At 38.5% G+C, this 60,948-nt stretch overlaps 3 protein-coding genes across 4 annotated transcripts in view; 1 reads left to right on the plus strand and 2 right to left on the minus strand.

The window, feature by feature from the left end:
* Positions 1 to 5,863, minus strand: part of PEX22 (peroxin 22) — a 14,575-nt gene extending 8,712 nt beyond the window's left edge. Inside the window, exons 1-6 of one of the 2 annotated variants that reach the window (XM_077387376.1) lie at positions 5,602 to 5,863; positions 1,214 to 1,450; positions 1,088 to 1,135; positions 808 to 864; positions 626 to 727; positions 1 to 84 (exon numbers count right to left, since the gene is read on the minus strand). The exon at positions 1 to 84 is cut by the window's left edge and continues 12 nt beyond it. In XM_077387376.1, coding sequence (XP_077243491.1) covers positions 1 to 84; positions 626 to 727; positions 808 to 864; positions 1,088 to 1,135; positions 1,214 to 1,450; positions 5,602 to 5,706 — 633 coding nt within the window. In that variant the 5' untranslated portion in view covers positions 5,707 to 5,863. The remainder of the gene's footprint in view (positions 85 to 625; positions 728 to 807; positions 865 to 1,087; positions 1,136 to 1,213; positions 1,451 to 5,601) is intronic. The other variant, XM_077387377.1, reaches the window with a different exon arrangement.
* Positions 5,864 to 9,516: 3,653 nt separating this feature from the next.
* Positions 9,517 to 27,796, minus strand: LOC143884022 (autophagy-related protein 18f-like). Its single transcript, XM_077387378.1, has 8 exons — positions 27,007 to 27,796; positions 24,455 to 24,919; positions 23,247 to 23,678; positions 22,283 to 22,519; positions 21,346 to 22,179; positions 20,916 to 21,082; positions 10,120 to 10,574; positions 9,517 to 9,933 (listed from the first exon to the last, which is right to left on the minus strand). The coding sequence occupies exons 1-7, from the start codon at positions 27,289 to 27,291 to the stop codon at positions 10,121 to 10,123; spliced, it is 2,874 nt and encodes a 957-aa protein (XP_077243493.1). The 5' UTR covers positions 27,292 to 27,796; the 3' UTR covers positions 9,517 to 9,933; position 10,120.
* Positions 27,797 to 42,350: 14,554 nt separating this feature from the next.
* LOC143884023 (amino-terminal region of chorein) lies at positions 42,351 to 60,723 on the plus strand. The gene is made up of 20 exons (XM_077387379.1): positions 42,351 to 42,838; positions 42,954 to 43,042; positions 43,573 to 43,679; positions 43,815 to 43,869; positions 47,647 to 47,735; positions 50,253 to 50,319; positions 50,407 to 50,469; positions 50,580 to 50,750; positions 50,874 to 50,967; positions 51,075 to 51,154; positions 51,280 to 51,355; positions 51,548 to 51,591; positions 52,074 to 52,141; positions 55,907 to 55,992; positions 56,077 to 56,234; positions 56,326 to 57,625; positions 58,520 to 58,806; positions 59,228 to 59,425; positions 59,550 to 59,706; positions 60,150 to 60,723. The coding sequence occupies exons 1-20, from the start codon at positions 42,727 to 42,729 to the stop codon at positions 60,443 to 60,445; spliced, it is 3,597 nt and encodes a 1,198-aa protein (XP_077243494.1). The 5' UTR covers positions 42,351 to 42,726; the 3' UTR covers positions 60,446 to 60,723.
* The last annotated feature ends 225 nt before the right edge of the window (positions 60,724 to 60,948 follow it).

Consider the following 60,948-nt stretch of genomic DNA (forward strand, 5'->3'; position numbering starts at 1 on the left):
CAATCCTCCAGAAGTGAAGATACCCGCATTATCCAATGCCAGAAGAACCTTTTCCTGCAAATATTCTCTCCCGTATATTATATGCTACAATCATTTTAAATATAATAGTAAATATTTACAGAGCCATAAGTTTATAAAATCTTGCATCAGATTACACACTAAAATCTTTTTAAAAATAAAAGGAACAATTTACAGAGCTATTAGCTCATAAAATCTTAGCATCAGAATATCTACATGAGTCATGAAGGCATTGGTAATTAAAATGCCTCACAGGTATGAAGCCCTACAAAGACATTAAGATTTGAAAAATGATTTGTCAAGTGTTCATTATTTAAGATACGAGGATTATCTTTAAAAAAGATATATTTAAGATACGAGGATCTCTCGACCAATAGGTGCTAGAAACAAGCCCAAAATGAGGGTGCAGATCCAAGTGTTGAAAGTTACAACATCAAGGCCACAATTTCATCCAGCTTACTCGCCAAAAGCAAAGAAACACGTCAAACTTACTCTCTTCCTAGCAAATATGCACTTCCATCCGTATTTTGGAAAGTTTATTATGGAACACATCACAAATAACTTTGAAATTAAGTGGACACTAAGTGAAAACAAGCTTTGTGCGCACCCCACTTTCATCATCAAGAATTCTTTCCATGAGGTAAATATCACAGAATTTTGTGATCTCCAACAGTACTTCCAGCACAGAGGACCTCACAGTTGCATGTTTCTGCACAGCGCAAACAACAATTACACTCTTTTTATATTTTTTCTACAATCCATAATGGCAATTACACTCTTCCCAACCACCTGGAGCTCCTCTGGACTACTCTCCTCAATGATTACACCAAGCAACCGGCATGTGATCTACAAACAACAAAATCTACCAAATCATGAACCTTGACATACACCTCTTGAAGCAATGAAAAAGGAAACTGAGAAATCGATAAAATAAAATAAAATAAAATAACGAAGAAGCTTTTTACCATGATAAAACATAAATCTAATGTTTGACAAATAATAGAGAACCAAATTGCATTACATCAACTGAATTCCTTCTAATAAATAAGATCCAAGGGCATAACAATACCTTCCTTCCATCACTCAACTTTTGTCTTACAAGTTGCCCTACAGTTGGCTGCAAAATGCAAACAATGTCAAAGCTTCATTTCAAATCAAGCATGATATGCTGAAAGAACCAAAGACCACATGATACCTTTATTGGCTGGAAAAACTCATCAATCACATTTTGTGCTTTGGAATCCTCGGAACTTGAGGAAAGTCCAGAAGATAACATAACTGCATTTGACTGAGTATTAATACTAGAACCACTTGGTGTAGGAGCCTGTCTTTTTCTCTGTCTTCTCTGATGCCCAGTGGATGTTCTCAATAATCTCCAAATAAAGACTATTGCAATTGCGAAACCAACCAGGGCCCCAACAGAACGAGAACTCTGATGGCAATAGCAAAGAAATGAGAAACATTGATTTGGCACAAGTTACTCCCAAAAAGATAGCTTTATGCAGAAGATAATTTCGAAAAAGATAAAGACTAAACATTAATCGGAAACCAGCAAATGCTGCAAATAATCATCAACAAAAGAATAAAGATCAGAGTTCAAACTCTGGAACGCATTTCCATAAAAATTAGAGTTTTATAGTGTTCAATATGAAAAAATATGTGAATTTTGTTACTCAAGCACTGACATTAGATGGACAAATCATAAAGAGAATAAAACATTAACATGCTGCCCTATAAAATTTTATGGATTCCGTTGATCCACTAACAGAAAATAAGTTCTCTTTCATAGGCCTCAAGCTTAGTTATTAGTTCAGTTCTAATGGGTGCTTCATTTTGCACATTGCAATTGAATGTTATGATGTTTAATCTGTTTAGAAAAAAGAGCTACGTCCACTCAAAAAAATAAATAGTTAAAAGATCAAAGGAAAAAGAAACGAATGGGAAACATTTAGAAAAAAAATTATAACAAACCAATACATAAACCAAATTTAAAAGGAAGACATATTTTAATACTTAAAACATCTACTATATGCATGAAACTGGCTATTTATGGGCCTAACTAATATCAACTTCCCTATTCAAAAAAAAAACTAATATCAACTTCAGTTCAAAACATCGATAACACTCACAATTTATCATACCAAAGGGCAAATATAAATGAGGGATACCGTTTAAGGGGAAATGAGTTTTGCCAGAGTGTAAAAATGAGGGATTTTAATGCGTCCTTAGTCCTTCCATTCAGTTATGAGGATTAAAAGACATTGAATGCCCTTCAAATGAACACAAAATGGGCACTACAAGAGGGTAAAAGGGGAACCCAAAAAAATACCTCGAAAAATTGAATCTAGAAACTGCTCGAAAATTCAACGCAATTTTCAAATGAGCAAACATTTCTCCCTGTTTTGTCCATTTCAAAAGAAATATACCCAATTGGATCAAAAAAGAACAAAACTAATCAGATTTCTGGGAAAAACGTTTGTTTTGCGTTATTCTCTGATTTTCAAAATGGAACGTTCTGAACAAAAAAAAAATGAAATCAATAACTAAGGCCTTAAGTACACTGGTCAAATCATTTTATTCAAGTAAGCCATCCATTCCAAGCAGTCAAACAGATTTTTGTGTTTTCGTAAGGTACCAAGACCAGGCAGACTCAGCTTGATATTGCTCACAAGAAGGAAAATCATACGAGTTTTGTGTCTAAATGCTGAAAACATGATCTAATTAATGAAAACCACAACAAAGACAGTAGTAAATTAAATAAATTGCAGTACACCACAAAAAGCTCTCACCCTTTTTTATCTAAAGAATTTGTCAAGTTTATCTTCTTTTTTATTGAATGGCGAAATTGTCAAGTTTATAATACAGCATGCAGTTCAAAAAAAAAAAAAAGTTTATCATGCAGTAATTTGGCACAAAATGGATGATCGGCCCAATCAATCAAGAAGATTGAATAAATCCCATCTTTGAATGCCCATAAACCAAAACTTCCATGAAGGAAGAGAATCCCCCGCCAACCACCTGACTGACAGGATTCAAAAGATCATCCCCATTTCAAAATATCATATGCAGACTTGACAAAGCTCCTCGAGAGAATATGGCACTACTGGTCCCAAGCACCCCATAGAACAGAGAAAAAAAGAAAGTACAATAAGCATTATATTCTCCCATTATTTATAGGCAAATTTCCCATGTACAAGAAAAGGAAGGAATTACTCGATTCAAATCAAGGTAAACATTAAATATTCAAAAAAGAAAGTAAATCAAGTTTATTGTGCAAAAAGGAAAGAATGAAGATATAAGTAACCAGTTCAACCTTCCCTCGACATCTAGGGGCCGTCTAGATACGTGGATTTTAGAATCCAGGTTTTAGTTTGAAAGAAAAGCAATCCAAACATGGACTGTTCTAGTAAAGATTTAGGGACTGTTCTAGAAATTTGGATTTTAAGTTAGAAATCCAGGTTCTAGAAATCTCTCCCCCATCATGAGATTTCTAAAACCTGGAAACAAGACGATCTCCTACTCTCGCTTGATGGAAAGAAGGGCAAGAAATCAGAAAACAACGGACGGTCTCCTTCTCTCGTCTCCCATCCAGGATTTTGAGGAAATTCAAGATTCTAAAATCCGCGTATCCAAACGGCAGCTTAATGTTCAGACAATGGCATGTATCTTAAGCCCCCTGAACATCTAAATTTTACACCCATGTTACATAGTCTTCGAGGGAAGCTCAATAATGACACAAAATATTTATAATCCATGCGGGCCTAAATTCATTCAACAAGTATTATGAAACAAAATATGTATACAGTTTTGGACACAAATAAACAATGGCGCTAATAAAAAGGCATTTTTCTTCATCTAGCATGGGTTTTTCTAGCAGGTGGATTTCTTCTTTATCCTTTGCTCTTTTTTTTCCCGGGCACATAAACCATGTAGCATTGTCTAGAATTATCAAATAAAAATGCAGCATCAAGTAATTCTCCAAAGAACAAGTTTGAGGTTATGCCTATCTGTCCTGGGTTGGGGAGTGAATTCAAAATAAAAGAAAACATGTGTTTTCTGACAGAAGAGGAAGCAAAAAAATAAAAAACAGAGAAATATAATTTGACACATGTTAAAAAATGAAGTTACAGTTAGTCTAAATTTCAGAAGCAATAAGAGCGCAGATTCTTTAGAGGGAAAAACATGTTTCTGAGAGAAGAAGATGCACAACAAAACAATATAGAAATATAATCTGCCACAGTTTTTTTTTTAATTGGAAATGAGGATAGATTTTATTAAACAGAGGGAAAAGGTCCCCAACGACCAACACGGTCAGTACAAGAGGAGAAGAGTGAGAAATAAAGAAATTACAAGAGTGAGAAGCCCTCAAGGGGGAAGAAAGTTGAATAACTCTAGCCCTCCCTGGCTACACAAGCTCTAGCTAGCCTGTCAGCCTCAAAATTAGCCGTTCTTGTTATATGCTGATAGGATATAGAAGAACCCGCCACGCAATCCTAAATTCTGCCAAACCAATCCGCAAATCTCGGGAGGGGTTGGCCTTTCAGTCATCAAATCACATTTAGAGAGTGCCTCTACAATTAAGTGATCTAGGGAGCTAATATCCATTATCCTCAGCCTCTAAAGAAACACCCTAACCTTTGCCGTCACCCCGTGCTCATCTCTCAGAAAGCTACCTACTCCAGCTGGGCCAGGATTCCCAAAATTGACCCGTCAAAGTTCACTTTCAGTTTACCCGGCTATGTTGACTCCCACAAAGTAGATGGGATTTCGATTTGCTCGTTGTTGTTGCAAACCTCTCTCCAACTGTACCAAAGATCATAGGCTAACACGAATCTAAAGCACGGGAGATTTTTTACCCAAGTAATCGTCAAGGCTATCACCTTACTGAAAATGAATTGCGACCTCCTCACTAGGTCCTTAAATATTCGAGCATTCCTTCCCTTTTACAATACTCAGATAGTAGCCGGAATGACCACTTTCCAAAGGATCTTTCCTTTTTTCGTCGGGGCACAAAGAACCTAGCCTTGATGGGAATACACAATGGGAATTCACGTGATGCCACGGTTAAAAAATGCAGTTACAGTTAGTCTAAATTTTAGAAACAATAAGAGCGCAGATTCTTTATAAAAATCAAAATCAAAATCCCCCCTTAGCAAGACTAATTGACTGATATATTAACTAATCAAGGACTTGTCCTGGTCACCAAAATCAAGCTGTTTGCAGTCATAACACAGTGCCCTAAAATTCTGATTCTAAAACCCTAATCCAATATTCTTAGACATACGATTCACGGTCAAAATGTTTATAAATCCTACGAAATCTATTGTCCTTATTGTTTCATAATCACAGATCAAAACAACCGGAAAATTAAAGCCCAAATCACATCGCTGATCGATAGACACGCAATAAAAGATCCAAAATGCGAAATAAAAATCAAATGGAGTACAAATTAGCAGTAAAATAAATGAAAACAGGCACCGACTTCGTAGAATATTGTCAGATCCCTAAGCAAAAAAGAGGTCAACAAATCCAAAGGGGAAAAAGTGAGGTCAGATAAATGTAAAGAGAAGAAAAGAGGAAAACCCGGTGATGGAGCGAGGTCGTGAAGAGATTGGACATTTTAATGGTGAGATAAGCGCCAAATCTCTTGATCAGCTGCACGAACTCTTCCTTGGAAGAGTCGGCCATGGCTTAAACACGAGACAGGGTTTCAGAGAAAGCTTAGAACCCTAGAATCAGCCATGTCCTTTGGAAGATGTCGCTTTAGAAACCCTAGATAAGGAGAGGTTTCAGTTCTTCCGTCAATGAGAGAGAGAGGCGAAATAACACGCTTCTAAAATCTGCTGAGAGTTTTGTTTTAATGGGTAATTTAACCAGGAAATTTGAACAGTAAAAAACGAAATGGAAATAATAAATTCGCACCAGTTGTAGGATGATTCACACCCCTTGTAACGTGAATTGAGGCAGACTTTTACGCTTTTTGACGTCAATTCACGTTAACAGTGGTGCGAATATATCATCGCCCAAATGATATCAGCAAAACCATGTTTTTATAGCTGCACGATCCCAGCTTGGCTTTTGTTTTTTAATTTTAATTGGCTTGTGAGAGCTTTCTGGGGACTGTAATAATCTTTGACCGCTCTTTAAATACAAAACGACAAGACGTTTTAGTGGAAATATGAAAAATGTAGTAGCGCTGATATCATTTCCTAAACCAAAAACGCTCCTCGCCGAAGTTCTGAGAATAAGAACCAGCTGTCAAAGGCAGTGACAGGGAAGTGATATCAGCTCAACCATGTCTTCACATTAAATTAAGATGAGGTTGCACCATACTGAAACTTTCTTCAAATAATGAAATGGCCAAGAGGAAATTCATCCAGTATACATATTATGATTGGGCCCATCTTTTGCGATGTTCACATGATCTAGACCGTTCATCTTATGGACCCCATTATGAAGATACCATATCATGAGAGTTATGCGATTTGAATGATCCTTAGCCATCCATTGGAACACTTGAATGTAGTTCGTTGATTACTTGCTATTATTAACAATCCACTGATTAGACAGTGTTTCACAAGGGGGGCCGTTTGGATATGCGGATTTTAGAATTCAGGTTTTCGTTTGAAAACAGTGTAAAAGAGGGTTCATGATCAAGCTACTGTATGCTGTCCTGACAGCGTTTCTTGAATTTTAAGTAAGAAATCCAGGTTTTAGAAATCTCTCCCCCATCCTGAAATTTCTAAAACCTGGAAACATGGGACGATCTGTTGCGCTCTTGCTATCGGAATGAAGGGCGAGAAATAAAAAACGACAGCTGGTCTCCTTTCTTCTCTTGTGTCCCATCTACAATTTTGAAGAAATCTACAATTCTAAAATCCGTGTATACAAATGGCCCCAAGAAGAAAACGGCATCCTCTATGCATGAACATTATTTAGGAGAAATACCTACATCTATTGCTAAATATTATGAGGTAAAAATAGAGCATGAGCTTAAGAATGTAAGGTATTTAATAGCTCAAAAAAATTTACATGTTTAATATTACAAATAAAGCCAGAGTGTGTTTTGTATTTTTGCAGTTTAATATGTTTAATACTCCGTTTACTTTCTCACACACACACACACACACACAAAAACTACGTTTATTTTTTTAGGTAAACATTTATTAAACTCATTTTTTGGCCAACTTTTCAACTTTACCCCCACTATATTTTGTAAATTATAAAATTTTAAATGTATTAAATGTGTTTTTTGTGTGTTTTCGTTTATTTGACCGTTTTTTACCACTTTTATTTACTAACCCACATGCAGGGCGCCCAGGTGGTGGCGATCTCGGCCCTGGCATAGCCTCTTCGCCCAAGTTTTCCAATAATATAAGCCCAGGCCGTAGCCATCTCGACCCGGGCATCGCCTCCTCGTCCAAGTTTTCCACTGCAAATGCAACTATAGTGTCTTGATGCGTATGATGATTTTTGAAGGATTTTCAATAGGATTTATGGCAAAGTTTTTATAAAAGCCAAAAAGGATGCAGGGAAGCAGGTTCGACCCTATTTATAGATAATAAATGCATGCAAAATTAGCATTTTACAGGTTCATTTTGGATTTTGAGAATTGATTTGAGTCCAAAATTAATTAATGGGCACCTCTAACAGCCTCCTCTATCTCATCAAGAGGCACCTCAAGGAAACATGGCTAGTTCCCAAGCAAAGCAAGAGGTACCTCAAGGGAACATGGCTAGCTCCGAAATAAAGAAAGAGGCTTCATTACCTTGATACTGTTAGGAGAAGGATGACGAATTAGGGGTGCACATCCCCTAGCATTTACATTTACAGGGAACCCCCGAAGGCTGCCCTGTTTGTTTTGGATTTTGGGAATCGATTTTTAGTCCAAAACTGATAATTGAACTCAAAATTATACACAGTATGGAGCCCAATAATCAGTTTACAGTAACTTACCTACACAAGTGTGTAGGAAATGTTCTCTCTTATAAATATTGGTCCTCAAAATCTAAAATGAACAGGGCCTAGGAGTGATCAGATACCCAAGAAGAAGCAAGGCACAACTCAGGTACACACCACCTAGAGAAAGAGTTCTGAATTTAAGAAATAGAAAGAAGAAATGAAAAAAAATTAAAAAAAAAAAAAGGAAATGTGAAAAAAATGCGAAGAAAAGACTTCTATGCCACAAGTTTTCAATATATCTCCCTGTTTCTGAAAGTTAAAACTCCCACCCAAGTACAAATTCTAATACACATAACCGGAATGAGAGGAGAAAGAAAGCGCTGGTGTGGTTTGTTTTCCTTGACGAAAGAGCAGGAGGTGGGAAGGTTAATGTGGTACACAGAATAGGGAGTGCTGTTTGGTACCATCCCTGACATGGGTGGGAACATAGTTGGTATAATGTGATTGGGCCCATACAAAAAAAATAGGACGGGAAAAATTCGAGCTTAATACGGAATTTTTCCTTAAATATTCTAAGTTTTAAGTTCAAAAGGATCATATCGAAAGCCAAGGATCCTCAAGAGTGTCTAAAGAGTGATACACCTTGGGCTAATGAATTGACTTATGAACTTTTCATGATATTAACTAGTTTTGGAAATTCCCTAAGTTTTGTATTTGAACCCAACCTTGTTTGTTTAAAGAAGTCTAAGGATTGATTTACAATGATTTTACTTAAACACAATATTTATGCCTTTTTCTTATTTTTCATTATTTCTTCTATGTTTGCTAGAGTGACATAATCAACAACTCTAAAAGAAAATCTAGCAAAAACAAGATAATTACTTAGGACTCTAGCTTGAACTAAGCTAAGCTATTCCTATGGGTCAATGAGGGTACTAAATGAATGAACAAATCTAGCTTGAACTAAACTAAGCTAAGCTATATCAAACACTTAGACCAATGTAGACTATCATAACAATATAAGAGAATACAATATATTATGCACTATGACATGAGTTCCAAAAAATACATGGTAAAAAACGGAAACACAAAAAAATACACATTTAAAATTTTGTTATTTACAAACAATAGAGAAGGTAAAGTTGGAAAGTTGGCCAAAAAAACACATTTACATGTAAAACACATTTTAACCTTTACAATATAAAAAAACGGAGTTTTATTGTAAAAGTTTTAAATGGCAAACCTAAAAAAGTTTTTTTCTTATTGTAGCTCAGTTATTTTTTAGAGGAATTACTGTAAAAATTCTCATGAGATTTTCCACAATGTACTGTGGTTTGTAAAAAATAGTCAGCTGCTGACTTACCTCTGTGTATGAGAGAGAGAAGGCACTAGCTCTTTTAAGCATCTTATCATGACAAGAGATGAGTGAAAGATGGCCTTATACGACTTAAGTTTTCTAAAATAACGAGATTTTGTGGTGCAATAAACAGCAGCAATGTTCAAAACAAATCTACTTTTCATGTTTACAACAGCAGCAATGCTCTCATCAAAACCACTGAAATGCTGATCAATTCAAGTATATTCTTCAGTAAGAAATGCAGAAGAGCAAAGACTAAATTTATTAATTAGGAAAGAAGACAAATGCAGACGAATCTGAGGACCCATTTGGTCTCACTCCATTCCTATCCCAAACATAACTGGCATAGTGCAGCCACCCAGTAAATGGGCTCTATACAGAGTGTGAAACATAGGCACTGTTGTGTTGTTATTATTTACATATTACAATCAATTATTCAAAGTATATTCAAGAATCTGTTACTTACAGGGTCACCAGAAAAGGAATCCAAGCACCATAATATCCACAATTCCGCTTCACAGTGAACCCCTCCTCTCTCTATATTACGAGCCCATCACATTAAGATAGAAACACTGGTTAAAAAGACTCCTGTGAGAATAAAAGAATAGTTGCACACTTGAGGAAGATACATACGAAAACGTCAAACCCATCATCACCTGTGCCGTCATTTACAAAACATCACCACCTTTCAGATTCCAACCCATATATGAGAACAATAGAAGTACTCTAAAGTCCGACAGAAACTAGGTGAAAAAAGAGAGGAAAAAACTAGGTGACAGATAAGTGTAACGAAACAAGTATGACATGCCTGTGATATGTTGAACTATGAATCAAAGGGTTACCTTAATCTGGGTCATTATCACCATCCTCAAAGTGGGTCTCCATCTTTGGGCTCTCTCTGTTATTTACAAACTCGAGCTGGGCCTCCATCTTTGGGCTCTCTCTGTTATTTACAAACTCGAGCAGGGCCTCCATCTTTGGGCCCTCTCTGTTATTTACAAACTCGAGCGGGGCCTCCATCTTTGGGGTCGCTCTGTTATTTACAAACTTGACTGGAGTCTTCAATTTTGGGCTGTCCACATTATTTACATAGCCCTTAGCCGATTCCATAGATGCTTGAAGTCCACTCCAACCGTTTTCACTAATGCCATTGTGAAGCTCGGCCACCACTGTAGAACCTTCTGACATCACATCAAGAGAGCTACAGCTGCTCCGGCGCGAAAGCCTCCCGTCTTCTGACAGTCCGGACTTCTGATGCAGCATCACCCCATTCCAATTGCTATCTAAAGCAGATACCCTGAATTAAAATGAAAGGGTTCAGAAAATGCACTTACACATGGTTGAAACAGTAGAAAAACAGAGTAAATGCAAATTGTTATTGAAGGGTTGAACTTTGTGCCCTCGAGGTTAGGACGCAAGTTCCACAAAAGTTGAGTTATAAGTTTCCATCCTACCTTATCCACCAACTCGTAAGAACAGGATAAAAAAATGAAGCTAGTACTAATTCCTAAAGCAAATTTCTGCATGCTTTGCACATTACATGAATAGGTCTAGTGACATCACATTGAGAGGGATTGGGCCTGTATCTCGATTGGTCGAGGCTTCATATCTAAATCATGAGATGCTTGGTTCAATCACCGCACCTACCAAAAAAGGACATTCACATCGATTGGACCCTAGACTGTAGTACCTAGTACCTAGTTTATTCAAACGACTGATTCATAATTAGGTAGCCATTCTTCTGCAAAGATTGATGGATGTCCAAATTATCCAAAGGGGCGGATATATCACTTCCCTTATTATTTTGGTTACAAGTGGTCAACTAAATCTCCGTAAGGGTATTTTGGTCATTGGATAATTTATGTATGTTAGAAATGGATGGTTAGAAGAGGAAGAAGAAGAGGAATGGAGAGATGGAGAGTCTCCACTGGGGAGCTCCTCATGTAAATGACGTATATATATATATGTCCCAAGTAGGGCATCCAATGTACAATGACTACAATACCCCTAATCTACAAGTAATGACTAAACTACCCGAAATACAAGTTATTCAACACTCCCCCTCAAGCTGGAAAGTATATGCTATGGAACTCCAGCTTGGTACAAAGAATACTACAACAACTACTACAAATAATAAAAAGTACATAATCTCAAACAAACATCCAGCTTGGTATAACACTCCTCAACCTGATGTGGTAAATACATAATGAAAACATAACAAAAAGACAGCAACGGCCAAAAGTACAGTAGCGAGATCTAGGGGTGGACATGGTTCGGTTCGGTTCGGTTTTGGGGTATACCCAGAACCGAACCATATATAATCGGTTCCCTGAAATTGGAACCAGAACCGAACCATATATGTTTGGAACCAAACCGAACCAGAACATATATGGTTCTGGTTCGGTTCTGGGTTTACCCAACCTTCACCAAATGTAGATATTTTGCCTAATTGTATTTATAATCGGTTCGGTCCTGTTTATATATGAACTACAAACACTAACATGCACGAATTTGGAATAATCAGGCACAAATTTGCACAAATTTGAGTAATGCAAAAATTATATATGACCTACAAACATGCACAAATTTGGAATAATCAAGCACAAATTTGGGGGGTGAATTAAAATTTTAAAGTCAAAGCGATGAGGCATTGGGTTTTAAGGTGAGGGTCGGTTCTCGGTTCAATTTTCGGTTCCGGGATCCCAAACCCAGAACCGAACCGAATTTCCATCGGTTCCAGGATATCAGAACCGGAACCGAACCATATAAATATGGAACCGAACAGAACCGAACCATATGTGCTGGTTCGGTTCGGTTCCTCGGTTCAAACCGGAACCATGTCCACCCCTAGCGAGATCGACGGACATAAAAAATGGAGCAGCTCCCCTTGAATCAACGAGAAGACGAGAGCGATCAAAAATAGGGCCTCCCCTTGAATGAGATCCCGACAAATACATCTGCAAACCACGAATGATCGAACGGTGACACCTCGGCAAGGAAATAGCAGTGATCGATCGAGCAAAATAGGCATACCAAAGGTACGCACATGAGAAACGGCGAAGCACCACCAGTAGGGACACAAGCGAAGCAGCACTACGCCAATAGAAGATAACAACAGATGAAGAAACTATTGGAGACAAAGTTGACGGGGAAACCGTTGCCTAAAGATAAAAAGAAGAGAAAGATGATAACTAACGATGGGGAAACCGTCGACTGAAGATAAGAAGAAGAAAGGTCAATGGGGAAACCGTCGCCTGAACAAAGCCGACCAACGGTGGGGAAACCACCGCCCGAAAATAAGGTCGACGGAAAAACGAAGTCGTCGCCTGTAAGAGAGCTGACCAACAATGGGGCACCATCACCCGGAAAAGAGAGGTCGAAGGGAAAAATGAAGTCGTCGCCTGTAAGAGAGCCGGCCAACGATAAGGACACCATCACCCGGAAGAGAAGGTCGACGGGGAAACGAAGCCACCGCTTGTAAGAGAGAGCCGACGGGAAAACAATATACAGACAATCTTGTTGTCATGAGTAAAAGTGAATGAGAAATTAGATCTAACCTCTCCCATATGAATTATATGTCTCTTCCTCTTTCAATCTCATCATTAGACTAAACATGGTAGCTGATCTTCGTGATAGAGGTACTCTCTCATTGTTTTTCCTCTCAGAGCTGCCTTAGCTACACCCGACCTTGCTAGGCTATCCACCACACTATTGGCGGACCTTCTAATATTCCAAAATGTGATCGACGACCTGGGTCTCAACGAACAAATGAGCAAATCCCCATGGGGAAGAGAAAGCTTTTACGCCAACGAATGACATCGAGGGAATCTCCTTCCACAATCACCCTATCCAAACAATCCTTTTTCCGGGGCATTTTATTCCCTAGTGGGCTGCTCGGACCTCCACCTCACTAGAATCAGTGACCCCAATAGACCCTGCAAATGCCCAAATGACCTCTCTTCTTGAATCCCTAAGAACACCTCCAATTCATGTCGGTCCTTGACTTACCCAGACTGGAGCCGTCAAAGTTTAACTTTAGGAGACCCTAGTCAGGCAGTTCCCAATGCAGCAAGACGACTAACCTTTGATCTACACTAATGCACATCTCCTTCCATCCCTCCCTAGGGCGAATGTGGGAACAAACCTGAAGTAGGGAATAATCCTTACCCAAGATATTGTGAGAGCGATCACCTTCACAAAAAGGAATGCAAAGGATTTTACAACTCCATCAAAGACTAGCATTTCTCTCTTTCCATAGCACCCACAAAGTGGCTAGAAGAGAGACATTCCACGGGATTTTGCCTTTTATCTTCCATGGGACTGCTGACCATCCCTCCAGTAGGTCTGAAAGATTGGAAGGGAAAACCAAAGCAATCCCAAATCTCTTTAAGATGCCACTTGATACCTCCCTCCCTACTTTGCAATGGATGAAGATGTGGTCGATGAATTCCCCAGCCACTATGCATAATCTAAGATTCTACTCCAGATTCAAAATCTCCAGGTCATCGGTACGAATAGCTTGCAAGCTTGATTGAGAGAATCAATCACAAATGATTGGCAAATTGACCTAAAGTCTCAACCTAATCAACCAAGCCAAAACACAAATTGAGATACTCTACAATTGAAAAGAGATCCTCAATGTCAATTTTAACAGAAACTCTCATGATTCGACCTTGATGTGTCAGAGCATGCTATTGTACACCATCACTTCAATGGATTCCTCTAGGCTGTGAAGCACGGGTGCTTCAAAATGCCTAAAGTACCCGTACCGGGTGCGTATCCGACACGGGTGCGCTCAGGTGCGTCCCGGGTGCGTGTCGGGTGCGCACCCGATTTTTTTAAAAAAAAATTTCCAATTTTACGGTCGGGTGCGGTTGGGGTGCGCACCCCGACGCACCCGACACGTTTTTAAGTGTTTTAAAAAATAAAAATAAAAACAAAAGGCTGGCAATAGCAATTTGGGGGGGGGGGGGGGGGTTTAAGTTATATAAAAGGGTTTTATTAAAACCCAAAACCCAAACTCACGACTCTCTCCCTCACTCTCTCTCTCGTCTCTCATCTCCGTCTGCAACTCTCTCTCTCGTCTCTCATCTCCGTCTGCAACACTCTCTCTCTCTCTCTCTCTCTCTCTCTCTCTCTCTCTCTCTCTCTCTCTCTCTCTGCAACTCTCCGTGAGAGATCTCTCTCGGCCCGGGCATCTCTCATTTTCTCCTCTCCCTCTCGGTTTCTCCTCTCTCTACCTGCAACTACTACCGCCGCCTCCGCCTCCGCCTCCGCCTCCGCCTCCGCCACCGTCTGTCGTCGGAGCCCTAACCTAACCCTACAAAGGTACTCTCTCTCTCTACTTCTCTCCTCTTTCTTTTTTTATTATTATCTCTACTCTCTTTTTCTCTCTCTTTTATTTTTATTTGTGATTTGCATTATTTTATTTGTGATTTGCCCTAAAAAATAGCCTAAAGCCCTAACCGATTGTGAGTCACATAAAAATCAATTTGGAGCTCACAATCGGTTGGCATAATCTTAAAATGGAATGTGATTTTGAAGCCCTAAACTGATTTTCAGTTTGGAGGTCACAATTGGGATTTAGGGCTTTGGGGCCTAAAGCCCTAAATCCCAAATTTCCAATTGTGAGCTTTCAGGCCATGTTAATTTGAGATTGTGACATTCAATTGGAAGCCCTTTAGGGCTCAATTAGAGAGGTTAGGTCATTAGGGCTTTAGCCTTTAGCCCTTTACCCTTTATGGCCATGTTAATTTAAGATTGTGAGTTGTGACAATCGATTGGGAGCCCAAAACTGATTTTAGGAGTAAAAAATTATGTTTAATTTTGACCTCCAAAATCTGTTTTGGGCTCAATTAGAGGGGTTAGGTCGTTAGGGCTTTAGCCTTTACCCTTTAGGGCCATGTTAATTTAAGATTGTGACAATCGATTGGGAGCCCAAAACTGATTTTAGGAGTCAAAAATTATGTTTAATTTTGACCCCCAAAATCCGTTTTGGGCTCAATTAGAGGCCTTTACCCTTTAGAGCCATGTTAATTTAAGATTGTGACAATCGATTGGGAGCCCAAAACTGATTTTAGGAGTCAAAAATTATGTTTAATTTTGACCCCCAAAATCTGTTTTGGGCTCAATTAGAGGCCTTTACCCTTTAAGGCCATGTTAATTTAAGATTGTGACAATCGATTGGGAGCCCAAAACTGATTTTAGGAGTCAAAAATTATGTTTAATTTTGACTCCCAAAACTAAATTTGTGTTTGTTCTTTTAATAGAATGTCTTCATCCAGGGCTAGTAGCGCCGCCCAAGCCACAAATGCACCACCTTCTACTTCTACTGATGAAGACCTCTTGAAGCCCTTATGAAGGTATGCCACTAGATTTGATAAAGATCCTAAGGGTGGAGGGAATGTGAGATGGGAATGTAATTTTTGTCATAAGAGTTGGAATAGCTCCTACACAAGGGTTAGAGCGCACTTGTTGAAGGTATCAGGACAAGGAATCGGAGCGTGTCCTAAGATGAAAGCAAATGACCTTCTCGGAATGCAAAGGTTGGAGGAAGAATGCAAGGAGGCTATGAAGCAAAATGCTCCCAAGAGAGTGCAATTGCCGCCATCATCAAGTAGTGGATCATTGAGTTGCCTAAGTAGTATGTTTGTCCCTCCAAGTTTTGATCTAAAGAGGAGGAAGACAAGTGGTCCAAGTGGAAGTATGAGCGCTATTGAAAAGGCATTTAACATGGCGCCCCGCGATCAAGTACATGGTGAGATTGCTCGGATGTTTTACTCCGGTGGCTTGCCATTTCACCTAGCAAGGAACCCACACTATGCGAGTTCATACTCTTGTGCGGCCAACAATCAAATTTCCGGTTATTTGCCTCCGGGGTACAACTTGCTAAGAACGACTCTACTACAAAAAGAGAGGGCAAATGTTGATAGGTTGTTGCAACCCCTTAGAGAGACATGGAAGGATAAAGGGGTGAGCATTGTTAGTGATGGATGGAGTGACTCACAAAGGCGGCCTCTCATTAACTTTATGGCGGTAACCGAGGGTAGGCCTATGTTTCTCAAGGCGGTAGATTGTTCGGGGGAGACAAAGGACGAAAATTTCATTGCCAACTTGTTGAAGGAGGTAATTATGGAAGTTGGGCATGAAAATGTTGTCCAGGTAATACAACACCGCAAATTGCAAGGCAGCCGGGCAACTTATTGAGGCACAGTTTCCTTCCATCTTTTGGACCCCATGTGTGGTGCACACCCTCAACCTTGCTTTGAAGAACATATGTGCGGCGAAGAATGTGGAAGCAAATCAAGTTACATATGACGAATGCAGTTGGATAACGGATGTTTCGGGAGATGCTAGCATCATTAAAATTTTCATAATGAATCATTCCATGAGACTAGCCATATTCAACGAGTTCAACACTTTGAAGTTGCTTGCCGTGGCGGAGACTCGATTTGCGAGTGTTATTGTTATGCTTAAGAGATTGAAACTCTTAAAGCAAGGTCTTCAAGCAATGGTTATTAGCGACAAATGGACTTGTTATAGGGAGGATGACATGGGAAAATCGAGGTTTGTAAAAGAGAAGGTGTTAGATGACGTATGGTGGGATTCTATCGACTACATACTCGCATTTACATCCCTCATCTATGACATGCTTAGAGACTGTGACACGGATACGCCTTGCCTTCACTTGGTTTATGATTTGTGGGATACCATGATAGAGAAAGTAAGGGCGGCAATATATAGGAAGGAAGGAAAGAGGAAAGAAGAGGAGTCCAAATTTTTTGACGTGGTGCACGAGATTCTTGTTGCTCGTTGGAACAAGAGCAACACTCCACTTCATTGCTTGGCTCATTCATTGAATCCAAGGTTAGGTGACTTTAAATTTATTTGGATTATTAGTTCGTTATGTTTATTTTCAAGTTCTAACTTTTGACTTGAAATTTGAAGCTAAATTAGTTTTTTCTTTCTTAAAGGTATTATAGTGAGCAATGGCTTAGTGAAGATTCAAGTAGGGTGCCTCCACATAAGGATGCAGAAATTTATACTGAGAGGATGAAGTGCTTCAAGAGGTACTTCACCAATTCCTCGGACCGCACAAGAGCTAATGTGGAGTTCGCGCAATTCTCCATGAAGTCCGGATTATTCAATGATGTTGATTCCATCAATGAACGGTTAACTATCAAGCCTCATGAGTGGTGGGCCATCCATGGTACATGTGCCCCTATGCTTCAAAGCATAGCTTTGAAGATTCTTATGCAACCTTCATCGTCATCTTGTGCCGAGAGGAATTGGAGCACTTACTCTTTTGTGCATTCTCTCAAGAGGAACAAGATGACTCCACAACGAGCTGAAGATTTGGTTTTCGTTCATAGCAATCTTCGGCTTCTCTCAAGACAAACTCCACAATATAAGCAAGGAGAGACAAAGATGTGGGACATAGGTGGAGATACATTTGATTCCTTCGAGGATGTAGGGGTACTTGAAGTTGCTAGTCTTTCTTTGGATGAGCCGGAGTTGGAGTCCATTGTTTTTACCGACGACGTAGAGGACGATGTTGTCGATATTGGAGCTGAAGCCTGAAGCGACTGACTTCTAGGATTGATGATGCATTGATGCTTTATGTTATTTTGGTGTTTTAATGATGAACTTAATCACGTATGAAATGAAGAGTAATAGTAGAATTTTCCATTTTGGTGAATGGTGATGTTATTGTTATTTGATTGCTTTCCTATTTTTTTTTTTAAATTTTAATAAAAATTATTATTATATTCAACGCACCCGAACGCACCCGCACCCAAGTTTTTTGGAAAATCACGTACCCGCGTACCCGTGTCGTGTCGCACCCGCACCCCGCACCTGCACCCGTGCTTCATAGCCTCTAGGCCCAATTGTAGAAGAATAGCTTAAAGGGCCATACCATTTCATTTTGATCACGATACGTACAGGGAAGTTCTATCAGCTAATTAAGTCTTGCAGCTTTGATGGAGCAAGCAAAGGTATCCTTGGACTGTTTGGAGCTTATAATGATCAATGATGTAAACACGAGAACGAGTGATGTGTCAGACAACCCAGAGTGTCTTAACCCAATTTTTTTTCTTCTATTTTCTTTTTTTGTGATACTTTGAAACATTGTCACAAAACTCAGACTCGGACAAGAACTCGGCCAAAGTAAAAAGGGAGTCGACTCGTGTGAGCCAATGATTAACGCATTCATAATGCGGGCGTATCAAAGGAATTAGAAATAAATTGGTAAGGAAAATGCAGAATCGGACAAGAATTCAACCGAAGTAAAAGACATCGAATCGAGTAACGAAGCTCAAGCAAGACAAGCACACCTAGTAAGCCTTTCTATTACATTGCCCAACTTAGAGCTTTAAAACCCAATAGAGCTAAGAAGTAAACAGTCTTATTACCCAACTTACCTACTTGCGGACCAACAATCCATAGTAGAAGGATGGCTCATCAATCGAAAATGGAGTGGAGAAGCTGGGGTGGAGAGTAGCTTCTTGAAGTGAATTTTAAACCAGTGCTTTGAGACGATAAAACATACTATAAGCAACAAAACCAACCAGAGGCATCTATATCAATACTAAAATAAAAATCAATAACAAATGACAAATCAAAGAGAGAGAGAGGGAGGGAGGGAGGGGGAGAGAGAGAGGGAGAGAGAGAGGTTAGGGTTTCAAAGACATGATCTAGAAGCGCAAAAAAACAAGAATGGAGAAGGGTTCTCATCTTCTCCTCTTCCCCTTTTGTTTAGTTTCTTCTTCTACTCTTCCTCACATTCAATATTGAAGCTTAGGTGGATTTTTTGTCTACAGCGTTCCTATATTGCCCATTTGAGGGGAATGAAAAAAAAGGGTTCTTAGGATTAGAGTTTCATTGCTTCATGTGTGACTTTCTGGCTTGTTTTTTTCTTTTTTGGAATTGTAAACATAACGTGTTCCATCACCTGTGTGACTTTTTGGTTTAGTGTCAACTTCTCATAAAGTAGTTTTTTGTTTACGTTTAAAGTGCCAACATGGGAAGCCACCACATGTGATGTGTCAAAGATGTGTTTTAGACAGCTACACTTGTATATTGTGTCTTCCCAAATCTGTAACTGTGCTTGTGGTAGGAATGTAATCCTCTTCCAACATACATTTTTTTAATTTTGAATGGCATCTCTTCCTACATACATGTATATCCAAATCAATATTTCAAAAATCAGAAGATTCAAACATATTCTCCAAGGAACAAATCTACGTGTTCATTATAAGGTAGACTTCAAGGCTCTCAAATTGATTGCAGTTTTTCAATGACTTGGCATCATGCGCTTCCGATGTCGCTATCCACCCAATGTTAAGAACTCGGGTAATTTTCATTTGTATTGATGCTCATTCCACTCGAGAAAGAAAAATTATGATAACATTGTATGCTTATGGGTTGGTTTCTTGCCCTTTCCATTAAAAAAAAAAACATTGTATGCTTAGGGTTCAAACTCTGCAACTTGATCATCTAACTTAAATTGGTATAATACATTTGTCAAGAGACAGAAACCTAATAAATGGTTCCTATGAAAAACACAGATGGATTTCGGAAGGGAATCATTGTAGGTGCTCAAGACTGTATCAAAAGCACGAATTTATTGGTTTAGTGCTAATGTATCTAAGTCAAAATTATCTCAAATGAATGAAATAAAACATCTTTGCAGCGATCGAGGAACAAATCCATACTGTGGTTTGTCTAAGAAGAAACCAAACAAATAATACCAGACTACATGAAAAGCAGAGGAGCAAACTCTTAATCTCTGATAGAAATTGATTAGTTTCTCTTTGCCAGCACAAGTTGTTAACCTCATCAATGAAGGGGAAAACCATAATATGAACAATTAAAAATATCATCTCAGCACATACCAAGTGAAGTGACAAGCATAATAGAATCGCAGAGAAAAGATACTCGAAGCAAATCAAGGCACCTCCAAACAAACAAGTTGAAAAATCTAGTTAAAAATTAAAAATAACTACATCCAAGGGTAACAGGTTATCTGTGTATCCCACAATTCATATCACAGTGGAATCGTGTACCAGTGTTTCCAAACGTGGATGTGGGCCAAAATACAGCCAAAGCAAATCCTAGTCAACTCGGCAAGGCGCAATCAAGTACTTGGTTGATGCGGACAAGTACTCGGCTGACGCAGCCAAGTACACAGTTGATGCGGTCATAACTCTGGAGAGTCAAAGGAGATTTGATTAAATTCGTAGGACAAAACGCGGACTCAGACAAGAACATGGCCAAGGTGAAAGGGAGTCGACTCGGAAGTGTTGAAGATGGCGCGAAGGACATTTGAAAGTATGCCATGTACTATAATGATCAACTTACGGATCCAAATATTATTATTGCAACTTGGCATTCAAGTTAACAAGCAATTTTTTAACTCTTAATTATCTACTGCTGGAAATTTTAGAGGAGGTTATTCTTATGATCCCGGACAGTTAAAATAATGACTCGACATGTAACATGGATATATGCAGAGCTTAAATGAGCCAAGCTCAGAACCTCATACAGTTTTAGGTCTGACATTAACCAGCATGACAACAAAAAGAAAGAGCATAATAATAAGATGAAAACAGGATGCAGATAAAGGAATGGAACGCACCTTGACTGCTGGAATTTTGGAGTTTGAAGATAGTCAAAGACTGGTACCAGATCTTTTGACCTAGCTTCAATCATGCGTGTGGGTACTGTTTCTATTTCACTTTCCCCACCCAAAACATCTTCACTGTCTGTTTTGATGCCATCCATCACCATCACATGAAAGTATACCTGGAAAGTAATTTAAAAATATTAAAGATAAAGTACATCATGTGAAAGCAACTACTAACATTTCTTTTAGAGTAATGCTAGGGAAACCGGTTTTAAGACCAACCAGGAGACCAGGCAAATCAGTTTTTGCCACAGCATCAACAACCGCCTTCCTTCAACGGAAAAATCATTTTTGAGTACACATGGCAAGTGTTGATTGTTAGGTTCCAAACTTGGTCTTACGCTCAGAAACCATATCATTTTCCTTTCTTTTATAAAATTACCTCGGATTTTGCCCATAATGGGACACGAGCTGGATACATCTGCAACTCAGCCTCAGAAATATACAAGTGATGTTTCTCCTCAGCTCTATGCTTCACGTTTCTAACCAGTCCACTATCACTAGGATAAATGCTAGTCCCCTTTCTTATCCCTTTTGGAAAATGTTTATTTCTATCACCATTAGAATGCTCACCATAAATGTCCATATTATCTTCCCATTCTCTTCTGTTCTGCCTCTGACAAACATCCCATTTCTGAACTGCCTCAACAACTAAGCTCCCATCATTATCTTGACTTGATTCATAAGAAATAGTATTTAACCCAGAAACACCAGTCCCAATATCTGCCCCAGTAGAGAGACGCAACACATACTGTATCACACTGCCAGAAGGAGAAAACACCAGAAGGTGCTGCTTTGTCCTTAATGAGTTGGTATCTGGATAAACATTGTTGCCCTTGCAATTATGGAAAGAGGACGCAATAGCCCCAGAAAGGGAACCTACCCTACCTGTTGCAGCCGCAGCTGCGCCACTTACGGTGCCTCTCCAACCATTATTCCCGTTCCTTATTCTGCTCACAACTGATAGTGTGACCGGGTGACCAGAAGGATAAAGACCATGTTGATTGGACTTTGATGAACCAGTGGTAGGCGGCCAACGAACAGTTGGCTTAGTTGTCAGGCCCAACCCACTGTTGCCATTGGCAAAATTAGAATCACTACCGTGAAGGTTTGCGGTCCCACCTTGAGGGGATACTGCAAATAAATGACTTGTTCCCCTAGAGGAACTAATCATAATCCATTGGCTGTCGTCACTAAAACTAATGTCCTGTATAACCTGATAAACATGAAAAAACAAGTGACATAAAAACAATAAAAGCTTCGTTAGCATACACTCAAGGCGGAGAGGAAACAAAGCAAGAATCACTAAGTGCATCTACCGCATTTGTTAAGCCACGTTGCAGCCTATAAAGATGCACATAAGAACCAGTTGCTTCAAATCCAGATGAAATCCCAAGGGGAGAAGGCATAATCCGAAAAACATTAATGTTGTGACCTTGAACCGATGCAGTCACTAATAGGGTTCCACTAGGATCAAAGCATAATGCTGAAATAGGACTTCTATGAGCCCTAAACTGAGCAACAACAGATTTGCTAACAATGTCTCTGACTATGACCTGTAAAAAGGAAGAGAAAGACTGATAATTACATCGTTGCTAACAAAGAAACTACACAATAAGATAGTAAGGTAAAGAACAGTGAAAAAAATCAAGCATGTAAAAGTAAATAATAAGAAGCACATTAGCGTTCTTTATGTAGATGTGAAACCAAAATCTTCTCGCTTCATAACAAGAAGGCTTGAACCTAAACTTGGACCATAACAGCATGTTGTGTCAAAACCAATAAATTGATATGAGAGACATTATAAGTGTATTAATTTGCCTAGCAGTCTAGCAATGAGGAATACCTATGTTGCATCAATAAGGATACGGGTGTCTCAGTTCTCAAGTATTATTATTTTTACATAATAACATGATTATAACAAGAATATATTGAAAATTTTAATAGGTTAAATAGACACTATATTTTATTTCCATTTAAGAAACTTACAATTACGATGGGTGAAACTCAAAACGTGTGGTAATTATAAATGTGAGGTACTTGTATTCGGGAAAAAAATCAGGAAAAAGAGATCTAGAAGTGTCACAAAGAATCCTGAAGTATTGGAATCCAAGACGTGTCCGACATGGATTCTTCGCCCATTTAGAAGAATCCATGTAACATAGGGTAAAACGAAAGAAATGTTTTTTTTTATAATTATAATAGAACTTACAAAGTAAAGTGACATGTGAATACATCCTCCGCTACACATATATAACAGCAAACTAAAAACATACTACATACCATTCCAGCATTTTCTGTGTCAGGAACATATCCATTACTGGTCCCATTTGTCTTAAAACCAGGAGTCCCAGATCTTATAGAATTATTGCAATCAGGTAAAAGCTCTGAGCAGTACTTAGACAACTTCTTGTATCCCATATCTCCAAGCGTCACGATACCGGCAGCAAATTGCTTGCTCGACTCTTTCGCATAGTGTGCAACCAGGCTCCCATTCGCCGGAGAAACGGATGAATTTGTAGCGGGAGTAAAATGCTGTGGACTGACACGGCCAGTATTTGAAATTGCAACTGGACTTCCTGTGTAAGCCAACCACCTGGGGCCCACTGCAAGTGGTCCACAGCCAATACCTCCAGAACCAAGGCACCCTGACACTATAGGATAAGTAAGAATGGTATATTCTCTCTCCAGTGTTGCAGCATCAAAGCAATGTATCTGCAATAGTAATCACATTTGTCAAGCTCTGACTGTGAAGAAACACGTATGGAAGACATACACACAACCAAGATTTTAAATTTCGATTTCGGTTTCGGTCGCCACGGAAATGGAAACATTTCGGTTTCGGTGGAAATCTTGTAAAATCATGGAAAAGCATTGAAACATATGCAAATGATGAAAGCATTTAATCTTTTAAAAAATGTGCAAATGATGAAATTTCAAGATGAAACTTTGGGAAATGCTAGAATAAACACTAGTACAAACTTAGAAATCATCATATAAGCAACAAAACCATCCACAATGGCTGAATCACATCGTACACCTAGTGACATGCGTTGTTGCACATGTCTAAAATAGTAAAGTCAAAAGTCAATAAAAAAGCACAGTGTAAAGAAGTATAAGAAAGTCCAATGACCAGTCTCCCCTCGAAGAACCCCAATTTTATGCCAATAGACTCAATACAACATAGAGTTACGAGGTATTATTGGTCCCATGCCGATCTGACATCCCATGCACAAGATACAGTTACTCTGTTGTGAAGTTCAATGATGTTGCCTACCTAATATCATTCTCTGCATTAATTAAATGAAATGCAAATAATAACATATTTCCATTTTTTCTTGTTCCGATCATTTCGGTCGAATTTCGGTTAAAATTTCGGGAAAAGAATGACATAAAAGGAAATTACATAAATTTCGTTTCGGTAAGGATGGAAATGGAAACATTTCGGTCATTTCCAAGGAATTTAAAACCATGCACAAAACTACACAAACCTGAGCTGCTTGAGAAATAGCCACAACACGAGGGCTGCACCTTACTGAGTACACAGCTGTCCTGAACTTCAGGACATGCACATAAGAGTGCGACCTCAACGAATAAAAGCGGACAACTGTAGGCATTAAATGTCCATTTTCCGGCTCGTGGCAATTAGTGGAACTCCCATTGCATGGAGATTCAAACCTATCTTGAATATTATCACCACCAGAAAGAGCTCCAACTCCAGCAACAACCAGCAATGGACGAACATCTGCAAATTTTTCTTCTGATTTCTTTGATGGTAGTGGCTTCTGTTGCATTTGCAAAAAGGAAACAGGGCCATCATGCCTGGATACCAGCTCACGCACATCATCGGCCTCCTCAACATCCCAAACTTGGAAGCCAGATTTGTAACCCAGCAGAAGAACTTGTCGAAGGACATCCCCTTCACATTCTAACTTGTCAAACCCAGCCCATTGCACCTTTATCACACAACAGAAAATAATATAAGCGGATCCACAATCGATGCAACATTGACAGGAGAAAGAATCAAAATAAAGAATATGGACTGACTGCACAAGAAATATCTGACGTGGAACAGCACAAAATGCACGCTAGGGTAATATTTATTGTACACTGAAAAAAAAAAGGGATATCAAACAATGTGGAATGACAATATTGCAACGGACCATACATGACAAGTAGGGATGAGGAAAAGTGAACACTATGATTAATAAAATCACTATACACACCTCTCAAGTAAACCAAGGATTTTACCTAGAGCTCTATCCACGCCTCGTAAGTCAATTAAGGATTTTAACTAGAGTTCAGCAACAAACAAACGAGTGTCGACAATAGATCTCACTGTCAAGGAAACTGTGTAGTACCTTCCCAAATTACAGTACTACATAAGAAAACCATTAGTATCTCAGCCTACATAATTCCAAAAAACGATACAACTCAGCCAGTGATTGCATTGTCAACTGCCACACCATCATAGGAAACCGAGTGAAGTGATCACCTTGTCAACTGGCATGAAACTGTAGACTTAAAATGGCTCTCATTTAAAGAAATTGTCATATACAGTATCTTTAGTAAAGGGCGGCCCGGTGCACGAGGCTCCCGCCATTTTCTTTAATTTAATAAGAAAATGTGTGTAGCATTTACACCTCAGGTGTCACTTGCATGATTCCCCTAATTAAATTGACACACATGTGTGCGGACGATTTGAAACACACAACTCAAATAACTTTCAATAAAGACTCCACCACCCCCCCATGACTTAAAAGACTAACACTTCAAACTAAATAAAACTCATTTAACATGAACAATGAGCCCCATCTTCATAACTCTATGATTCTCCGTGGCATCTTGGATGATATCCCATCATACTCGCCCGCTTGACCCCGCCAAGTATAATGGTATGTGTTAGTAGTGGGAGTTTGTCAAATGTGATCCTCAAGCATGACGCAAATGGCAATCATTTTCAACGAATTAGGTACTTCCAACGTACAAGTACCTTTTGCGCAATCATTTCGCCGGTCCGAAGTAATATAATATTAAGGTGAGCCTTTTGACTTGCACTTTGTACTTTGGCCATCCCCGTAGATAAAAAGCATGTTCATCTCTTGCAGTAGCTTGCTATGTCGTAGTCCTAATACCCGGGGATAAGGGATGACCGTTCTAACAGACAAAATATTTCCAGTGTAGTAAATATGCAAAACAGTCGTATACTCTAATGAGCCCAATCTGAACCTCGCATTCATTTTCAATGTAGAATTTTAGCTTTTAGACCACAGATGGAATAAACAGCATTGTATTTAGGCGCACAACGTTCTTTGATGCTATATGAACTTATGAAGCACATGCTGACTATTCCTAACTACTTTCCTCTTCCGAGCGTGTTGAATAAAGATCTCGCCAACTCTATCCACATGTAACGCATATGAACTAAGCATCGTTAAAAAGCAGCATTATGACAATGGTAACTCTGGTCCACTGCTCTAATTTCGTGCTCTCAGTCAACAATGATTGTTCTGGCACGAACTCCTAACTCCTATCTCATGGACTCCCCCCGAGCCAACTCCCTTTTACCTTCTCCGCATTCTGCGTTTTGCTCTACAGAGTCAATAAAAACTCCTCTGACTCTCCCTAATTATTACCGCGTCAACCGAGCACTTGACCGAATCGTGCCGAATCAACTAGGATTTTCTCCGGCCTTGTTTCGAACTGCATCTGCATTTTTAAACACTGTTCAACAGTGACTTATATGTATCATCCAGGTCAAAATTCCTCAGAAATAAACATCCCCTATCTCTCCCATCCAAGCAATGATTGAATTAAAACAAATATTCGAACAAATAAACATCCCATATCTCTCATGAACAAGATGATTATAATAGTACAATAAATGAAGAAAATTCAAACATAGGCAATCTAAAGACATCTGATACCAATCAATTTGGAAGGAAAAAAAAGAAGACAAAAACAAAAAATCTAACCCAATTCAATCAATTGGAATAAACAAATTAATCGATAAAATAACAAATAAAAAATAGCATAAAATTACCTGATCGCGACCAGAATCGTCCTCTCGATCAGCAATGGAAGAGGCAACAGACGCCCCAGCCGACCTAACTGTTGATGCAACAGTCGAAGCCCCAGACGACACGATCTTCAAATAGCTCGAGATCGCACGCAAAGAACTTGGAAAAAATCCATTACTACGCCCCGATCTCGGAACGCCTCCTTGAAATTTATGCACATCGTTCTTCATCCCCCAAACACCAAACAGAGGGAAAAAAAAAACTGAAAAAGAAAACCCTAATTTTTCAATATATTCTCCTCTGATCATAAACTCCTCAGGCTGTTTCTTTCAGCCTCAGAAGAAACAGCCCTAATTCCTCAATCTCAAGTTCCCAATCTCTCCATCTTGTTTCTCAAACAAAATACAAGAAAACAATAACATAAAAATAGAAAACCCTAGAAATCAACAACTCCAAAAAAGTTTCCTTTTTTCCCTATCTTTCTTGCTCTCGAATTCTTCTCTTCAAACCCTAACAAATCTTACATAAATTCGCAGCTTCTTTCTCCTCCAAAAAATAAAATTAACAGAGGATTTATGCGATGGGAAAAGAGATCTACAAGCAACCGATTTAAGATTGGGAAAAAAAAGAAAAGATTAGTGAAATCTGTGATTTTAGCAATTGCTTGTGATCAGATAATGAAAGGATATGTTTACGTGTTGTTGTCTGGGTCTAGCGCGTCAAAGGAATTCACAGGCGGTATAAGCGGAATTAAGGGGAGAAAGGGGTGTCAAAACCAAAATCTAGGTGTTCTTTTCATTTAGTTGGATTTTCTAAGGAATCCGAGGAGACGGGGTTTTGGAGGGTTGTTTTTACCGCGAGATTTTGGAGATGCATATCTCGCGAGATATACTGGGAATATTCTGGAATAATTATGAACGATACGTAGGGACATTTAAACCTTGGCCTAGAGAATCGGAATAGCATATTTTCATAATGGGTTTTCGTAACCGCCCCTTGAAACCCTTCCGACACATTTGGGTGTTTTTCTTGTAATGGTTGGAGCTAATATTTTAGTCAATAGATTGATAGATGGATTGATAAATGAAATTTGATAATATTTCAAAGCTTTATGAACAAGAGATATCCGAAAGGGAAATGATAAATGCGCCCATTTTCATAACTTGGGACACCCAGCTGCATTGTACGTGGCAATCAAGTCACTTCATTCCTTCAAATGTGAAGTACGTAAGCCCCTTTTTAGTCATATATACACTATAACCAGTCGTTAAGGTGCATTGAATGATGTTTTACACATGTTTTGATATAAAAAAAACGTCTCGAAACGTATGTATTTTTATCAAAAACGTGTGTAAAATGATTGTAAAATATCATTTCTAATGCACCTTAACTAGTGCCCTTAAAACCCTTCTGTCATATTTGGGTGTTTTATTTGTAATGGTTGGAGCTAATATTTAGTCAATGGATTGATAGATCGATTGAGAAAATAATTTTGATGATATTTCAAGGTCTATGAACAAGAGATATCTGTAAATATATATATATATTTTTTGAAAAGAGAAATATATAGGGCTCAGTAACAAGAGAAAAAAACTAAAACGGCGTTGTTGATCTCATAGAGTAGGTGTCCATGTCTCTTTTTTTTTTATTGGTAAGCTGGGGTTAGGTGGACCCCTACCAGAATATTAATTAAAGAAAGATGATACAATAAAAGCAACAAGACCACTCCCCAATCCTTAGAACCATGAATAAGGAAGGGGACATAACAACCAAGGACATGATACCCTTGTAATCAAACTTAAACCAACCGAATTCTACAGCCAGACACCCGACCCTAATGATCCAAGGCTTCTTTCATCTTCTGGCTAAATTTCCTTGCTCTCATGCTCTTCCTTAATTTCTAAAACTTTGGGGGATCACCATCGTCATCAGTCTCCTTTCCTTGGTCTACATTTGATTTTTCAGTGCACTGACAATCTCCTTGGGTACTGGAATCTTCATTGCTTCTGTCTTTCTTTGGATTTTCTTCTTTCTCAGACTCTTCCTCCTCTTCCTAGAGAACAAATGATGGATTTTGGGTAATAGGAGAAGTGATCTTTTGAGGTCTGGAATGATTTCCCCTCGGAGGCAATGTTGGATGGGCTGTATTTGCAAGGGGGCCATGGAGGTTTGCATTTGGAACTAGGCCAGGTTTTTTAACAGGCCTCCATTATTGTTTGTGCGGTTTTGTAGGAGCTATGTGGTTTTTTGGACAAGAAGCATCAGAATGATTGAATGTCTTACATTCTTTGCAGGAAGGGGGCCTCCATTGATACTCCACTTTTTGGTAGGTCGTGCAAAACAAAGTTTTTATTTCAACCTGATCAGGAAGATCAACCCCAGCTTCGACTTCAATGCATACTCTGGCATAACAGAGTCTGACAGTACTAGTTGTATATGCGTCCATGTAAAGGGGGATGCCAATCTTGCTTGCTATGATGCTATCTTGCTCAAGCAATGAGCCTGCCAAAACCTGAGGTGGAGACCAGGGAAGCGAATCCAAACAGGGATGGTTGACAGGGAGAGTTTTTCAAGCTCGATTTCTGGGGTCCATCTTCTGAGAACGAAGGGGTGACCAACAAAGTTGTAGTTTCGCCATCTAGGACCTTTTCACAGTCTTCTAAGGAGTTTAATTGAAATAGGAAGAAACCATTATGTAGGTTAAACATTTGGAAGTCACCTTTTAACTTCCAAGCTCTGTTGAGATATTCCTTTAGGGGTACAAAATAGGGATGCTTACCCATGAGATATCCCACTGTGGAATTCTGCCATTTTTGGTCATTTTCTTCTAGGTGTCCATGTCATGAGACCAAGGCCACCCGTGTTGTCTCGTGGAAACTAACCACACTAGCTATATGGGACGCAAAGTTGTAAGTATTGAGCCCCATAAAAACATTAGTCAGAAAATACATTTTTTGGGGGGGAGATGATAAATTCGCACCCCTGTAGGATAATACACACCCCTTTTAACGTGAATTGTGGGCAGATTTTAACCTTTTCACGTTAAAAGGGGTGTGAAACATCTTACAGGGGATGCGAGTAAATCATCGGGCTTTTTTTTTTTTTTCATGAATCATGTTCGCACACAACTCATGTTGTTTCCTAGTGTAATTGACTTTGAAATTATCTCTTGATGGCTATACCTAGAGGGAAAAAATGTTTTTGTTGGCTGTTTGATGAAGGAGGAAAGTAGAAAGAAATGTAACTAAATATCAAGGTAAATTATTCCTCCGTTTACGGTTAGACGTTCTTGGTGAGTAAATGTCTTGACTTTGCTATATTAGAAATGAGTAAATTTGATGTTTCTTTCTACCCCCAAATAAATAAAGGGAAATGGTATCAAGACTCCAATGTTAAGATAAGATGTGCGAAAAGGGCTGTCAAAGGGATTTAACAGTTCTCAAAAAGCTTTTATAAGCCCTTTAAATACTAAAGGACAAGATGCTGCGCGCATCTTATCAAAACAATTGAGTGCGAAAATCATTTCCCTAAATAAATAGATTTTTTCATCATGTAGTGTAAAGATTTATTTTTATTTTTTGGTAATGACCTACCCATAGAATACTCCAACAAATGAATCGCTATTCTCAATGGAAAGAAGAAACGTAGAAAAGCTAAAAAAAATTGGAAGATTGAGGCCTACAAACAGTGATACTAAAAAGGGGAGGCAAAGGATCATCCACCAAACTTCATTTCAGCTAAGGAATCACTTGGATCATCAAACAAGTTACCCTTTTTCTACTAATGCCAGCAAAATATTCTTTGGAGAATTGTGTTACTTGTAATGTAAAGCTCCTAAACTAAACAAAGAAGATGAGTACAAAGTACTAAAAGAAGCCTATGAGCAGTATCATTCTCTCTTACCATTGCAAGCACGCATAGTAGCTCATACGATCTTCTAAACCCATTATAATTGTCGGAAAGAACAGAGCTGATATGATATTGCCACTATGATTTTAAAATTGATGTAAATCAGAATACTAATGAATACAGGGAGACAAATGCGCTTATAGATTTGACACGACATAACCCTTGTTTGAAAATATTGATTGCTGACTATTGAAGAAGAAGAATTCCAACAAGAATTAGTAATTAATCATCCTAGAGAAGAAATATTTGCTTGTTTACACAAACCATTACTTTTAAATTTTTAACTTTTAAACCCTTAGATGAAAATAATAAAATGAAATCATTCCTTTGCTTAGTATGAAGTTTGTTTGTAAATGTATCTCTCCACTGTAAACTACTTTGATTGGTTCTTACAACTTTCAGCTCATTGAGAATCGTAACAGCCTACAGGAGATTAAAATAATAAGTTACAAATATTATTAATTAAAAGGGAATGTCTTAAGGCAAATAATTTCGGAACCCCTCTTTCTCATGAGAGAAATGCCAACTCATATGAATTAAATGAATGAGACAAATAGAGTCATGAGTTGTCTCGTCCTTCTTGAAAAAGAGGGGCCGTGAAATGGCTTTGTGCAAAGTTACCTGGTTAGAATTGTGGGATTTTTATAAGAAAGTCCCCATAAACCTTTTATATTGTGGCATCATCCTCTTAACCTTTTATAAAGGGCTGCTATCTAAACGGGATTTTCCAATCTCACCAATTTAATAGCCAAAGTCTTATGTTGTGACACATGCTCAAAAGACATGTGAACTCGTATGCCCACAATATGCAAAAAGGCTGCTGAATTGACCAAATCCTCGGTCAATTCTGCTTTGGTGTCTATATGTTCCAAATGAAATCCCATTTTGAAAGTGTTTCCATTTTTAGTAATGCCTCTAATATGCTATATTCCCTTGCATTTGTATTGCTGAAATAGGGATCTGATTCCAATTCCGCTCGATAAGGGTGTTTGGTTCATAAAACTAAGAGAATCAAGGGCGGAATTGACGCCTGGGCGGAAATGCTGGAATCTATTTCTCACCCAAAGAGGTGGTATTTTGGATTCCCTCCCAGTTGCAATGGATTTTTTATTAGAATTTTTTTGATTAATTTTTTTTTTCTCGTTCTGTTTAGGATAAATTTGGGAAATGATTTCAGCGCTCCAATGTATCGATAAACATGCGCTCCACATGTTTGTAGTGTAGAATTTAAGGGCATTAAGAGCTTTTTGAGAACAGTAATATTCTTCCGACAGCCCTTTAAATATTACACGACAAATGTTGGAGCGCATGTTTATCAAAACATTGAAGCGTATAAATCATTTCCCTAGATATTTATTAGTTGTTGAGTATGGGTAATTTTTTTTTTTGGTACGGCCAAAGGCAGAGCGAGGAATTTACACTTGGGCAGGGGCCGGACTAATTTACAGTTGCCTGAATTGGTCATTGGGGGGCCACGGTCACTAAGCATGCATGTAAAGCTCCTAAACTAGCTAAGCATGCGTGTAAGGCTATGCGCCTCCACCCTTGGGTACGTCGCCACTTGAACAGAGCACAATTGCTAAGGAATTGAGCAGGCAAATAGAGAGAGAGGTATTTTCAATATCAAACATAGCATTTTTTTGTTAAATTCGGATGCCTTCGAAAGAGGCACGATTTGCATGTGAAATGATTGAGAGTTGGTCTTATCTTCAACTGGGGAAAAATATTGTACTTTTGCCCGTGGCTTTGGAATGTCAATACCATCATACGATTTAATTTCTCGTCGTGAAGAAGCATACAGTTCCCGAGAGATTGAAGAGAGGATTTGTGGTGAGAAAAGCGTCTTTCTTTGGCCAACTCGAAGAATTGGGTAAGGTGTTGCTACTACGACACCGGCACCATTGTCTCGGAGGTACGTGGCACTGTTCGTGGAGTCGTGGACCACATGCATGTAGCACATCACGTGTGGGGCCATTTTTATGCCACACTATACAAATTCCAGTCCATTCTGGCCTAATAATCCGATGGCTAGGATTACACGACAATTGAGATTTTTTAACCTGAGCCACCATCAACAACGGCCAAAAATTTTTGTTGGGTCTAATTTGTTTCATGCCACACGATGCAAAATTCTCGTCCGTTGTGGTCTAATAAGTCGATGACTAGGAATATTACATGACAATCTAAATTTTTAATTGTGGGCCTTCTTCCACAAAAACCTTCCATTAGTGGCAAAAAGTGACCCGGCCTGCCTGTAAATTACGGGTCCGGGTCGCCAATCAGTGGCCGTTTGAAATTGACCCGCGGGTCCACCTGGCCTATCAAAATTGGGTCGAGTGGACCTGCGGTACAGAAGTGCAAAAGGTTTTATTTTGGCACCTTGTGGTCCTTTTTTCGTAATTGTCATAACTTTTAATTTTTCTATGTATAACCATCTTTTTACAAATCGTACTTCTGCCAATCTCTGCAGTTTGCATCATGCGACAATAAGACAAATCTCACAGACAGTCAACAGAAATGGTTGGCGAAGGTAGCTAGCAAAACCCTATACAAATAAAAAAGTTTTTAAAAAATATGTCAAAAATCCGGGTGACCGCAGGTCTACGGGCCGGGTGTGGGTCCAAGCCTAGTGACCCGTACGGGTCGGGTCAAACGTGGCCCGCCCCGCCCGTTTGCTAGGTCTGTCCATTAGTCTCAATAAGATAAAGAGCTAGAGAAATCAACGGTTTAGCTTTTGTTGGCAAAATCCTAAGAAAGGCTCGATGTACCAACAACCCATTTGGCCAAAGTTGTTGTCACTTGACCCGATCACATAGAAATGAGCTTGAACTAATGTAGAAAGTAGCCCCTCGCTTGCTGTACTCCACCCTCTTGCTCAGAGCTGCACATTTAACCGCCTAAACCGATAAACCAAACCGAACCGGACTTTCGATTTGGTTCGGTTCGATTTTTTGTGGCATTGGTTCGGTCACGGTTTCGGTTTTCCATAAGCCGTTTGGATCGGTTCGGTCACGGTCTAGGAAAAATTTCAACCGGAAAACCGAACCGAACCGATGGTATTTTTGCCATTTTTTTATTTTTTGTTATAAATCATATATATATATATATATATATATATATATATGAGAAAACGGTTCCTACACACATGTGTAGATAAGTTATCTACACACTAGCTTAAAATACAGTGGGGGCCATATTATTTGGGTGATCTAAACCATTCATTTTTAAGGCTCTCTCATAGATAGGGTGTCCACAAAAAATCAGATCCATAGGATCATCCTAACCATTCGAACTTTGGAGGCAAAAAATGAACTAATTTGTGAAGGTTTAAAGACATCCATTTTACCTCCACAAATCGTAGGGTTGGGATGATCCCATGGATCTGATTTTTTGTAGACACCCTATCTATGTGAGGGCCTTTAAAATGGATGGCTTGGATCACCCAAACAATGTGGGCCCCCACTGTATTTTAAGCTAGTGTGTAGAGAACTCTCTACACATATGTGTAGGAACCGTTCTCTCTCTCTCTCTCTCTCTCTCTCTCTCTCTCTCTCTCTCTCTCTCTCTATATATATATATATATATATATATATATATATATATATATATATCAATTTTCTTTACTTGGCACACCCAAATCTAATATATTTAACTAGAAAGAGAAGAGACCGACCAAAATGGGTGGTTCCAAGTAAATAAATGGGCGGAAGTATAACACCAAAGACCAAAAGAATAACTTAGGCAGCAATCCAACTCAAGGAAATCGGATAAATCGTGAACCGATCCGGTCAAGATCGGTTCGGTTCGGTTCGGTTTGCCCCCAAACGGTTCGGTTACGGTTTGAAAATTTTCCAAACCGATGGCATCGGTTCGGTTCAAGAAATCCCCCAAAACCGAACCGAACCGAACCATGTGCAGCCCTACTCTTGCTTTTCCTTTCTTTTTTACCTCAACTTGTGGATTGCAACCGAACGGATCCCTTTTCTATTTCCTTTCCTTTTTCTTCTCCACCGGTTTTTCTTATCGCCACATCATTTCCGAGGAATTCCAACCTGTGTACTACGACCAAATGGAGCCTACTAGTATTTAAACGTGTTGAGTGCACCGTATACTTCTTGAAAAATCTCCACGGTACACACGAAATGTACATGAGGATCCATTGGATCACTTTGTTTGGCCATGGTAAAAGACCTCAACAATGAGTTGAAAATAAGAAAAAATAATTCAAATTCAACTGCTGTATCCATCATTTGTGCGGCTAAGATCGTCTTACTAATTTGTTATATTTGCCAGGTCCACCAAGGCATCGGTGATCAATCCCGTCCACTTGTCATACCCTCTATGTAGTAAAGATGATGTTATATATCATCACACGCCTGTGTCAGATTGCTCAAGACAGCCCTCTAAGAATTGCTAAAACCAGGGCTATGTTTGTCATTTTCAAAAGAAATAAGGATATCTTTGTTAAAATAAAATGGTTTCTATTTCAACTCGGGCTCATGGCGTTTTGTGAATGAGGCCTTTGTTTTGGTAATTTTCCCCCTTTACTTCTTCTTTTGGAATCTTTTCAACATTATAAGTTATGTTGAAAAGATTGATGTGGAAGAAAAAGTAATGATGATACGAGAAATTAGGGCACGATGGTGTCGGGAAGGTAAGGAGAGAGAACAGGAATGTCGTGGCTAAAGGGAAAGGGAAAGGGAAAGGGAAAGGGAAAGGGAGGGAAATGTCTTCATGGAATATTTTTTTATTCCATTCCCTATTTGGTTTTCATGGTTAGAATGAGAAAATGAGAAGCTAATAGTTTGGTCTTCTCCCTTTTCATTCACACTAGAATCTGCAAAAATATATTTTTTCGATTCCATTTGAAATGTTTGAAACATAATCTACAGTCTTGCCTGCGTACTTTGAACAATGTTTCATAAGAAGATAGTCTCTTATATCTTGTATATCATTGGATTTTTATATTAAGTAGTAGAAATAAGAAAATTTAAGTTGCCAACATAAGAAGAGTGAAGGTTAACGGTCAATGCAATAAGATATAAGAGATTATAAATTTATGCAGCATTAATTATTAAAGGCCCACTTTTATACATGCTATTCATCTATCTATCTCTACTATATATAATGTGAATTCCTCCTCTACCTACTTTATAAAAATAAAAATACATCCCAATGGGGGAGCCCTTTCACCTCTTTTTTGCAGGGGCTCCCTTCAATTTAGACTTCCTCTATTATTAAATTACTCGTTTGCTAGTTATATTATAAAGGAAAGCCCCCTCATTTTTTAGGGAGTTATTATAATCAACTTATTAAGTTCGGGGTACATTGGATACATTGTGACGCCTCTTTCACCGGCTCACCGAGTCAATTTCAATGGTTAAGATCATCCAATTGAATAATTTTTTTTAGAAAAAAAAGAATCTTGACGTTTTGAGTTGTCCATTTTACAGCCTACAATGTATCCAATGGGAAAAGTTTTTTCTTATAGCACGACATATAAATGGTTTGGACTTTGGACAAGCCAATGAATGGGTTGGTCTTCCTTAAATACTATTAGCCATAACCTTATTTTGATAATGACACTGCTCTGTTTGAGACCGACCTTACTAGTTGTTGATAGCATCATGAATATTGTAACGAGGAGTCGAGGATGAGCTAATTAAAAAAAAGGCTAGTGATGTTGGCACAGCCACGTTTTGAAAGTTTCACTAATTCACCTTGTCTTTTCTTTTTAAATTGGCATTTGAGTGCCTTTTTTGAGAAATTGCATTGTCATTTTTTTTTGGCAAGTGCGCTGGGATTGACCTAAATAAAAAAAAGAGGAATGATAGAATGAAGGGCTCCCTTGCAAAAATCAGCTTCAAGGACTTCCTTATTGGTTGACTTCTTCAAAGCCAACACAGTTCCAATTTTTTAGGCGTCATTCACTTTTTTCGAGGCTACACTTTGCAGAAATTAACCAATAGGGGCAACCCTCGAAGCTGGTTTTTGTAAGGGTGCCCTTCATTCTATCATTTCTCTAAACAAAAAGAGTTGGAATTCATCTTCCAATCTCAAGGTTGAAGAATAAAGGCTTAACCAATTGAGCTAAGGCTCTACCCCAAATTGCAATAACATTTAACAGCTTGTTAAATAACAAAAGACAAGATGACTTAGTGCAATTATCAAACGTTGGTGGTGCCAATATTATTGGCCACAAAAAAGTCTAAAACAAAGTGAGCAGTGCCATTATCAACATATGGTCGTACACCCTTATTTTTTCCTTTAAAACGTATCGGACGGGACACCACGTTAAATATCCCGGTACTCGCGTTATAGCCTGTAGGGCAAGGGTCTCTTTTTGTATCGTGTCGCTCACGCCGACAAACTTGAATTGAGCCGGCCGAGCCGAGCGCCGATTTTTACGTGGTGTCAAAGTGGCAGGGAGCAAATCGGTGGCCAAATCATATCTGTAAGGAGTTAAGGACGTCAGCATGAAGGAAGCAGATGGGGGACAAAGCAGCAAAGTAAATTGCGGAAGATCTTCCAAACAGCTGGACACGTGTCTCTAATAAATTCTTTAACGTGTCGTGAAGTTAACGGTCAATTTTTTGGGGAGATATTTTTGTGAATTTTGGTAGCCGTTCGTTTCGTTCACATGCAAAACTCTCTAACTCAACATAGACGACCCAACTTGAGCCCAGCGAGGATGTGGTTGGGTCCATTGATCCAACGGGCAGAAACAAGCCTGGTTCTTTGGCCCCACCAATTCTGGCTAAAATCAACTAGCAATATGATGAACGAAGATGATCATGATCCAGTGAAAACATGGTATATGTGCTAGGAAATTTGGATCGTTGCTCTAATAGGCTGTCACAAGGTGACCAAGTGACAACGTCTAATGCTATACGAAGATCTCAGTCTCGAGATTGAGGCATGAAAACCTGGCATCTCTTTCATCATGTTTGGATCCGATCAAAGGTTTAGATCATCTGATGGAGTGGATCAAAGGTAATAGGATAGACTTGTGATGGCCAACAATTTGGGACCCTCCATACACAAGTCAGTGGCTCCATTCCATATGTGTTCGTTTTCCTTCACGAAAATGATGCTCATCTTAAAAAAAAATTTCCTTTTCTAGCTTCTTACTCGATAAGGCATGCTAAGTCATCAATTTTTTCATGCTGGGACTCAGACCATGTGCCCGCCTCATGATGGTTCACCATATCAAAGGTTGCGATAACACGAAACTATCCTATGCGGGATCCAACATTGATCTTTAGGATTCGATCTTAACTAGGAAATCTAACTTCAATATGTACATGGGGCAATTTCACCTGTAAAAGAGGGGATCCGCCCCGCCCTAGATTCCTCGATTTGGATGGGGATGGGGATTTAAAAAATTACCTGGAAAGGGGCGGGGACGGGGGATTCAACACCATCCGCTATGCGGGGACGGACAACTTTCCTTGAGGCGGGGATGGATACGGGGAATGTAACATCCGGCTCGGGCCGCCACATTACCAGCCCTAGGCAAAGAGTAGGAGAATCTTGGAGATTGGCTAGATGTCTCTATGGTATGTTCATGGTCCGTTCCTTTGGGCTTAAAAGGCATAAAATTTGCTTTTATGCCCATTTTACGTCGAAAGAAACGGAGCTTTAGAGCCCACATGTATTCGGTATTCCACCTTGAAAAGATTTTTGCAGGAACGTCTTTCCTTTATCCTTTCCGTTTTAGGAAATTCATTTTCATCACTTGGTACAACAAACTTGAAAGAGACAGAAAGACATTCCTCTTGTTTTGCGTTATTTGGAAAAGAAATAAGAGCACAGCAATTAAGTGATCAAAACACTGGCTAATGGCGCCCACATGTATAATATTGAGTTATATATTACTAGGGGATTTGTTAGGGACCATTGCAGAAGGCATTTTGCAGGCAGCCTCTCCATCGGGCCGATGCATTTCCCAGTCTCCTTCCAGGGTGTTGCAATAGAGAATCAGACATCTAGGCTCAGATTCATATGAGGCTGCTGCAACGGCCCGCATGCAAAATGCCTCCTGCGATGTTCCCTTGCAAATCCCTATTACTAGTGCGCATAATCCTGTAAGAACCGGTAGTGTCATTTGCAAAGCAAGAGGAAAAAAAAGAACTTCTTTTACCTCATCCGTTGGATCTAAGTCACCTAACTGCATTTATGATTCCTTTAATTTTGCATTTTCAGTGCTGCCATAAATGCATTTGGGTGATGTGGATCTAATGGGCTGCCTTTGCTGCTGGATTTTTGAATGGTCGTCCTTCAGTTTAACATTCCTCAAGATCTATTTCTTCTATATATATGAATGCGGCTGTCTTTTTGATAAAATAACAAGCAAACCACAAGGGAAACCAACAGATGAATGGTTCTTATAATTAAACAAGTGGTCTCTACTTGCCACTTCTCTTCAAAAAATATATAATTCCTCCCTCGTGATAATGTTCAAATCTAGATGTAAACCTACTTAGAATATTAATGCCCCTCATATTATATTTTTCTCATCCATAGATTGTTTAACGATTTTAGTATGGATTTTAAGATTTATAACCCTTTTTTACTCTTAGGATAGTGCGAAACAAATCTCTATGGAAAATTTTCATTGGACAGTTAGTTTTCCTGTGTTTGGCCTACTCATTTTTCATGGAATTTTTTCCTTATTACAAAATTTTCCATGTTTCCTAAGGCTCTGTTCACTTGTTTTCCCGGGAAAGGAAAAGAAAATGTTTCCGGGAATCTGAGGTGGCATTATGAAAAGAAATCTAGAGAATCTGTGTAGGAAAAAGTTTCCCTGGACTATTTCTGGACTGTTCACTTGCGCAGGAAAAGGTTTCTAGCGAAACTGTTTGCCCTTCTTTTTGCACTAGTTTATCAGGGAAAGGGAAACGAAATCTGTGTGTTTTTGTTCTGAAATGAAATCCCTAAGGCTCTGTTCACTTCTTTTCCCTGGACCTTTCCTTTCCAGGTGATGTGATAGAAGGAAAAAGAATCCAGGGAAACTGTCAAGGAAAAGGTTTCAGATCTCCTTTCTTTCCTTGGAAAGCCTCTTTCCGATATATTTAATCGGAAACCAAATCTCGAGTAGCAGGAAAAAAGTCAATTTCCACGTCATTTTCAGCTTTTAAATAAGAAATTCCACATCTGATAATTTTTTTCCCTGGAAGAGAAGTGAACACATAAATTATGTCTTGTCAAGGTCTTGTCAGGGAAAAAAGGCTGTTTTCCGTTTTCTAGGGAAAACAACACAAGGGAAAAGAAGTTAACAGAGCCTAAAGGGGGGAAAGTAGGTTTTTCCATGTCATTTTTTGACTTATTGTAGAAATTCCACATGTGTAATTCTATTTTCACTGGAAAGCAAGTGAACACCATAATTCTGTCTCGTCAAGGTCTTGTCATGGAAAAGAGAGGCTGTTTTACAGGGATTTGCTTTCCAGGGAACGCAAGTGAACAGAGCCTAAGAAAATTTCATCCCTGCTAGACCTTGAAATTGGGTAGTTTTCCTTGTGTCAAGGCCATTCCCAACATCGCTCACAATGCTGCCACATGTAGCAAGAACGGTATGCTCGTCACTTGAATAAAAGACGAGGGTTTTCTTGTCACAAAAAAATTGCTGTCATGTATAATTAAACACGGTGCAACAACTAACAAGGAGGGTTGTTAGGAATATCCATGACATGGGTGTGTCTTCCTAGCTGTACCCATTCCTGTAAATATGGTTGTTGTTTGGCTTTGCCATGGATTTAAAACCTTATCAATATCTTATTACCTACGTAGCAATGCAAGAAAATCAACAAACTTTGGGCTTCTTTAGACACTCTCTAAAATTATTCGGATTAAGTCTTTTAATCACTATTTACACATGAGAGTGTTTCTTCCTAAAGTGGAAATAATTTATTTGCAAATAATAGTTGTAAGCAAATTGTACAATATCTAAGCAACTTCCAAGCAAAAGGTACCCTTCAAGGAACAACGATCCGTTTCTTTTTCTTATTCCTCGTAAAGATTTAATTGTAGATTAGAAACAAAAAGAAAATCCAATTCCTTTCACTTCAGCCGTCGATTTTCTTGTCAATAAAATCTCTTTGTACTTCGAAGTTTTTTAGGAAAGTGATATATCCGCCCCTTTTGATCACCAGGAACACCCACTGTCAGTGTATCAATGACTAAAGAGAAGTTGTTGTACTTATGTCAAAAGAATTCAATGCCCTTGATTGCCTCAATCACTGACAAGGGGGTGTTCCTGGTGATCAAAAGGGGCGGATATATCACTTCCCAATTTTTATTGGGATTTTTTTTTTCATGCAAAATGAATTTCCTGGCTACGGTATATCATTATAAATTGAATTTGACTTTAAATAAAGCTCAAACCGCGTTATTCAAGTTCCTTTTTCAATGCACAATCAAATTATGGAAAAGCAAGAAAATTTGGAAATTCCAAGCTTTTCCAAAAAAATCCCATAAGCCAAAAAAGGCCTTAGAGCATGTAGGGTAATCTTTCATCAGGAGACAAAAGCCTCACCTTTCAAAATCCCTTGATTGTTGCAGTTGAGAAAGGTATATATGCTAAGCTTCAAATTACAAATTCCTTCTTTTTGGAGGGCGGAGAGTATTTTGAAATCTCAACTCAACTATGAGATTTAAATTATCATTAAAAAATAAGGGATTTCAATATCCCCTTCTCCTTTCCTTGGACAGTCTTAGGTTATATTCCCCTTACCTTTCCTTACACCCCTTCATTTCCCTTTCCTTCCAATCTCCTCCCATCCTCCTTGCTTAGAAACCGTCTATCCCTAAAATACGAGGATAGCTATCCAACTATCCCTACTGTATTCAATGATATTGCAACCTACTAAAACATGGGTTAATATAGCTTTAATATTACCCTAACCATCATTTCAATATATTCTTCTCCTAAGACGTGTTCTTCCCTTACTTTGATTTGTCTATCATATGTGGCCACAATTTGGACGGTCTGGATTGATCCAGAATAGCTGTCAGCTATCAGCTATTCTGGATGTCGGCTGAGTATGCGTTAAAAGCGGGGCGCATTATCCTAGAAATCATCTCCCTTTAATTCCACAAATATTCATATCACGACAACATTCCCCTGTATCGCCACCCCTTCCGAAACGTCCTTTTTCTTCTACAAAAATGGACAAACCCACAAATTAAATAACAAAAATACCCTAGAACGTTCTTGCCGTTATACTATGGAATCTAGACGACCCCCACGCACATGGTAAATTCCATCCCAAGCGCAAAAGAAGGGTTATTATAGTCAATTAAAAAGTTTCAGTGAGATGTCTTAGTCCCAAAATAACCTCGAAACCACCCCGCAACCTTATACTCAAAGTAAGGGTATTTTAGTCATTTAAAAAGCAGGCTAAGGTCGGTCAAATATAAAATCTTTCAGTCAATTTGTCAGATCAAAGTAATCCTGGGAGATTTCCCCACTCTCCTAAGCACAAAAACACACCGACAAAAAACAAAACAAAAAAACTCGCCGGAATCTGACACACGGCGCCGGAATTCCAGATCGACGATTGAATCACGGTTGTGCGATCTGACACACTTTATAACAGAGAAAATAGATTCCTGAAATTGAACATGCCGAAAGAGTGAGAGAAAAGCACGCAAAAGGCGCCTCGAAGAACACGATTTCTCTCTCCCTTTTCACACTCTTTCATCGCTTTTTCTCACAACACGAAAACCTAATTCTCGATTTAGGTTTTTGCATCATAGATCTGTTCAATTGCGCCTATAGAGTGGAGATTTTTTTTTGCTTTTAATCAAAGGTTTTAGAAGGTGATGCTGTGGAGATGGAATCGATTATCGCAATGGCGTTGGAATACACGCTCAAGTACTGGTTAAAATCGTTCTCTAGAGATCAGTTCAAGTTGCAAGGACGAACCGCTCAGCTTTCTAATCTCGGTAAAAAATGAAAAAGAAAAAAAAAATTGAAATTATATTTATTTATTTAATATTTTTTAGGATTATCATGAATAAAAACTTAAAAAGACTGTTTATTGGTTTTTGGATTGTTTAGATATAAACGGAGATGCTCTACATGCGAGCGTAGGGTTGCCTCCGGCCTTGAATGTTGCCACGGCAAAGGTTGGGAAGCTAGAGATCAAGGTGAGTTAGATTGTGCTTTTTTTCTTCTTTTCTAGGTTTTGCAATTATATATTGGGATTGAATTTGAGATTTTTTACATGTTTTGATACAATTTCCTTAAAAAAAAGTTAAATTTGAGAATTTGAGAACTGAGTCGGTGAGATGAAGAAAGGAATGTCTATAGAGAAGGATCTAATTGAGGAAAACGTAATAATTATTTTTCTAAAGGGATTGCCTGAGTCAGATTGTGCATTTTTTTCTTTTCTAAGCTTTGCAATCATCTAATGAGACTGAATTAGGGATTTTTTTATATTTTTTGTTACAATTTCCTTGGCTTATGTTGAATTTGAGAACGGAATTGGTGAAATGAAGAAAGGGATGTCTATAGAGAAGGATCTAAATGAGGGAAACGTGAAAATTCTTATGAAAAAAGGGAAATAGGAAGCAAAAATGTATTTTGATTGGTATTGCTTGCTAGATTTTTTCATCTAAAAATAGTTGTGAATTTTGGTGATGCAAATTTCTGTTTTTACATTTTGTTTGTGTTTCAGCTTCCATATGTTTCAAATATACAAACGGAACCAGTTGTTGTTCAAATTGATAGACTTGATCTGGTTCTAAAAGAGAACTCGGATCCCGAAACTGGATCCTCGAGCAGGTATTGCTCTTACTCTGTCATTTTGGATCTGTGCCTTTATAGTATGAGGGAAGGGAATATATATTTATATATGTTGGCCTGAAGTGCATTGTTATAGTCCTTGAAAATTTAGTCTACTGTATTTGTTACTTACAGTGCCCAATCGTCTACTAGCTCTGGGAAAGGCAGTGGTTATGGGTTTGCAGATAAGGTACGACTCAGATAACAATATGTATATGTTCAATAATCAATATTGAAAGCCAGTTTGAATTTTTGACATAAATTTAGATTTGTCTTCTCCTAAAGTAGCTTTCATATATGAATATTAATAAGCTCCTTAATCAAAGTTGTCAAGCAGACATATCTAGGTTCTTGTGCTTTATCATACACTTTATTTTATATTTTTATTATTACTTCTTTTTCAATGATGCATTGGTGCAAACTTATAAGTTTGCGGATAACATTATGGTAATTTATGAGCAATATATGAGTTTTAACTCAACATGACAGCAACATGCATTCCCAAGTCAGCATAAACAGAATATAAAATAATCAAATACAGCAAGGATTTTCAAAGAAATGCTAATCTTAAGAGTTCAATCTTCAAAGAAACCAAATTCATCCAAATATTGTTCAAAAAAACTATCTAATGAATAAAAATCAGATCTCAGTCAAATTGGTCGTTGAAAATCAGATCTAAAGTAAAAATACCTAAGACTCAAACAACATTAAAAGGGTAAGATAATCGTGAGTGAAAATAGGATCAAAATAGGATGACTTTCCAGTAATTTAGGAGCAATATATGGGTTTATCTCTATGATTTGGACGACACTTTGAATTTATTGCCGACACACGTGTCGTGTCGTGTCTGACAATACATCCGTGTCCATGTGTGTCGACATTCCTTTAGACACTTTTAAATGCACTGCTTAGAAGTGTTAGTAACTTTATATGTAGGCATGTGTATGAGTGACACTATTTCTAGATTTTTAGGGGTTGCCATGTCAGATACCTTTTATCCGTGTCGAAACTCGGCACACAAATCCGTGTCCACAAATCATGAGTATATGTACAAATCATAGCAGTGCCGAAGCCGAGGATCTCGCTCAGCATATAAAAGAGGTACAACAAGAGGTGTTGGAGCGGTTGCGTGCGAGCAACGAGCAGTACAGGGTAGCCGATGGTCAGCACCAGAGAGACCAGATATCCAGCATGGGGGTTTTGATATCGACACTCTTTCGACATGATTTTTCCACGATTGGAGCCGCTCATTTTGCATCGCTTGGAGGGTTGCCAGAGCCATTCATCATCGTCTTGACATCTTGTAGATATCACATCCTGCACAGTTGGACGGTGGATACTTGCTGAGGGTTTTGTTGGAGATACTTGATTTGTTGGCGAGGATGGTCATGTTTGTGGTTAGATGCCGGGCAGATACGACGACTCCCCTATAACATGTCACTACATGCAGCAGCTCTTTACTCGACGGAGTCGAGTTCTTCCCACTCATGGAGAACTGATGTGATCTCAGCGTTGGATCCCCACTTTTATTGCATAGTACATTAGTTTTGTTATTATTTTGAGGATTATGGACTATTTTTCTATTTTTTATTTGAGACCTAGATGTGGGGGATGTCCACATCATATAGGGCCCACACTTTGCACACACTTTTTCCCTTTATTTTATTAGATTTCTCCTAGGTTGACCCTTTTACCCTTATGGCCAATTTCCCATGTGTTGTTAGGAAGGGTAGAAGAGTCTTTTAGCTATAACAATAATCACTTAAGTTATAAAAGAATGCTACTAGTTGGAAATTAAACCTTCTATGTGGTAGGTTTCTTTCTCTCTCTCTCTCTCTCTCTCTCTCTCTCTCTCTCTCTCTCTCTTCTCTCATCTTTCTCTTCTCTCACCCCTATCTCTTATCTCTCTCTTCTCTACTTGTCTCTTTCTCCCTCTATCTCACTCGCCTCTCCTCCCTCTCTATCTCGCACTCTCTCTTTCTCTTCCCTCTTGGTCTCTCTATTTCCTTCTCTATTTCACACACTTTCTTGATTCTTATCTCGTTACCTTCCTCTCTTCTTGATTTCCTTCTCTTATTCTCTTCTTTCATACTCATTTCATCACTTACTTGGAGGCACACTGCTGTCCGGGATTTTGGAACGCGACCACGGGCTTCTCCCCCATTCTCTTGGTCTCTTTGCTACCAAGATTCAAAGTGAAAGGACTGATGGGTATTTATGGTGAGATTTTTCCTTGATTTCAGCCCTTTTAGGATCCCTTTCGCCTTTGGAAACCCATAGGAACCTTACCCATAAGTTACCCTAGCATATTTTGAGCCTTTTGTCATTTTCTAATAAATTTTTGGGCCCTAGATCTTTCTTTTATGTTATGGACAGCAATGAATCAGCGAATAAAGTCAGTTATTGGAGCCTTAAAATCGTATCTTTGAGTCATTTATTCGATATGTTCAATAAGTGCTTGGAGTAGAAGTATTTATCATTGATGGTCTGTTGCTTACAGTTCATTTCATGCTTTATTTATGCTGAAATTTACCATTAAATGTTTCTCTATTTGTTTATGGGTTATAGATGGTTGTATGTGATGCAGATAATAGGCCAATAAGTGGCATACTTGCCCATTAGTATTTATCTACATGTTTTTAATTTTCCATATTATTTTAGTTTCTAGGATTTATATTTTCATGTGTTAGTTTTAGGGATTTTACTTTCCATGTTTTATTTTATTTGCCTAGATATAGGCCTCATTGTAATAGGAATTATAACTTTTGATGATTATTAAATAAAGATTGATTTGCTTCTCCCCTCTACAGTTTTCTTCTCCCATCTACATGTTTCTTCTCCTTTCGTCTATTCTCCTTCTTCTCCTTTCCTCTATTCTCCTACTTCTCTTCTCCTATTCTTCCCTCCTCTTCTCCTCTTCTCCTATTTTTCTTCTTCTCCTCTTCTCCTATTCGTCCCTCCCTTCTCCTCTTCTCCTATTCTTCTTCTACTTCTCCCTAATTTCGTCTCTTCTTCTCTTCTTATTCTTCTTCTCTCTTCTCTTTTATCCCCTTTCTTCTATTTCTCTTCCCTATCCTACATCAGTATGGATATGAAGATTTGGTACCATTGAGCTCCTAAAATCCTGGTAGTTATTCACGAGCCTCCGGGTTTGCACCAGGTGTGGCCATAGGCTGATGTGGACATCTCCCACATTTAGGCTAACTAAAATCAAAGTAAATCCCATATAAAAAATATCACATGTCGAAAAGAAAAAAGTCTTAACTCTAATTGCTAAGATGGCTAAGATGTTAAGTTCTTATCGAGTAGATGTCTACAACACGCTGTTTCACATCTTCACAAAGTCACCACAACTGCATCGCATCCGACCACGAACACTTGAGCATATAATGCCCTCGCCAACAAACGAGCTATCTTCAGTAAAATCCATACTAGATCTTCGTTGACCGAACATTCATAGCATTTTTTTTAATGACAAATGTTCAAATTAATAAAAAGAGAAAACAGGAAGCCCCACAACCGAGGTGGTCACTGCAAGATATCAACAAGTACAAATAGATAAAACAACATATAAACAACTCAAGGAGGCATACCATCGCGATCCTCGGACTTTGCCCCTTTAATAAATCATTGCCATTAAAAAAAGATGGATAAAAGTTAAGATAGGGGGGGGGGGGTGGGGGGGTTGATGGGATTAGAGGTTATATGCAGTCTAGGGATGGATCTTCCAGTGGTGCATGACTGCTGACATTTGTTACTAATCAAGGATGAATTTCCTGATGAGTCTAACCATAGAACTCTTATGGTTGGAGTTCTATCCATGTCTAAACATAGAACCCTTATGATCGGAGTTCTATCCATGTTGTGCCAGAAAATTCTCTCTTTTTACCATTATTGTGTTCTGTTTGGATCTTTGTAAAAATTCAAAAATTTGAGTGTGAAATGTTGATTTCTATGACATAATCAGATTGCTGATGGAATGACTTTAGAAGTTGGTACTGTCAATCTTTTGCTTGAAACTCGTGGAGGAGCTCGACGCCAAGGAGGGGCAACATGGTAACATATCATAACACCATTTCAATTGTTTCATGTTGTTATTTGGGGTTCTATCTTCTGTATCTATCTTCAACTCTGACTCATGCAGCCATTGAGTTATACATGTAGAACTCTATATATCATTGTGTGCTATTTCATAAAATATTGTGCATGCAATATGCAATTGGATAAGGGTATATAGTCATACCATGTTATTTGTATTAATAAACGGATTAATAGTTGGAAAATGTACTGCGTCCCACCGTTTTCAAAAAAATGTTCTGCATTCTTACCTAAGCAATCATTGTTTGCTGCATAAATTTGTGAAGCATTTCCTGTTGGTAGTGTTTTTCTGTTTGATGAATTACAGATCAGATCTTAATAAACAAAACCGGATTTATGCTACTCATGGGCTTATGCTTGTTATTGTATTTTGGAAATATAGTTGACAAGAAATCTATATTGCGATGCTGCGAGATACCATGCTATTTTAATCTGTTAAATTTATGGCAGAATGTCAATTAAGTGGATACCAATTTGTCTGATTTTAAGTTTAATATAAGGTTGGATAGTGATTCTCTTAAATTCACGTTTGAGAAGTTATTCTGTTCACTAAATCGTTTTAATTTATGCAATCTTGATCTGTTTCTTCTCAATGTCAGCTTCTTGGTGTTCCTAGAAGACTATTATACAATCACCTTTGCTTCACTGTGCTTTGCTTATAGTCAAGGTTTTAACTTTCGGTTTCGGTGTTGGTTATGTACACCACTGAAACCGAAATATTTCGGTTTTGGCCGAAATCATGTAAAAAATGTGATAATGATTTTGTTTTTTTAAGTTTCAACCGAAATGTCTAAAATTTTGGTGTAAATTTCGTCGATTTCGGTGGAAATTTAGGCTATTTAATTTCCGTGGGAATTATAATATTTCGATGGACATTTTTAAAATTTTGATGGACTTATTTAAAATTCAAGTGGAAAATTTTGTAAAAAGGGTTAAAATTTCGGAGTTTTGGTGAAATTTCGCCGAAATCTTGTAAAGAAATTGACTTCATGTAAATTTCGTTTCGGCCGTAACCGAAACCGAAATATTTCGGCCATTTCGTTTCGTTTCGTTTCGGCCGAAATTTAAAACCATGCTCATAGAGATTCAACACAATATGCCAACCACGCTCATTTTGTTGAACATTGAGTAGTATCGTTGCACGTACCCATAACCACAAAATGAGATTGCATTTATCGTTCATTTGATATCTACTTTCATGGTCTGTTTTTAAGTAGGGTGTTAAAGTATAAAAGAATAAATAACGCCTTCTCCAACAGCTTAAGCTTTGGGAGAAACTGGTTGTTTCACATGGTATCAGAGCAAATGCTTGGGTTCAAACCTCCTTGGTAGCAAAATCCACATGCAATGGCTAAACCCAAAAGGAGGGGCCACATGTGCAACGTGTAGGTCGACCCTAAAAAAGGGGGCCACACGTGAGGGGGAGTGTTAAAGTATAAAAGAATAAATAATAACGCCTTCTCCCACAGCTTAAGCTTTGGGAGAAAGAGAAACTGGTTGTTTCACGTAGGGATTCGCTGGCTTCCATCGCAAAAGGCATTTTGCAGATGGTCTGTTGCATGTTAGACCAACCACCTCGTGAATGATGACAAAATCTGCTGAAAAGTGATCCTCTGTGGCTGGTCTGACATGCGACAGACCAGCTGTAAAATGTCTTTTGCGATGGACGCTAGCAAATTCTTTTTAAGTATTATGATCTAGTTCTTCTACGTCTCAACAGTATCTTGATAATCCTTGAGGCGACTTATAGTTTGCTTGCATTAGCTTGTCCAGGACCAGCCACTTTTAGTTGACCATTTGGCTCCACTTGCTTAGGCTTGTAACTTTTACTGACATCTGGGGTTGAAGTGCAAGTCATGTGGACTTATATATTTTGTGCAAATGCTGAGGAACCTTGTGGGGCTTTTCTTATTCTTACATGCTTCACCTGCCTCCCTGACGCATGTATATGGTGATTGAGTGGTTAGTATTATCCATTTGCTGTCATATTGGTGAGTGCAGTAGAGGACGGTGCTACCGAGATCAATGTCCACAATTACCATAAATGTGCTATGCTTCAGCAGGTGAACGATACTTGGGAACCAAATCCTTGTGAGGCTTCTTAGCCTAGGTCAAACTTTATTTTTGAGTTTTTCAATAGCATGCCCAATCCACTCCTTCAATTGGCATTGGTTGATGAAAGTACAAGAGGTGAAACTGAATTCCTAAAATGAATAAAGGAATCCCTTCAAGATTCCAACCATACATGATGGAGTTGTTTGCAATTTCCGTTGTAATGTTTACTGGAGAACTTAACAGCTCTTACATTCTTGAAGCCAATATGAAGAGTACTACTTTCCATCATAATCCTTCTGTTTTCTTGTATCTTATTACATTGACGTTGTTGTGGATAAGTTCCACATTAGACTCGCAATTAAAAGTTTTAGTGCTTACATTTGTTGGGGAAACTCATTTGTACTCTTCTTTTATGACCAGGTCATCACCTTTAGCATCTATTACAATCCGCAATCTTGTGTTGTATACCACAAATGAAAGATGGCGGGTATTATTTTGATATTGCATGTTATGATCTATAAATTAATTTTATTCTAAGAATCCGATCTCACCTGAATATTTTTTTCACTAACAGGTTGTCAGCCTTAAAGAAGCAAGAGATTTCTCCATTAATAAAAAGTTCATCTATTTATTCAAAGTAATTCAGCTGACTTGTGATTTTCTATTTGGAATCCCTACTTTCTTTTTTTCTGAATTATTTTGGCCCTGCTTGAAGTGTTATATGTTAATCGTTTTTTCTGTCCTCAGAAATTGGAATGGGATTCGTTATCTATTGACCTCTTACCTCATCCCGATATGTTCACCGACGCACATTTGACACTATCTGAAAATGGAAAGGGCAAGCGCGATGATGATGGTGCTAAGCGACTCTTTTTCGGGGGTGAATGCTTTTTGGAAGGAATATCAGGACAGGCTTATGTAATGCAAATCTGATATTGCATACTTATTCTTCTCGTGGGGCTCTGCCTCTCAGATTTAATAGAAGGCATTGTTTGAAATATCATGTTTTTTCTTTAACAATAATCTTCCATCCACTTTCAGATTACTGTACAGAGAACAGAACAAAACAGTCCTCTTGGGCTTGAGGTTCAGTTGCATGTTACAGAAGTTGTTTGCCCTGCTTTGAGTGAACCGGGTAACCAACATGTCATCTAAACAGTTTCCGTTGTCAAATATTTGCTTGCATTCATTTTTTTGAGTGATATAATGCAATGTGGAATAAAGATGTCAAAATATGAGCAGGTCTGCGTGCACTTCTCCGGTTCATGACAGGGTTGTATGTATGCTTGAATAGAGGAGATGTAGACCCAAAGGCTCAACAGGTTTTATGTAGCTTTTGTAGACAAATCCATGAGAAATTTTTTTTGTGTGTGTTTTCTTATACAGTAGAAAACATTCTGAAATGTGTTTCTTTGCATGGGGACATGTTTAATGATATCCTTGGCAGCGGTCTACAGAGGCAGCAGGGCGTTCTCTCGTGTCCATCATTGTAGACCATATATTTCTCTGCATTAAAGATGCTGGTTAGTTACTTTCTATTGAAATTGTTTGATTTAGATTCTAAGCTGCTGAGTTGATGACTTCTGCTCAAACGTTTTCTGTATCGACTTTTTGTTAATCACTCATTTATGTGTTTGGAGTCCTATGAGATATTCTTGTTTCAGTATCTTGGTTTCCATTTTTAATGTTTCACTAATGACGTTGATTTATTTCAGATTTCCAGCTCGAGCTTTTGATGCAATCACTCTCTTTTTCCCGGGTAATTTATCCATGAATCCATAGTAATTTCACTCACAGTCCAGTTTTTAACAATCAGATCTTTTTTATTTCATTGTTTCTTTTAAGAAATAGAAGATATAAACCTAGGATACACGGGTAAAGGATGTATTTTATGCTAGATTGCATTGTATGTGTAATCACTTATTATTTGGCGTATGAATTTAGTCATTTTACAAAGTTACCTACTACTACTTTTAATAAGGGGATGAGGGCCTTATAGGTGTTTGCACCTCTATATGGTAAGAGTGGCCATAATGTTGATTGTGGACCTAGTGCAATTGAAGTCCTGCTCCCTATTGGACCTGGAAGACTTAATCGTCTATTCTCTTCCTTTCATGTTCTTTTTGGTGTGTACCAAATGTGACTTTTCAGATCATTGTGCTTCATTGTATTATGATTCACTATTTCTTTTAGTTTTTTAAGCAACCTGCCTTATCGTGCTTTTCTCATTTTTTCTTGCAGACAAGTGTATCAGATGGAGAGAATACCAAAAACTTGTCTCAAATTATGGTTGGTGGTCTGTTTTTGAGGTAAACTTCTGTGTTTTCATTTTTCTCATGGTTCTTGATAGATCGCATACCTTTGTGATAAGGGAAAAAAGGAGAAAATTTTTGGAAGAATTTCAATCATTCTCATTTTGTTCACATATCCAATGTAAATCTGTGCAAGGACAAAATAATGAGACAAGTACAAAATAATAAGGAGAATTAAAATTATCATGAAATGACTTATGTGAACTTAATAAAGATCTGGGTGAAAAAATGAAATACATACGCACGACAGAACTATGGCTATACAAGCATATTATGAACATCTTGCCTCAGACTCTGTCTCTTATAACCAGCAGCTGATATAGTTAGAAGTAATGGGTTGTTGAACAAGTAATCTGTCTGCTTGTGGGTGGAAATATGCGGAGAGAGACGATGCCATGAGTGAATTTTTTCATGAAATCAGTGGCACTGAACTTTAATTGTTTGGGTTCTTGTGAAAAATTGGATTTGTAGATCCCATATTGTCTACAAACAGTGCTGTCAGTAATGTCAAGTGTATCTTGAGGTTTCCAAGAAGTGGCAATGGCTAGAAAATCTCATTAGAAGCAAATGACATAGTTTGGTCCTCTGCTTCTATTTCAGATTTTGGAAAATAATGTTTGGTCACTGATCTTCGCTCTACCATGTTTGGATAATTGCACCAACTCACCTTGTCTTTTCTTTTTTATTTTGTTTCTGAGAGCTTTTTTGGGAATTGCGATAACCTTTGACAGTTGCTTAAATAAAAGACATGGTGAGTTGGTACAATTATCAAAACATAGTAGTGCCAATATCAGTAACCTAATCTTTCTTTGATTTTTCTTCCTGCTTTGAGAGAGCAATTAGTAACCAAGAGACACGCATTAGGTTATGGTCAACTCTTGAGTTTCAGGCTTCGACCCAATATGGGATGGCATAATGATGTGATCTGGCCTTTATTGCCTACCATTTTGGAGACTTACTATTTATCTAGTTTCTAGTTTTGTCTCTAGGACTTTCTATTTTATTATGTTTCCATTTGAAGCCTAAATGTGGGAGTTGTCCACATCATCTAGGGTCCACACCACCTCACATGCTTCATCCCATAGCTAGACCACATATTACCTTTGAGTGGGCAGTTTTCCTTTTTGTCATTAAGTGAGGGTATTTAAGTCATTATGTAACAACTTATTTGCTTCATAAGAGGTTTCTTTTGATTGTCACAAAACCAAACCAAGTTACAATATATATGTTGCTTAAGAGAATGAGTAGCACTAGCATGGTGATCATCTCCATTGATTATGGCATAGTTCACATGACAAGAAGGATGGCTGTTCCTATGCTGGACTGAGTCACCAACATGAAATTTGTATACTCCAGTTTGTTGAAACTTGAAACTCAATAGAAAACTATATCTCTTGGCATCTCATACCAGGCTAGTGGTGCTTGTTTGGGAATGCTACAAAAATAAAAATGCTAATCAATGCTTGAGATGATATGAACTTTAGTTAAATAATGGATGCAAATAAACTACTAGGGATCCACCAACAGTAGAACTTGCAACAAAATCGAAAAATCACACAAACAATGCAATAGATTGTCAAACTGTGCTAGAGAGGCATAAAATATTAAAATTTAAAATGACAATAGATTCAGCCAAAGCATGATATAACACAAAAACCAATAGGGAAAACTTTTGCCATTCGTTTACCTCTTGAAAGTACATCAAAACTTCACAATGCACACACGTACACATACACCAACGTATGTATGTATGTATATTGTATAGGGAGATGATATTCTCATGCTCAATAACCACCCTATCCATTGTCGATCATCACACACTAGTCACCCATAGGTATTATGTGGGTCATAGATTTGATTATTTCACAGATCTGATATTCTATCATACACTATTTGAGATCTGTTTTATTTCCAGTAGCTTGCTGTTTTGTTATTGATTTGATGGCTGAAACCAGCATGAGCTGGGCTAATTACTATTTGATGAATGGATGCACATGGTTATCATTTCCTACAAAATTCTGGTTGTAATTGAATCTTATGAGATGTATAATCTTGTTTGGGGAATGCACATTGCTGTCTTCTATTGAATTATAACCCTTTTTATTGCTGCTAAATTTCTGGAAGTCAACCTCCGAACCATAGGTTTGCATTAATTGGTATCAGAGCTTAGGGTTTTCATTAAGATTACAAATCCACTTAGGGTCGAGAGACTTCCCATCTACAAGTAAGCTCTAGAAGCTCCCGATTTGGCAAGGCGATCCGCCAAATTATTGGCACTTCTAGGAATGGGAGAAGAAGAGCAAGCACTAAGCAGACATAGATCTTTTATCTCATCCAGTAGATTGGCGAGTCTCCACGGACCAGTGTTATTCCCTTTGACCCACAACATGGTATTGGAAGAGTCACTTTCCACTTCCAATCTCCCCTCCTTCTGGTTGAAAAAGACAGACAATCCCTGGTAGATGGCACGAACCTTTACTTCTGGGACCTCCTTGGTTTCAGCTAGGTCTTAATGAATTTGCTGTTGCCATTAAAAAAAATGTATTTTTAGTTTCAATGTAAATTTATATTTCAGCAAACTTTATCAAAGAAAGGGTGCACCACTGCTTGTTTGTATTGGATACCTCAGATAGAGAATCCACATGTGCTCAAATATATAGAAAGCAGCTCAAATTCTCTTGATATTAATCTAACTCAGTAATTTGATAAGAACATGGCCAGTTTAGGGAGCATCCCTTATGAGAAACCATTTTAAGTGCAACATCACCAGAGCTCTTTTTTTTTTTTTTTGATGAGTAAGCTGGGGTTAAGGCAAGACCCTCACCGGAATTCATTAAGAAAAATAAGACTGCAATGAATTAAGGGGGCTTAAAAGCCTGAAAGAAGGGGACCGAAGTCCATACAAGACATGACCATAGAGGAACTAATACAGGGGCCAGGGAGGCAAATGGGCAAAAGAGAAGGCTGAAGCAGACCAATGAAGGAGGATCCACCATAGAAGCTAATCAACAGAATTATGTTTCCGGCGTTTGCTGGTTTTGGGCACTAGAATCTTCCCTCCGATCCCTGAGAAGGATATCTATAAGCTCTCGGGGAATGGTGTTGGCAACAGGGAGGTCAACCAGCTAATTTCTGACAACAAACTTACAAAGACCCCATATACTTGAAGTAATATGGCTAACTTTTTTCTTCTCAAAAGAAAAGTGGATAACATTGGAATCTCCTCCCAAGCACCATGGAAGGGCGATATGACTCAAATCTTCTCGAAAGAAAAGGGGATAACATTGGAATCTCCTCCCAAGCACCACGGAAGGGCGATATGACTCAAATCCCTAGAATAAATCTCTACCCATAATCGGTCCCTCTTTGATCATTTGGAGTTTTGGACCATATGCGACAGAGGTCACACACCTAAATGCATCTTACATTATTAATCTTTGAAGATACTGAGATCTGGTCATACTTATCATCCTCTAACAAAATATATTATTCTTCTAAGCTGCTATCATTCCTCTAGCTGTGTCACTAGTTCCCGGGAAAGAGCAGTGTCTTATACATCCCAGGATAGACCTTCATTAATCTATCGTTCAATATGCCTTATTTGTACCAAGTTCTTGGTAACATATAAATTTCTACTTCAATTGGTAAGTTATCTGTTAGCTTTGTATGAAATAAATTAATTTTTAATGCAATCTTTTTCTTCTTCTGTGATTTTACATGACTGGGGCTTAATCTGTGTGTGAATTGGTGGTTGGAGTGCAGGGACACCTTTTCACATCCTCCATGTACCTTAGTGCAACCATCAATGCAGGCTGCTACAAAAGAATTTCTGCATATCCCAGAATTTGGTATCTCTAAACCTGCTTCTTTGCGTCTAAGTTGACGATCCATTTTCCATTTGAATCTGATATTTGGTGAGTTTTGTTGAGCAGGTAAGAATTTTTGTCCTCCAATCTATCCACTTGGTAACCAGCGGTGGCAATTGAATGATGCTGTTCCTCTGATCTGCCTCCATTCTCTTCAGATTAAGCCTTCACCTGCTCCTCCATCTTTCGCTTCACAAACTGTCATCGACTGCCAGCCTCTTATGGTAACATAACCTCAAGTAAAGTTTTTCCATAAGAGAACCGATTCACCGATTTCTTTTCCATACCTTCAACTCTTTTCTTTCCTTTCCGCAGATCAGCCTTCAGGAGGAATCATGTTTGAGGATCTCCTCCTTCCTAGCTGATGGAATTGTGGTAAATCCCGGTGATGTTCTACCAGATTTCTCAATCAACTCCCTTATATTCACTCTCAAAGAGTTTGATCTCACCGTTCCACTAGATATCAGAAAATCCTACAATTATGCTGGTAATCGAAATGGTAATTTCCAGAGCTCCTTTGCTGGAGCAAGGCTTCATGTTGAGGATCTCTTTATCTCAGAGTCGCCGACAATAAAATTCAGGCTATTGAACCTGGACAAAGATCCTGCGTGTTTCTGTCTATGGGAAGATCAACCGATTGATGCCAGCCAAAAGAAATGGACTACTCGAGCTTCACTTCTTAGTCTGTCTCTTGAAACACACAAAAGTTCTACTGACTTGTCTTCAAGTTTGTGGAAATGTGTTGAACTCCATGAGACCTGCTTTGAGGCCACAATGGCAACTGCCGATGGGAGCCCATTGCAAACTGTGCCTCCGCCTGGAGGTATTGTCAGAATTGGGGTTGCTTGTGAACAATACTTATCCAACACCTCTGTTGAGCAGCTGTTCTTTGTTTTGGATCTCTATGCCTACTTTGGTAGAGTCAGTGAAGAGATAGCGAAAGTTCGAAAGAGTCACCAACCTAAAAATATAGGAGAATCCTTGGGAGAGAGGCTATTGGAAAAAGTTCCTAGTGATACAGCAGTGAGTTTATCCGTAAATGGTCTCCAACTTAAATTTCTGGAGTCTTCTTCTTTAAATATTCAAGGAATGCCGTTAGTTCAGTTTGGTGGGAAAGGTCTGTTTGTCAATGTTAGTCATAGGACTCTCGGTGGGGCTATTGCAATCTCATCCAGTTTATGTTGGGAGGATGTTTGGGTGGACTGTGTGGATGCACAGGGTACCTCGACTGATGAGAATTTCACAGAAATGGGTCTGATGGCTGGGAATGGGTTCCCACAAATGAGAGCCGTCTTTTGGATTGATAACAGAAGCAAGAATAAAGCAAATGGAGTTGCTTTAACTGTCCCATTTCTAGAGATAAGCACAGTGCATGTGATGCCTTATCATGCACAGGATATGGAGTGCCATAGTTTGACCGTCTCTGCCAAAGTTGCCGGTGTACGTCTTGGCGGTGGAATGAATTATACTGAAGCTCTACTGCACAGGTTTGGTATACTTGGGCCAGATGGTGGTCCCGGGGAGGGACTGTCGAAAGGGCTGAAGAATTTATCTGCTGGCCCACTGTCAAAGCTTTTGAGAACATCGCCTCTCATTGAGGTCAATCACGAAGAGAGTATGGAACAATAATTTCTGATTATCTATTTTCTTTCATATTAAATGTGTATCGAAGTGTTCTGTTTTCTGCCTTACATGTAATGTTAACATCATAAAACACCTCTGAAGTTTCAAATATAAAAAACATCGATAACCTCATCCCTTTGAATATCCATGTAGCTTTTCTAGTAGTGGATAACAGATTTTTATTTAATAATTGCCTGCACATAGGTGAATTCAAACAGCTTCCTGCCCTATGTGATTTACATGGTTACCGTTAAAAAAATGAGATTTTCTTGGTTACCATACTTTTTTCCAACATTTCTTTGTAAACAATATGTTCTTAATTATCGTAACATGGTAGCTTAGCAATCCTTCTTTTCTCATTAACAAGATCTGTATTTTTCCCGAGCAACAGCTTGATTACCTCTGATCCTTCCATAAACCATTCACTTGAGTAGTGTGCTGTTGGTAATACTTCGGTGTTGTGAAAGGTGTTTATAGTATATTTGTTTACACAAACCATTCACTTGAGTAGTGTGCTGTTGGTAATACTTTCGTGTTGTGACTTGTGAGAGGTGTTACAATATTCTTTTAATGGTAAATGTGTTGAAGTATATTTATTTATATATGTGTGAACATGTCCAATTTCAAGGATTTTTCAATATAGTAACCATTTGAACGATGTAAAGGACACAGATGGGTGATTATCATCTTATAAGGAAATCTGAACTATGATGTTCGCTTTGGAGATGAATTGCATTCTTGTCATTTTTTGAGAAACAGGGCATTTCTGTTTCTCTTATGACTTGTCTTTATCTCGTTTGTTTTGTTTGTTACGTTGTTTTACTTGTCATGTCAATAGGTCTCTTTTAAATTATTTGATTATTATCATTATGCTCTTTGCTCTCAGATAGGAGTACTGAAGATGGGGATGATGGTGGGCTTTTGGAGTTGGGAAGGCCAGACGAGGTGGATGTATCTATAGAATTGAAAGATTGGTTGTTTGCACTGGAAGGGGCACAGGAGATGGAAGAAAGGTGGTTGTCGTACAATGGTGATGGCTTATCTAGAGAAGAAAGGTGTTGGCATACAACATTCCAAAGTTTACAAGTGAAAGCAAAAAATAGTTCGAAGAACACGGTGAATAGCACAGGAAAATCACACAGGACACAAACGTATCCTGTAGAGTTACTTACGGTGAGCATTTGATTTGGATTCTTCGTCACAATATGGTATGAGATGTCTCCTATGTTATTCAGTTGTGGCTTCGTGAAAGTGTTGGCTGGACACACCGAAATTTAATTCATCCAGTTTAAGAATTAGCATATTTCTGGATTACTTAAAAGCTCGAATGTTTGTTAACTCTTTTTTGTTGATGGGAATTTGAATCCATTAGTGAGGACAAGAAAAATTGGACTTTTGAGCGTAAATAGTGGAGAAAACAAAACTCTAGAACAATCATTTTTTAGTAATGCTTTGGTAATAATTCTTAATAATTGGTTTGTTCAACTGTAAAAAATAGCAATTGAAAAACTAGTATCAGGGTCTGGTGTATCCTGATTTGCTGGCTACTTGCTTATCTGTATAATTACAGAAATTATTTCGAAAATGTTTGCAGGTGAGTGTGGAGGGCTTGCAGGCCTTGAAGCCACATGCCAGGAATGACATCCTTCCATCTAGTGTTTCCTCCAATGGAGCTCTCGGGAATTGTGGAGGTGTAAACCTTGAAGTCCGCATGGTGATATGTGAGGATAACGAGGAATTTGAAATGGCTAAGTGGGTCGTAGAAAACTTAAGGTTTTCAGTTAAACAGCCGGTAACAAAATCCACGATCTTCATTCTTGCTTTAATGAGCTGATCTGAAATGAATTTATTCTTGCTTTATCTCATCAATGCGAGTATGAAACATGAGAGTTACTTTTAATGGATTCTTATTGCAGATCGAGGCAGTTGCAACCAAGGAAGAACTAGAGTACCTTGCCGTTCTGTGCAGGTCTGAGGTAGAATCAATGGGTAGAATTGCTGCTGGGATTCTCCGTGTACTTAAACTTGAGAAATCCCTTGGCCGTGCCACCATAGATCAGCTCAGTAACCTCGGTATGTTACAATAACTTTTTATTTATTAATTAATTTCTGTTTCTTTTCTAATGAAATTTCAAGAAGTTCAAGCATAGCTTTCAGTGCAAATGCTGAAAGTGAACGAATAGTTTTAAGAAAGCGTAGTTTGTACTCTAATCATCATTTATTCATGGTTGAGCTTTTGCTAAAAAATGAATTGGAATCAACCCAAGCCCTACTCGATTTTATCGTAAAAGCTCAACCCAAATTCGCAAAAACTGACTCGAGTTGCACCCCTAATTGTAGCTCCAAGCATAGTTTTGAAACTTGCAGACCAGAACGAAAAGGGTTCCGCAACTCAGTCCATTTTTATTATAACTTATTTGACTCTGTCAAATCATGTGTTATTTCTTAGAAGTGTTTGCCCATCTTGGATAACTTCTAGGACTTAGCTTCATCTAGATTCTGTCAAATAATTGCAGGAAGTGATAGCTTAGACAGAATTTTCACGCCGGAAAAACTCAGCCGGCGAAGTAGTGCTGGGAGTATTGGCTTCACTCCAACGTCAAATATGAATAGTGAGAGCCCAAAACAAAGCTTGGGGTCAATAGTTTCTTCACTTGAAGCTTCACTGTCTGATTCACAAGCAAAGTGCTCAGCCCTTGTCTCTGGATTCAGTAATCCAGAATTTTCTGTACATCTTGCAGATGTAAAACGTCTCTGCCAGAATATTGAAAGTATGCAGATACTATTGACAAGATTAAGGACTCAGATTTAATCGGTCTCACTCGTCACTAAATTACTCAGAATCAAAATTTTCTGCTTGTATTTGGCCATTCAAATTGGTCTTGCTCGGCACCAAATTACTTGGTTAGAATCAAAATTTTCTTCTAGTATTTGGCCATTCTTTTTGTATATATAAAATATGTGTTGAGAAATGTAACATTAGGCTACAATAAGTGGGGATTATGAATCCTCGGAAATTTTGCGCCTTCAATGTTGTGTGTTATTTTGAGAAGAAATTTAGCAGTTCTTGATTTTTATCAGCTTCTTGAAGATGATGTTTCAGGATTAACAACACAAAAATGGAGTTGGTAAATGGTTTTCTGGACACTGCAAGAACGGAAAAATGCTTTGTATTGGTACCTCGTGTAGTGGTGTTCCACGCCCAATGGATTGATGGGCTTTGGTATGATTGGATGCGGATCAAAGACATCTTTCGTGTTGTGGTGTTCCAAGCCAACGAAAGATGCAGTGCAAGGAAAAAAATTTAGGGCACAT

The sequence above is a fragment of the Tasmannia lanceolata genome, unplaced genomic scaffold (genome assembly GCF_043159265.1).
Source record: "Tasmannia lanceolata isolate RefF3 unplaced genomic scaffold, GAP_Taslan_0.1 ptg000008l, whole genome shotgun sequence".
Taxonomy (NCBI): Eukaryota; Viridiplantae; Streptophyta; class Magnoliopsida; order Canellales; family Winteraceae; genus Tasmannia; species Tasmannia lanceolata.

Excerpts from the sequence above, each read along its gene's own strand:
- LOC143884022 (XM_077387378.1), bottom strand. The coding sequence starts at position 27,291 with ATGATCAGAGGAGAATATATTGAAAAATTAGGGTTTTCTTTTTCAGTT. Across the intron at positions 24,920-27,006 it reads ACGATTCTGGTCGCGATCAG|GTGCAATGGGCTGGGTTTGA; the intron begins GTAATTTTATGC and ends TGTGTGATAAAG. Across the intron at positions 21,083-21,345 it reads CATTATGGGCAAAATCCGAG|GTATACTTTCATGTGATGGT; the intron begins GTAATTTTATAA and ends ATTACTTTCCAG.
- LOC143884023 (XM_077387379.1), top strand. The coding sequence starts at position 42,727 with ATGGAATCGATTATCGCAATGGCGTTGGAATACACGCTCAAGTACTGG. Across the intron at positions 59,426-59,549 it reads GGTTTTCAGTTAAACAGCCG|ATCGAGGCAGTTGCAACCAA; the intron begins GTAACAAAATCC and ends TTCTTATTGCAG. Across the intron at positions 59,707-60,149 it reads AGATCAGCTCAGTAACCTCG|GAAGTGATAGCTTAGACAGA; the intron begins GTATGTTACAAT and ends AAATAATTGCAG.